General features: G+C 41.9%; 2 pseudogenes; one reads left to right on the top strand and one right to left on the bottom strand.

Moving 5' to 3' along the window:
• The first annotated feature begins 8,560 nt into the window (after nucleotides 1–8,560).
• LOC101410745 (zinc finger protein 181-like) lies at nucleotides 8,561–17,268 on the top strand (annotated as a pseudogene).
• A 16,423-nt stretch (nucleotides 17,269–33,691) lies between these two features.
• Nucleotides 33,692–51,432, bottom strand: LOC139436825 (zinc finger protein 550-like; annotated as a pseudogene).
• Between the last annotated feature and the right edge of the window lie 20,657 nt (nucleotides 51,433–72,089).

Here is a 72,089-nt window from a genome sequence, read left to right as displayed (position 1 = left end):
TATGTTAACTTTTAAAAGTAGCTAGAGGAGGGGACAATCAGCAAGATGGTGGCAGAATAAGGAGTTCCTAGAGCCAACTCGTATATCAGGGCAGTTAGTAATCATCCATAGCTATCTAAAGCACCTGTCTAGGGGCCCCAGGTCACCAGAAGAGCATCCCGCAACATCGTTGAAGGAATGGAAGGAGGAGACTGCCCATCTCCAGAGAAGATTTGTAAGTAGAGCACTCCACGCCATGAAGGCCAGTGCCCATCCTCCACTGGGAAGCACAAGCCATCTGGGAGCTATTCCATGGCTGGTATTGGAAGCTCCACTTCCCAAAAACAGGGGAGGAAGAGATGGTTGAAAACGAACTTCAGCTACTGATTAGTAAATTTAGCAGGCTAAAGTATAATCCTAAGAACAGCTAAAGTTTGTACCTGTCTCAGTGAGAATGAGGCCATTAGCCACCATTTTAAATGTGCCCCTGGCATGAGGGGAAATGGGAGGGACTGAAATTCACAGTGCTGGATAGGGACCAGCTTCCTTCCATTCAGATAAGGTTGCAGGTCTAGCCTAAGCCCCAGCTCCACCTCCAGGAGGAAGGAAGCTGGGAGGACCTGCACCAGGCTCTCTGGGAAAATACAGGTCATGCTGTGGAGACCAGTGATCATCCTACTCTGGCGGCGAAGGCAACCTCAGGAGCTATTCTGTGGCTGGAATTGGAAGCTCAGTTCCCAAAAACAGGGGAAGAAGAGACATTTGGACACTAACTTCAGCTACTGATTAGTCAATTTGGCAGGCTGAAGTATAACCCTAACAACAGCTAAAGTTTGAACATGTTCAAGTCAGACAGCGGCTGGTAGCCACCATTTTGACTCTGCCTCTGGCATACGAGGAACCCTGACTGACTGAAAATCACAGTGGTGGTAGGGTCCAGCTTCTTTTACCCAGATCAGCCTGTAGCCCTAGACTAGTTTCAGCCTTACTTCTAGCAGGGAGGAAGCTGGTAAACCCTGCACCAGCCTCTCCAGGTAACTGCAGGTTCATTCGGCTGGCACAGACTGAATAGTCAGAAGTCTACCAGGGCAAGTGCAGTCATTAGCTTAAAATGTTTCATAACAATGCAAGGTATTGGTGGTAGGGTGAGGAATGAGAGCCCTGTATAATGTTATGTATGTTTGTTTTGTAAGTTCACAACTACTACTATACACTTATTGTATATGTATGTTTATGTATGAGTGATACACTTGAATAAATTTTAAAAAACAAAGAATAAGATCATTAGCAAAAAAAAAAAAAAAAAAGTACCTAGAGTAGTGGATGTGGCCCAAGCAGTTCGGCTCCCACCTCCCACATGGGAAGTCCCAGATTCGGTTCCCAGTGCCTCCTAAATCAATTATTTTGCTATAGGAATTTATCTGGTGCAGGACACATGTTAGAATGTCAATTTGGGAAGAAAAAAATCCTCTCAGAGCAACTGCAGGCATATTCTGCCCAATTAGATTGTTGGGCACTCCAGAGGTTCCATCCCCATTCCCCACAGGGCTTGGGGGACTGTTGCTACATCAGTCTACCTGGGCAACTGAGGTCATTTTGGAGCTACATGGCATAGATTGCTGCCCACACCTGCAGCTCCATCTCTGCCCCAAGCAGGGGAGGGAGGGGCATGAAGCTTTGTCAGTCTCTCCAGGCAACTCCAGGGCTTGGCCTGCACAACATGGATTATTGCACATGGCTGAGTCTCTGTACCTACCGCTGGCAGAGGAGAAAGGTGGAAGAAGCTTCTTCAGTTCCTGTGGCAACATAGGCAACTTCAGCTTCCATAGTTTACAGCATGAACTACATCCTTGGAAACTACCACACAACCAGTAAGGGAGAAAAGGGAAGAAAGCCATAAACTAAAGAGAGAAACTGTACCTAGAATACATTGAGAAAGTCATATGCAAAGACACCAACAAAAAATTACAATCCATGCAAAGAAATAGGACTAGATGGCAGTTAAAGGAACAAAATAAGCCTCCAGGTGACATAAAGGAGGTGAGACAACTAATCATAGATGTTCAAACAAATCTCCTTAATAAATTCAATGCGATTAAAGATATTAAGAAGACACTTGGTGAGGACAAAGAAGAATTTGAAAGCATACATAGAAAAATAACATCTTACAGGAATGAAAGGCACAATAAATGAGATGAAAGGTACACTGGAGGCATATAACAGCAGATTTGAAGAGGGAGAGGAAAGGCTTGGTGAGCTTGAAGACATGGCCTCTGAAAGTAAACATACAAAAGAATAGATGAAGAATGGAAAATATTAGACAGGCTATTAGGGAACTAAATGACAGCAAGAGATGTTCAAACATACATGTCATGGGTGTCCCAGAAGAAGAAGATGAGGGAAAAGTGGCAAAAGGAATATTTGAAGAAATAATGGTAGAAAATTTCCCAACCATATTGAAGGACATAGTTACCTGTATCCTTAGCAGGTTGATATGGTTATGAATTCCAAAAGTAGATATTGGATTATGTTTGTAATCTAATCTGTACCTGGGCATGACTGAGTTATGATTAGGGTTTGATTGGGCCATGTCATTAGGGTGTTGAGTCCCTGCCCCTTGGTGGGTGGGGACTCATGGATAAAAGGCATGGCAAAGGACAGAGCTGAGGGTTCTTTATGTTGGAGTTTGATGCTGAAGTCTTAAGCTGGAGACCCGGGGAAAGAGACAGAGCTGTTCACTTGATAGTCTCCAGCTGACCTTGTGGAGAGAGGCAAAGCCTAGAGAGCCTCATAAACTACAGCTGACCTTGTGGAGAAAAGAGAGGTGCTAACCCAGAGTAACCCAGGAAGCCTGAACCCTCACAGACGTTGGCAGCTATATTGCTCCAAAATATGAAAACAGACTTTGGTGAGGAAAGTAACTTATGCTTTATAGCCTGGTATCTGTAAGCTCCTACCCCAGATAAACACCCTTTATAAAAACCAACCAATTTCTGGCATTTTGCATAAGCATCCCTTTGGCTGACTAATATATATCCAAAAAGCACTACATATTCCCATCCAAATAAATCCAAATAGACCAAAACCAAGATACATACTAATCAGAATGTCAAAATGCCAAAGACAAGAGAGGATTCTGAGAGCAGCAAGAGAAAAGTAATGCATAACATATAAGGTATCTCCAATCAGATTAAGTGCTGATTTCTTATCAGAAACCATGGAGGCAAGAAGCAGTGGTATAATAAATTTAAGATATTGAAAAAAAAAGTGCCAGCCAAGAATTTTATATCCAGCAAGATTGTCTTTCAAAAATGAGGACGAGTTTAGAATATTCATGGATAAACAGAAACTGAATTTATAACAAAGAGATTGGCATTGCAGGAAATACTGAAGGGAGTGCTCCAGCCTGAAAAGACAAGACAGGAGAGAGAGGTAAGAAATGAAGATTATATCAGTAAAAGCAACTAAAAGTGTCAAAAGAGTGGGGAAAATGAAATGGTAGAGGGAAGTGGATGTGGCTCAAGTAGTTGGGCTCCTGCCTACCACATGGAAGATCCCAGGTTTGGTTCCCAGTGCCCCCTAAAGAAGATGAGCAAGATAGCAAGCTGATGTGATGGGCTGGTGCAGCAAACTGATTCAACTAGATGACACAACTATACGATGCACCTAGACAATGCAACAAGCACAGAACAGATGTGGCTTGAGTGATTGGGCACCTCCTTCCCACATGAGAGTTCCTGGGCTTGGTTCCTGGTGTCTCCTAAAAATAAAGAAGATGAGCAGACAAAGAGAGAATATACAGCAAACTGACACAGAAAGCATACAGAAAATGCAAACAACAAGGAGGGGGAGAAATAAATAAATGAAATAAATCTTTAAAAAAAAATACGACAGATAAAACCAAAGGCCAAAGTGAGTGAAATAAGAACTGCCTTTACAATAATAACACTGACTATTAATGGATTAAACTCTTTAATTGAAAGACACAGATTGGCAGAATGGTTAAGCCATCTATATGCTGTCTGCAAGAGACTTACCTTAGACCCAAGGATGCCAATAGATTGAAAGTGAAAGGCTGGAAAAGATATTCCATGTATGCAGTAACAAAATGAAACAAAATAAAACAAACAAATAAAAAACTGGAATAGTTATATCAGATGAGATAGGCTTTAAAAGCAAAACTGTTATTAGAGACAAGGAAGGACATTATATATTAATAAAAGGGGCAATTCACCAGGAAGATATAACAATCATAAGTGAATATGCACCTAACGAGGATGCCCCAAGATACATGAGACAAATACTGGCAAGACTGAAAGGAGAAATAGATATCTTTACAATAATAATTGGAGACTTCAATACACCACTCTCAACATTGGATAGAACATCTGGGCAGAAGATCAATAAAGAGACAAAGAGCATAAATAATATGATAAATGGGCTAAACCTAATAGACATATACAGAGCTTTGCATGCCCAAACAGCAGGATATGCACTCTTTTCACGTGCTTATACATTTTTCTCCATAACAGTTTTCTCCATAATATGTTGGGTCACAAAGCAGAGCTCAATAAATTCAACAAGATTGAAATTATACAAAGCACTTTCCCCGATCATAATGGAATAAATTTGGAAATAACAAGAGATGAAAAAAGTGAAAATTCACAAATATATGGAGATTAAACAACACACTCTTAAATAATCAGTCAAAGAAGAAATTTCAAGAGAAATCAATAAATATCTCAAAATGAATGAAAACAAAAACACAACATACCAGAACTTATGGGATGCAGCAAAGGCAGTGCTGAGAGGGAAATTTATAGCCCTCAATACTTAGATTAAAAAAGAAAATAGAGCTAAGATAAATGACCTAACTACACAGCTGGAGGAACTAGAAAAAGAACAGCAAACTAATCCCAAATCTACTAGAAAGAATGAAATAACAAAGATCAGAGCAGAAATAAATGAAATAGAGAACAAAAAACAATAGAGAGAATTAACAAGACCAAAAGTTATTTCTTCGAGATTAACAATATCAAGAAACACTTACCTAGACTGAAAAAAAGGGAGAAGATGCAAATAAATGAAATAAAAAATGAAAATGGGGACCTTACTACTGACCCCATAGCAATAAAAGAGATCAAAAGAGGATGCTATGAAGAATAGTATGCCAAAAAGCTAGACAATGTATGCAAAACTGAAAAATTACTAGAATGTAAGAACAACCTACGTTGACCCTAGAAGAAATAGAAGACCTCAACAAACCAATCACAACTAAAGAGATTGAAATAATCATCAAACAACTCCCCAAAATGAAAAGTCCAGGAACAGATGGATTCACAGATGAGTTCTACCAAGCATTCAAAGAATATTTAATACTCAACCTCTTCCAAAAAGTTGGACAAGAAGGAATACTGCCAAACTCATTCTATGAAGCCAATATCACCCTAATACCAAAGCCAGATAAAGATATTACAAAAAAAGAAAATTACTAACCCTTTTCTCTAATGAATACAGTTGCAAAAATCCCTAACAAAATACTTGCTAATCAAATCAAACAACACAATAAAAGAATTATCCAGCATAACCCAGTGGGCTTTATATCAGGCATGAAAGGGTAGGTCAACAAAAGAAAATCAGTGTTATACACCACATTAATAAATCAAAGAAGAAAAATCACATGATCCTATTGATTGACACAGAAAAGGCATTTGACAAAATACAGCACCCTTTCTCGATAAAAATCCTACAAAACATAGAAATTGAAGGACATTTTCTCAATATGATAAAGGCTGTATAAGAAAACCCCACAGCTAACATTGTACTCAATGACAAAAGACTGAAAGCTTTCCTGTTGAGATCAGGAACAAGACAAGGATGCCCATTGTCACCACTGTTGTTCAATATCATGCTAGAGGTCCTAGTGAGAGCAATCAGGCAATAAATAAAAGTCATCCAAATAGGAAAGGAAGAAGTAAAAATTTTACTACTCGCAGAGGATATGATCCTATATCTAGAAATTCCTGAAAACTCAACAAAAAAGCTGCTAGAACTAATGAGTGATTTCAGCAGAGTGTCACGATAACAAGATCAATATGCAAAAACCAGTGTTGTTTCTATACAGTCGTAATGTGCAATCTGAGTAGGAAGTCAGAAAAAAATACCAACTGAAAAATCGAATATTTAGGAATAAACTTAATGAAGGATGTAAAGCACTAGTATTCAGAAAACTACAATGCATTGTTAAAAGAAATGAAAAAAGATCTAAATAATTTAAAGAACATTCCATGTTCATGGATTAGGAGAATAAATATCATTAAGATGTTATTTCTGCCCAAATTGATATAGAGATTCAATGCAATCCTGATAAAAATTCCACCAGCATTTTTTAAACAAATGAAAACACAATTATCACATGTACTTGGAAGGGCTAGAGCCCTGAATAGCCAGAAACATCTTAAAAATAAAAAGCGAAGTTGGAGGATGCTCATTTCCAGACTTTAAATAATAATACTAGCTACAGTGTTAAAAAAACAATACATTATTGGCATAAAGATAGACACATAGATCAATGGAACTGAATTGATGGTATAGAAACAGATCCTCACATCTATGGTCAAGTGATTTTTTACAACCTGTCAATCTCACCCAGCTGGGGCAGAACAGTGTACTCAACAAATGGTCTTGGAGAAGGATATCCACACCCAAAAGAAAGAAAGAAGATCCCTATCTCACACCTTATACAAAAATTAACTCAATATGGATCAAAGACCTAAATATAAAAGCAACAACCACAAAACTCCTAGAAGGAAATGTAGGAAAACATCTTCAAGACCTGATGATAGGTGGTGCATTCTTAAACCTTACACCAAAAGCATGAGCAACAATAGAAATCAAGGATAAATGGGACCTCCTCAAAATTAAACACTTTCATGATTCAAAGGACTTCATCAAGAAGGTAAAAAAAGGCAGCCCACTCGATGGGAGAAAATATTTGGAAACCACATATATCTGATAAGGGTTTGATTTCCATTCTTTATAAAGAGATCAGACATTGGGAAGCAGATTTGGTTCAACTGATAAAGCATCTGCCTACCATATGGGAGGTCAGGGTTCAAACCCAGGACCTTCTGACCCAGGTGGTGAGCAGGCCCATGCACAGTGCTGATGTGTGCAAGGAGTGCCGTGCCATGCAGGGGTGTCCCCCACATATAGGAGTCCCATGTGCAATGAGTGCACCTGCGTGGAGAGACACCCCACATGAAAAAAGCGCAGCCTACCCAGGAGTGGTGCCACACACACATGGAGAGCTGATGCAGCAAGATGACACAACAAAAAGAGACACAGATTCCTGGTGCCACTGACAAAGAATGCAAGCGACACAGAAGAACACACAGATACAGAGATCAGACAACAGGGGAGGGGAGAGGAGGGGAAAGAAATAAATAAAAAATTAATCTTTTTTTTAAAAAGAGAGATCATACAACTCAACAATAAAAGAGCAAGCAATCCAATTTTAAAAAGGGGCAAGAGATTTAAATAGACATTTCTCCAAGGAGGAAATAAAAATGGTCAAAAAGCACATGAAAAAATGTACAATATCACTAGCTATTAGGGAAATGCAAATCAAAACAACAGTGAGATATCATCTTACACCACATAGAATGGCCATAATTTAAAAAAAAAACAAAACAGAAAACAATAAGTGCTGGAAAAGATGTGGAGCACTACAAACACTACTTCACTGTTGGTGAGATTGTAAAATGGTGGGCCATCTGTGGAAGACAGTTTGGAGGTTCCTCAGGAAGCTAAATATAGACCTGCCACATGATCCAACAATTCTTCTACTAGGAATATATCCAAAAGAACTGAAAACTGTGACACAAACAGACATCTGCATAACTATGTTCATTGCAGTGTTATTCACAATTGCCAAAAGATGGAAACAACCCAAGTGTCCATCAACCAATGAATGGATAAACAAAATGTGGTACATATATATGATGGAATACTATGCTGCAGTAAGAAATGAAATTGGGACACATATAACATGGATGAATCTTAAAGACATTATTCTAACTGAAGTAAGCCAGACACAAATATCTCATGGTCTCATTAATATGAACTAAATATGAAGAATACACATGGAGTTAAAACCTAGAGTACAAGTTATTAGGTGATAAGAGAGGGTTGAGAAGAACTACAGTGCTTAATATATGCAGAAGTTTTAATGAATTTGACTATAAGTGTGGAAATGAATAGAGTTAATGGTAACACATTATAGTGAGTAGCAACTGGTTTATAAATGGGATTGTGGCTTAAAATGATCTAGGAATGTAAATGTCATCTGAAAGAAAGCTAGAGAATAATCTAGGGACTGAATAACACAGTGAACCCAGACATTGAAGAGAATTGTGGTTGATGGTACAGATGCAATAGTGTCCTTTTGTGAGCTAGAGTGGATGTACGTCACTATTGCAGGATGGTGGGAATGTGGAGAAGCATGGAAAAAATACAATTGGTGTGACCTATGGACTATGGTATGCAGAAATACTGTAATATTCACGCAGGTATGCCGAAGATGTACTGTGTTGATAATGGGGAAGTATGAGAAAAGTGTGCCCAATGTGCACCATCAACATGGTTGGTGGTAATAGCTTGATATTATCTCATAATCTACAACAAATACTCCACCACAGTGTGGCGTGTTGATAGAGTTGTTCTGTTTTGAAATTCTGCACATGTGCATGATTATTTTTTAAGTTCAAAACTTCTGCAGTAAAAATATTTTTAAAAAATACTACGGTGGGATGGAGTAAAAATACACCAAATGTAAGATATGGACTATAGTTACTAGGGATATTTCAACAACACTTTTACATAGTTTGTAACAATTTTCACAATATTGCAAAGTGTTCGTAGTGGGGTAATGTATGGGATCCCTGCATGATTGTATGCATGTTTATATTTTAAGTTCATAACTTTTAGTATATAGTTATTGTTTATGTATGCTCATTTTTTAATATTAAACATCAATAAAATTTTTAAAAAACACAAGCACACATTAAAAGAAAGGAAGGAAAAAAAGCAACCTAAACGTACGTTGGCTATTGCTCCGGATGGCCAGTTCTCCATTAGGTTAACTGGGCAAAGTAAGCTTAAGTCTCTTCTGGAGACCGGGTGGCTCAGCTCCAAAGGTTCAGGGAAGTCTTCAAAGCGCTCACTCAGGTATGCCATCTTCCAGTCCTTCCAGCATGTGTCATGCACTTCAGTGTGGTAGCTACTGATCCAATACCAATGACTACCAGTGATGTCTCTGCATGACTTCAGTGGAATGTGTTAACCAAGCCCACTACCTGTGGCTACATGATCATTAGACAAGGGACGGAACAACCACAGGACACTTTAGTAAGTATAGTCCCGAACACGTGAGCGCCGGATACAAGGAAAGTGTGGTTTCATAGTTTGGTGCCAATGTCCTTACAATGGAGAGCTGCCCTCATTTTGAAAAGTACAGTGCATCAGAGAAGATGGTTGTTCTAAACTCCGCATCCGTATCCTAGTTAACCCATCTTGTGAGGATGGCTCCAGGCGGGGTAGTTTTCCAGAAAGCCAAGGCCGTTGATACCGCGTCGCGCGGAGACCCAGCTGCCGCAATGACTTCTGGGAAATGTGGTTTTACTGCCTAGACGACGGTTTTTGTCAGCGTCAGTTTCTTTTGTCTCCGACAGGGAGGAGTCTGGGAAATTCCGCCCCAGGCTGGCTCCGCTAGACTCAGCCCACGGCAGTTTCTGGACTCGCGGCAGAATCTTGGAGTTCGAGCGGCCTTCGAGCAGTGCTTTTTCTGGAAGGGCGGAGGCTACCTCCGCTCACCAGCCACCCGCGGGGCAATACGCTCTAGGCGCCCGTGGGTTCAGGGAGAGGCACCCAGCGGGCTTCGGTGCCTGTGGAGGCCCGCGGCGCCGGTGGGTCCCGACCCCCGAGGATTCCGGCAAGTGCAGGTCCCGGGAGGGTGGCGGGCGGACCTGTGGCCCGCGGATCCCGGGGGTTGGGCTTGGCCGCCAACCCTTGCTGGTCCCAGGGTCTGCCCAGCGGTGTGACCTAGGACAGGGCATTATCTTCCCCGGGCCTGTGTCCTGTTCCGTAAAAGGGGAGTAGGAACCGCCCTTAAAAAGCGATCGTGATCTACAACCATTTTTATGTAATCCGGTCCTCACGCCGAGTCTCTTCACAAACGGCATCAGTATCTCCTTGTTTTAGTTTAGTTAAAAAAAAATGAATAATACGAATGCCCACTATGCCGGGGGGTGAAGATTGAACGATCTGATTTAACATTATTACTTTTTTCTCGGTCTGTTTTTTGTACGGAGTGGTTGATGTGCACGCAGTTAGCACCTGGTAAATGGTAACCCCTTGCTTACTTTTAGTTCAAGGAAAGATTGGAGCCCCAGAGAGTGATTTCCAGGTTGCTTTTCCTTGCAAATGTGTCAGAGCTGCGAGGTAGAAGTGCTGCTTTCCTAAAATGCTTTTTCCTGCCCTGGCTCTACTTTCTCAGGGCACTTAAATAAGGTGGCTGCAGAGAGGAGGAGGAAAAGCAGCTTTGCCATTCTCTAAGACAGGAACCTGAAAAGAGGGCTGTGTTGGCTGTTGGAAATTGCAAAGTTATGTAGTACGTGAGTCAGTTTGTCCCCAAATCTTCCTGAAACCCTTTTTTCTTATCCAGATTCTGGAGTCTGTGCTTTGCTTCTCCAGAGAGTTCCCACCTAACAAAGGTAATTTAGGGACTGGATCTAAGAGCTCCAAGTGCTGTCCTACTCTCAGTGCATCTCTTCTAAAACAGCTCAAAAGATTTCTTAGTTTTCTACTGGAAGTCCTTTAGAGTCTTAAGCCAGAAAAATTGTCATTGCAACTCAAAATGTCCATTTGGAATGTTAGTTTTTTTGCTTTAAGTTAATAGTATAAATATATCCTTTAAGTTGCTCAAGTCAAAAGGTGTTTGGAATCATCCTTGGTTGCATTTTTCCCTCTTACAATTCATGTTCAATCACTGTTTGGCTCTACCCTAATAATATACACAGAATCTGACCACTGGTTACCCCATCATTGCCAACAACGGATCCAAGCCACCTGGATTACTGTAGTGGATTGCAGCTGGATTCCCTGCTTTTGCCCTTACACCTTTTAAGTCTGTTCTCAAAATAGTCATCATAGTAATCCTGTTTAAAATAAAACCCTATCATTCCTCAGTTTAAAACTCTTTAGTGGCTCTGCTGCAAAATAGCAGCCAGAGTTCTTCAATGACCTAAAAAGCTTAGTACAAGTAGGCACTCTGTTCCCTCTCTGAGCCTCCCTACCTTCTCTGCCTCATTATTCCCTGTGAGCTCCACCCACAGAGGCTAATGCCTCCAGGCCTTGGAAGTTGCTGTATTGCCAACTTGAAATGTTCTACCCATTTGTGCAGAAGCTTGTGCTCTCACCAGTTTCATATCTTTGCTCAACTCCTATTCCATAAAGCTCTCCTAAACACTTATTTCAAATTGCAGACACCTTCCCTGGCCCATCTGTTCCCATCTTCCTTCAGTGCTTTATTGTCATGATTCATTAGTACTTATCATGCACTAGCTGATAGAGTATATGTTTAATGTTTGCAGATTTGTTTCCTCCCCCTGGAGAGGGACTTTTTAAAAGGAAAAGGCAAAGTGAACTAATGTCACGAACATTCATTCATTGCTTTTCTAAGCAAATGAGATCATCTATTAGGAAGAACCTTTCATTGGGCTGTGTGTACACTACCTCTATAATCTAGTGCATTGCAATCTAAGAGAACTTCCTGCAATGCTGAAAATGTTTTATATCTGCTGTCCAATACAGTAGCCACCAGCTACATGTGGCTGTTGAGCATTTGAACTGCGTGTGGGTAGAGTGATGAAGGAGCTGAATTTTTAATTTAATTTTAATTTATATAGTCTTATGTGGCTAGGCTACTGTACTGAACAGTACAGGTAGAAAAGTAAGAAAGCATAAAAAATGAAGTGTTGATAAATATTTAAGTACATTGGGGAGAGAGATGAGTGAACACCTTAGGTAATTCGAGGGAAAAACAATCCTGTGAAAGTAAGGCTGGTGCTGGGTTTTGTTGTTGCACAGTATTAGGGAACACAGGTGGAAGGAAGTGAGGTTTCAACTGAGAGAACACCTTGAGCATAGGTAGAGAGACCTAAGTGAGACTTTCAAGAAACTCAAAAGTTTTCTAAAGCAGTGGTTCTCAAACAGAGACAATTTTATCCTTCTTGCCCCACACATGAGAGACATTTGCTAATGTTTAGAGACATATGTGGTCATCACAAATAGAGGCTTGTTGCCACGGCATCTAGTGAGTAGAGGAATGCTGCTGGACAGCCCGCAGTGCACAGGACAGCTCCATGCAACAGAATGGTAATAGTGCCAAGGTGGAGAAACTATGATCTAAAGAAAAATAAAGAGCACAGATTATCTCTTACTGAAGTTATGGGGGTTTTCTTCAAGCTGTTCAGTATTATGCCATTATGTTTTCAAATGTGAAAATAGGAATTATCTTTGCATCAGTAGACTAAAACTGTTTTTACATTTAACATAGTGTTTTTATAATTAACAGTGTTGCTTTCTTATTTGGTTTATCAGATTAAATTTGTTAAAGCAAAGCATTTTAAAACCTTTGTGTAAAACAGGAAAAGGTGGAAAAACTTTCAGTTAATGTGATGAGACTGGCATAAACCAAATAAATAACTGTGTAATGGTAAATTCAAATCTAAAGAAACTGAATTTTCCCTAGTGCCAAAAAACTCCCACCCCACCTCCCTTTTCTTAGAGCATTTCTATGAAAAAACTTATAATCGTAAATTTGTTCCTTATCCCTCTGAGATGCATGTAAATCTTGGTAAAAGCTAGTAAGCCTCTTGCAAGTTTATGACCCAGTAATATCTTTCTTAAGGGCCTTGGAGCCATCTCTGAAAAGGAAACATCAAGGATCTTCCAGTATCTTCCTACCTCTCTAGGAGTTTAGCATAGGCACTTGTGCCAAATTATAACCGCCTGATTGTGACAAAGATGCCAGAAGTTTTATTTTTCTTTTGGATGAAGGTAGTTAACCCAGATAGCCACTCCAGTTACCAGGTGAATTCATGATAAACTGTATAGCAAATGGTGCTGTCAAGTTCTGTTACTTAAGAACAAATTATTGTTTACTTTGGAATATGTATATAATGGATAGCATCTGTCTGGCTTTGTAAAAAATTTCTTTTTGTTTTTGCAATCTCATAAGCGATTTATCTGTGAAGCACATCACACTCTGGTTTAATACTTTTTCAATAATAAAACTTGTTTTCTACATTTGTGGGGAAAGGATATTCTCAGTTGGTAGGAGATTTGATTTTTAGTTATTTCCACAACACCTGATAAAGATAAAGCCCTGGACTTTAAGACTAGTGTCACTTATAAACATATATGCAAAAATTTTAAGTAACTTATTAGAATATTGAATCTAGTACACTTGGAGAGAAGTTACTACAAGTAAGAAACGTTTATTTTTCCAGTGAAAGATAGTTATCATGCCATTTTCAGTGCATCCATTTTGTGTGTATATTATGTGTAATATACACATAATTTTTGCGTGTATATTATGTGTAAGCTTTTAAGAAACACTTAAGCTTTTTTTAAACCTTTGCTATTTTGAATAATACTGTGAATGGTTTCTGCTGAGAGGAAATATCTTAGCCTATCTATTAATATTTCCTTAGGATGTTTTCCTTGAAATGTGTCCTTTTCTTTGCTTTTCTTCTAAGGCCCTGCTGAAGGATTACTTAATGGCAGTCCTTCAGTGTTCTTACTCAGAGGTCTCAAATTATTTTAGTTATCAAATTACTTATCAATACAGAGTTTAAGGACACACCATAAATCTGTATTTCCGTTGTTTTTTGTTTTTGTTTTTTTGGTTTTTAAAGATTTATTTTATTATTTATTTATTTGTCTCCCTTTACCTTCCTCCCGCCCACCCTGGTTGTCTGTTCTCTATGTCTATTTGCTGCGTCTTCTTTGTCTGCTTCTGTTGTTATCAGCGGCACGGGAATCTGTGTTTCTTTCTGTTGTACCATCTTGTTGTGTCAGCTCTCCGAGTGTGTGGCACCATTCTTGGGCAGGCTGCACTTTCTTTCGCGCTGGGCAGCTCTCCTTACAGGGCACACTCCTTGCGCATGGGGCTCCCTTACACGGGGGACACCCCTGCGTGGCAGGGCACCCCATGTGCGCATCAGCACTGCACATGGGCCAGCTCCACACGGGTCAAGGAGGACCGGGGTTTGAACCGTGGACCTCCCATGTGGTAGATGGACGCCCTAACTACTGGGCCAAGTCCGCCGCCCTGTATTTCTGTTTTTTAATAAAATAGTGTCATTCATTCTTTTTCTGAACTTTAGTGGATCCTATTGAGCATCCCATTTGAGTGTCAATTAATTTAGCCTCATTCTTTATTGCTTACCTAGCACAACGCAGCACTTGATTATTTGCAGTCAGATATTGAATACTGCTTTTTAAGAATTTGTAACATTTTAATCTCTTCAATAAAATTAACTCTCCTTAAACAAAGCTATTCCATTTTGTCTCTCATCCTTACTGCATAACAAAGCCAAGCACATAATTATCTAATTATTCCATGACTTAGGTCAGATTCTTGATCATGGTCACAATTCTGAAATTTTTTGCCTCTTTTCCACAAATTGGGTAATTTTACCCCTTTTCTAGTGACAGAAGTGGCTTTCGCCATGCTTGCGCCTAAATATGTTTCTCATTTCAGGTGACATTTAATGATGTGCCATAGATTTTACTTAGAAAGAATGGGGATGGCTAGATTTTTGCTCAGAGGGATTTATACAAATGTGATAGTTCAGAATTGTAAGAATCTAGTCTCGCTACATAGGGATATTGCTCCCTCTGCCTCCTGGGGTAGGTCTTTATTTTGCCGCTCTGAATTGCTGGGGATCTTCCTAAGTAAGTGACAAATTTCTTATATTTGTTATCAAGAAAAAGTACAGCTCTGTTGTATCATGCCTAAAACTTATCTTCCCATTTCAGCCATCCTCTGGTCCCTTAGTAATGGCCATGCCTCCCTAAGGACCACAATTTAAACAAGTTCTACATTTTTCCTGTAAGGAGGTCTTTCCATACCTCAGCCATATGTGATCACATCATTGGAGGAAGGCAAAGAGCCCTGGATGGTAGAACAAAAATTGTCAAAAGTTATGTTTCCAGGTGAGTCGTGGTGAATCAGTCATGGGAAGTCTTTGTAGTAAAGTTGCTTATAGAAGTATGGAAGCATTTTAAGATGTTATAGGAATATTCTTTTTACAGAAAATCAAGGGATCTTCACCTCAGATCCCAAAAGGACCATTCCACCATCCCCTCTTAATATCTGTGTGTATTACTTATTCCATTAATCAGATGTGTAGGCTTTTGGCATCATAATAACTATACTGATATTTTTATTTGGAAGTAAATATGGCAAATTATTCTTTTCTAAGTCCAGTTAAGAAAGTATATGCTGATGTTTTTAGGCTAAGAAAAGCTACCACTTAGGTAGAAATACCAGTTTTCACAAAGCTGAACTTCTGCGAATAAAGTGTTAGTCTAATTGAAGGTAGAACCAAGGCAGTGGTCATTCACATGAATACAGAAACAAAGTGATGGCTTGCAATCCAGAATGCCTTCCACATTTTATTTCAGATAGTTTCTTTTTTTTTTTTTTTTCAAATACTGATTGTCTATATTTAAGCCATTTCCCTTATCCTTGTCTGTTTCTGCTTCTCTATCTGTAGTCTTTGTGCTCCACTTGAGCATTGTTCAGAAATCATTGAACTATATGAGAGTTGTTAGAGGCACATGGTTTCTGGCGGCCTTTTTATCCATATAAGTGTCTGTTTAAGTACAGAAAAAGCTACATTTTGCTTTTTTGGTATATTTCAGATTGGGGATCAAGACGGGGAGACAAGGAATTATGAACAAAGGAGGAGGAGGATGATTCATCGCAAAGGGCAAATATAGAAAAAATTACAAAATAATATCTTGAATGGTTAAATTTTAATGAGGATTGGAAATACAGAGATTTGGAGAGGAAGCACAGAAATCAGGTGAAACATTTCAAACCACTGACCTTCACCTTTAGAGGAAGCCCCACTGGGAAAAGTGTTTATGAATACGTTTAGTAGCATTTTCCACTTAAAAGTCTATTCTTTCTGTACCACAGAGAATGGCTTCTGAAGGAAAATCACAGTAAATATGATATATTTAAGAAGAGTGTACTCAAAGAGTCAATTACACAATGAGAAAATCGGTGATGGAGAGAAACTTTTTAATTCTAATGAAAGTACAGCAGCCTTCAGCCAGAGCAAAGATCTTGCCCATTACCAGACTTAAAATAGAGAAAAAATCTATATATGCCATGAATGTGGAAAAGCCTTTGACCATCAATCAAGACTGAATTGCCATTGCCGAGTTCATACTGGAGAGAAACCCTATGAATGTCATGAGTGTGGGAAGGCATTTATCGATAGCTCAACCCTTTCTCGACATCAGATAAATCATAGTGGAGAGCAGCCTGACATGTATTGAATGTGGGAAGGCCTTTAAGCATGTCTCATCACTTAATGTTCATCAAAGAACTCACACTGGAGGAAAACCATATGAATGCATAGACTGTGGAAAATCTTTTATTCGTGTTACATATCTCATTAACCATTTGAGAATTCATACTCAAGATAAAGTCTATGAGTGTCGTTTTTGTGAGAAAGCCTTCATTCATAGTTCCTCTCTCATTCACCATCAGAAAAGTCATACTGGAGAGAAACCTTATGGATGTAGTGAATGTGGGAAAGCCTTTTGCTGCAACTCACACCTTACTTCACACCTTATTCGACATCAAAAAGTCAAACTGTGAAGAAGTAATATGAATGCAAGAAATGTCTTTATTAGTCTTTCTTCTTCAGTATCAGGATATTCATACTGAACAAAAACCTTCTGAATGTCAAATATGCAGGAAATCTTTCAGCCATCCTCAGTCACAGAATCTGCATGTGAGAAACCCCGCTCAATTGAAACCTTAAGAATACAGTATATGTGGGAAAGTTTTCAGTCATAGGTCATCCCTGTTTCAACATAGAATTCATACTGGAGAGAAATCCTATGAATGTATTTTAATGTGTGAAAAATTTCAGTTGTACTGCAAACTTTATATAGAAAAGCCATAAAAATCTGATGAATGTTGGGAAAGTTTATTTTTTTTAATAGGTATGGTTCTGGGAATTGACCCTGGGACCTTGTATGTGGGAAGCCAGCTTTCAACCACTGAGCTACACCGGCTCCTGAAAACTTTCAGTAAAGGCTCAAATTTTATTGTCCAATAGAGAATATATAGGAGAGAAACCTAATAGCCCAGTAAGTGCAGAAAAGACTTTAGGTCCTCTCACTTTACATGTGAGAAATCAGAGAAACCAAATGACTGCAGTATTTAGGAAAGTTCTATAAATGTAATGAATATGGGAAGGTCTTTAGCAATAGACACTATTTATTTATTTATTTTTTTAAAAGATTTATTTATTTATTTAATTTCCCCCCCCCTCCCCTGGTTGTCTGTTCTTGGTGTCTATTTGCTGTGTCTTGTTTCTTTGTCCGCTTCTGTTGTCGTCAGCGGCTCGGGAAGTGTGGGCGGCGCCATTCCTGGGCAGGCTGCTCTTTCTTTTCACGCTGGGCGGCTCTCCTCACGGGCGCACTCCTTGCGCGTGGGGGCCCCACGCGGGGGACACCCCTGCGTGGCAGGGCACTCCTTGCGCGCATCAGCACTGCGCATGGCCAGCTCCACACGGGTCAAGGAGGCCCGGGGTTTGAACCGCGGACCTCCCATATGGTAGACGGACACCCTAACCACTGGGCCAAAGTCCGTTTCCCAATAGACACACTTTAAACTGCCCATCTGGGGTTCATACTGGAGAGGAACCCTACTGATGCACTCATTGTGGGAAAACCTTTAACCATTAAGTAAATCCGAATGGACCTAAGTGAATCCACTTTGGAGAGCAACTCTATACATGTAACAAATGTCAGATAGATCCAAAGTAATAATCCCTTGTAATGCATGTACTAACTCATACAGGAAAGAAGTCCTATGAATATAATAATTTGGGGACATCTCAGTTTAAATTCATCCCTCCTTTTATGTCAGTAAATTCACACCAGAGAAAAATCTTATGTAAGAAATATAGCACTTCACCAAGGGATCTTATTAGACTTCAAGAGATTAATGCTGAATGACATGAAGGATGCAGGAATTCTGCAGAAATATTTGACGTGTATCTTTTAGTAAGCATAGGAATCCACAGGAGAGCAAACCAGCTTGTAAATGGACATGGATTTCTTATACCAGTAGCAGTTTCACTCAAACTGAGTCCTCCACAGAAATTGTTTTTAACCAATGTGCATGTAAATGTATTGTCATTCAATTGGAGGCAATAAATATGAAGTTGAAAACCACAGCTGCAAAAGAAGTGGTGTGAGTGAAATTCTTGGTCTCTGGGTGCAGGTGTGACTCAGGCAGTTGGACACCTGCTTCCCATATGGGAAATCCAGGGTTTGGTTCACAGTAACTCCTACTTAAGAACAGCACACACCACAGCCAGCAGATGGTGGTGCCAGCAGGGAGCAGATGTGGCTCAGGTGACTGGGCTCTTGCCTCCCACGTGGGAGATCCTGGGTTCAGTTCCCAGTGCCTCTTAGAGAAGATGAGCAGACAATGAGCAAGTACAGTGAGCACACAAGTAGACAGATGAGGGAACCATCTCGAGTTGGGTGGAATTTAAAAAGTATATCTTTTTTAAAAATTTTGGTCTCTAATAATTTTGTATACAAAATGCACTGGGACGTATTTCTTGTCAACTTTTTCTGCATTTTCCTCTTGAAGAATTAAGATTAACCTTACTATAGCGTTTTGTGGAAGACTAGCAAAGCTAGAGAAAAGTGGCCTGGTCTCTTTGCTAATATACTTTTGGTGTGGATAATTAATAATTCATTTCCAATGGGCTTCATTCTCACATTGCAAAAAAAAAAAGAGTGGTTGAACATCAGTCATGTATTACGTTGTGCTTTGTGCTTGGATCTAATCCATTGGTTCACAATTCTGGGTGTGCCAGAATCACCACGAGGGCTTGTTAAAATACTGTTTGCTATGTCCCACCTTCTGATAAAATAGATCTGAAGTGATGTAAGAATTGTAAGAATTTACATTTGTCAGAAGCTTCCAGGTAAAACAAATGCTTTGTACCAAGGAAGTATACTTTGACAATCGGAATAATTAAGAAAACAAGTGCTGTCCTTTTCTTAGAGATTTTGTCTGCCAAGAGAGATAGGTGGTTAGTAAGTTCGAAATAATTTTGTTAAATGGCATGAAGAAACTACAAGTTGCTCTTAGAGCATGACTAGGAAACAACATAATTGAAAGATAGACCAGACTTTATTGTGGATATGCTTTTAAATGTGAATTCTGTTGGAGGAATAATAATTATATATGACTGATTGAGTGCAGTAGGGAGTCATTCTAGGCAAGACACAGGTTCTGTCATGTTTGCTGTAGCTGGACCCTCTGATACAATGTCTCGTTCCAAGTTCAGTGATGTGGTAATTGTGCTGGCACATCCTTGGTACAAGAATCACTTCTTCCCTGGATCAAAATCATGGTGGGATAACCTTGAAATGAGTAGTCTAATGGTGTCCCCATTACATCTTCTCTAGGCTTCCCACCAGTTTTAAAAGCATTAATTTCAAGCAATAAATGTCATCTTCAAATACTTGAGAGTATTTAATTCCTACACTGAATTTTGACTGAAAATTATGATTTGTGAGGATATTGGCTCCAAATAATCTAAAATCTACATAAGAAATGAAATAGTCCTACCTGTCTCTGTAGTTTCCTATCTTCTAACTACAAAGGTAGGAAAGATCAATGTGATTAGGCATATATGGACACTGTTTGTAAGAAACAGGTGGTGATATAGTTCAAATTTCTCAGTGTATTTGGGAATGTTCATTCTGAGTCAATTTGAGAGTTTCCATTGTATATTTTATAATTTTTTAAAGTAACATTTCATGGATAAAATAATCTGTTTTGGACGATAGCTAATGTTAGACCCAAGAATCTCCTATATCAGTACAAGTGCTACTTTAATAGAAAGCAAAGGAGGACAGTGGTGTAGCACTCCTCAGAAGGATTTAGAGTGTGGTGGTGAATTTTCAGTATTAAGTAGGTATTTTACTTTTTTTAAATCATGACCTTTCTTTCACAATTCTATGAAGTGTTGAAAGATATTTGAGACTAAAATTTAAGGAAGCATGGTGTGACATTAAAAAAGGATCAAGAACACTTCTAATTATGGATAGACTGCTAGTTACAGCAGTTTTCCAATAATAATGTAGGTTTCTGTTTTTCCCATCCTCTTGACCTTCCTCTCTCCCAAGGATTGCACTTGGTACCACAAAGAGGAACTCATCCTATAATCTCCAGATTTCATTTGCTTTCACTACACTTAATTGGTGTTTTTTATATTATTTTATACCACATTGTTGCTCTTTTATGAGAGGATTAATCCAGATACTAAGAGGATTAATCCAGATACTTGTCATTTCAATATTATGAACATACACAGGATTCTGTTTTATAAGTTTTGCACTAATGTGCCTTCACAGTTACACTGAATTAGGAAAGCAAAGTCAGGTCTTTCAATGAAAATAATGAAGGTTTTAAGAAAGCAATAAGATTATATTACATTGTCATGATGAAAGAATGGGCCAAGATTACAATGATGGTAGGATGCCATTGACAGAATCATATTGTTTCACCTTTAGTTGTGTCAGTTAACCAGACTGGTAAGACATACTCCATATCTTTTAAGAGTTCCAAGGGTTATATGTGTGTGTATGAAGACAAGGTCTGGGGTTGTTGTTACCTGAGTAACACATGTGCTAGCTTTGTGTGCTCTTGGACAATTTACTTCACTGCTCTGTTCCTTAGTATCCCCATGTGTAAATGTTGATGATAATGGTACAGAGCTATTTTGAAGATAAAATAAGTCAAAGAATTAATATATGAAGAGCATGTAAGGCAATGTCTGGCCCATGTAAGCACTCTGTAATGTTTTCCTTACCTATTAATTCCTTATTCAACATCAGATGATTCAGAGTAGAGATGAAACTTACAGATGTATTAAAAATGGGTAGTCTTTTAGCTAGGCATTAGCTATTACTAATCATCAAATATACTAAAAAAAAAAACCACATTAATTTTTCAAATGTGGGAAGGCCTTTGTAGCAGTTTGACATAATTGATGAACTCCAAAAAGAAATATTGGATTATTCTTGTAATCTGATCTGTGCCTGAGCATGATTGAGTTAGGATTAGGGCATTGAGTCCCCTCCCTGTCCCCACCCCTTGGTGGGTGGCAACTCACAGATAAAAGGCATGGCAAAGAACAGAGTTGAGGACTTTTAATGTTGGAGTTTTGATTTTGGAGTTTGATGCTGAAGACTTAAACTGGAGCCCTGGGAAGTCAGCCCTGGGAAGGAAGGAATCTTGAAGCCAGAGTAAAGCAAGCCCCAGGAAAGTAGGAATCCAGGAAGCCTAAACCCTTGCAGACATTGGCAGCCATCTTGCTCCAAATAGACATTGGTGAGGGAAGTAACTTATGCTTTATGGCCTGGTATCTGTAAGCTCCTACCCCAAATAAATGCCCTTTATAAAAACCAATTTCTGGTATTTTGCATCAGCACCCCTTTGGCTGACTAATACAGCCTTAAACTATATGTCACATTTCATTAAACTTGAGAATCCATCAAAAATAACAAAAGAAACCTTGTGAATGTAGTATATGTATGAAGGCCTTCAATCTTAAGTCATTCTTGACAAGACAGATGATTCTGGAGAAGGGCTGTAAGAATTCAATGAACATGAAAGGCCTTTTCTTGTCATTTATGTTTGAACTTCAAAGAATTACCCCTGAAGAAATTGTTATGAATACAGTGATTTCATGCAAGTCTTAAATTACCACACATTCTGTAGGTTACCTAAGAAAACTAATATGATGGAAAATCAGATGAATCTTTATATAAACAAGTCATACTATTGCAAAATATTGTCATAGCAGTATCTGTGGGAAAGCTTTCAGTCAGGTCATCCCACTTTAAATTGAGAGCATTCATATAGGTGGGAAATCCTATGAATGTATTCGATGTGGGAGAAGCTTTAACTCCAAATTAAACAACTGTAAAATGGACAAGAGAAACCTTTTAGCAGTGGTTCAAATTTCATTACCCATCAGAGAATTCTTGCTGAGAGAGAGGCATTGAATGTGAATATGTATTTAGCAATGATTTGCATTTTATATCCAGGAGAGCTCATTATGGAAAGAAACATAAGAATGCAATAAATATGGAAAAGCCTTAAAGGCAATATTAATCACTGAATTTACATATGAGAAGTGCTGGAGGTAAAGCCCACAAATGCAATATCTGTGGCAATACTTTCAGACATATGGTGTCCCTATTTCAGTATCCGAATATTAATAGTTGAAAGAGAGGCCTTGAGAGTGGCAAGACCTTTGACAGTGTTGCAAATCTTATTGTTCATAACAGGATTCATGGTGGAGAGAAACCATATATATGCATCACCTTTTGTGAAGATTTTTACCAGTATTAATCTTTTCTTTAAAAATTCATCCCAGATAGAAGTCCTAAGTTTAGCAAATATGGGATATTCTTTGTCAATATGCATCCGTTATTCAGCATGTTAACTCATATAGATGAGAAATTTATAAACACAATTGTATTGGTATCCTGGGGCTGCCCTAACAAATTACCACGTATTGGTTGGTTTAAAACAACAGAAACGTATTCCCTAACAGTTCTGGAGGATGGAAGTCTGAAATCAAGATGTTGGTAGGGCCATCCCCCTTCCAAGGATTTAGGGAAGTATTCTCTCTTGCCTTTCCCAGGTTCTGAGGAAGCCAGGCATTCCTTGTCTTATGGCAGCATAACTCGAATCTCTGCCTCCATCATAGCATGGCCATTTTCCACCTGTGTCTGTGTGTCCATCTCCTAATTTCCCTCTTATAAAGAAACTTGTCATATTGAATTTAGTCCTTTCCCAAAACAAGTATGACATCATCTTAACTAATACTATCTGCAAAGACCCTATTTCCAAAGAATAGTACGGTTCAGGGTGGACATGTTTTGGGGGGACACTGTTCAAAAAAGTACAGCAATAATTGTGGGAAACCTTTCAGTAAAAGTTCATCCCTAGCTATATATCAAAGAACTACATACGTATATATATAAAGTAGCATGACTTTCAGCAAGGTTTATTGTCTTGGTATGAATTAGAAAATTCATGTTAGAATAGAACCTTGAAGAATATGCTGAGAAGACTTCCTGTTCCCAGGAATAGCAGACTAAGTTATTTGGGCAAACTTTCCTAGTAAAAATATTTTTAATTTGGATGAAAGTAAGTCTATTAGAAGACCTTTAGGATCTCACCAGAAGTAAGGAAAAAATAGCAAAATTTGAATGGGAAGGAGGAATCTTGAATAGTAAGTGGGTATTAAATACTTGTTTTCAGGAAGTAGATGTGGTTCAAGCAATTGGGCTCCCACCTACCATATAGGAGGTCCAGGGTTTGATTCCCAGGACCTCTTAGTAAAAGCAAGTTGGCCTGCATGGCAAGCTGGCTGGAGTGGAGACCTGGCCTACATAGAGTGCTGGCCCACATGGAGTGCTGACCCATGTGGTATATTGGCCTGCACAGAGAGCTGGTGCAGCAAGATGATGCAACAAAAACAGACAGAGGAGAGACAATAAGAGATTGCATCATACTAGGGAGCTGAGGTGGTGCAAAAGAAGGAGTGCTTCTCTTCTACTCCAGAAGGTCCCAGGATCGGTTACCATTGCTGCCTAAAGAGCAGACAAGCAGACACAGAGGAACACACAGCAAGTGGACGCAAAGCAGACAGCAAGCACAAAACAAGTGGTAGGGGTGGGGGGAGAAAAAAATCTTAAAAAAAAAAAACAAAAGCTTTTTTTCTGTCAGCATGTTTTGGCCTCAGAATGTGATCTTTTGAGCCTCAGGGGAGAAAGAAAAAAAAGTCAAAAGCTTCACAAGGTATCAAAGCTAATAGATAAATCTCTTTGGAATAGACTGGGATCTGAAAAATTATATGCCCTTAGCCTGAGAATGAATAGGAGACCCATCTCCACAAAAAAATTATCCAATTATAAGTGCAAAATCATTCAATAAAACTCAAGCCCTGTAATTTAAGATGATCCTAGTTTGACAAACATAAAACAAGTAAAAGCAACTATAAATCATGTCTAGAACAAGTAAACTTAGGAGTAAAGTTCCTATTCACTTTGTAGTGTATAGCCAAAGAAAACCAGTAACACAAGGAAAGTAGATTTTATAAGTGAGAAAGGGAGTAGAGTGTGGTAAGCCAATGCTCAATATGGACAAACCTATGATAAGGTGGAAGGGTTGTGTTTTGGAGTTAGTTGAAGTGATAGTGACATAGGAATGTGAGTGGGGTCGATGATGCTGGAATATGAGGAGGGTGAACAGGGTGGTGGTGTTGGGTAGGGCTCTCCATGGAACTGGGGAGAGGGCTAGAGGAAGGAGCAGGTGAACTCGGGGTTTGTAGGTCTGTGGTTAAAATTACAATGGTGGGAATGTCCTATTAGCAAATACCCAAGTGGAGCATTATTGGTTCTGGGTGTTGGGGCTGTGTGGATGTGGAGCATGCCTCTATGGGATATGAGAGTGTTCATCTTGACACAGGGTGTTATTGCAGCTGGTGGAGACCCACACAATAAACAAGAAAATATTAAACTCCCATCCTGGGGAGTCTTTTATGTTCTCAAATAAAGGGGCAAGCCTCAAGAACGTAGCATAGCTAATAAAAAAAGACAGATCAATAATCAAGTCCTCAGTATTTATGCATGTAACTATGAACCTTATTCTTCAAAAATTGCAACTTAGTGGCTACATGGGTCCAAAGGAAAGGGGAGAAAAGAATGGATGGAGCACGGGGCATTTTTAGGGCATTGGAATTTTTCTTCATGATATTGCAATAATGGATAAAGGCCAGTGTATTAGTCAGCCAAAGGGGTGCTGATGCAAAATACTACAAGACTGTTGGTTTTTATAAAGGGTATTTATTTGGGGTAGGAGCTTACAGATACCAGGCCATAAAGCATAAGTTACTTCCCTCACCAAAGTCTATTTTCACATGTTGGAGCAAGATGGATGCCAGTGTCTGTGAGGTTTCAGGCTTCCAGAGTTCCTCTATTCCCAGGTATTGTTTCTCTCTGGGCTCAGGGTTCCACTCTTCCTGGAACTTGCTTCTCTATCCTCTGTGTGCTTGCTTCCCAGGTTTCCAGCTTAAGACTTCAGCATCAAACTCCACCATCAAAACTCCAACATCAAAAACTTCGAACTCTGTCCTTTGCCATGCCTTTTGTGCCATGCCCCTTGATGGGTGGGGACTCAACAACCTACTGATGTGGTCCACTCAAAGCCCTAATCATAATTTAATCATACCCAGGTACAGATCAGTTTACAAACATAATCCAATATCTATTTTTAGAATTCATAATTATATCAAACCGCTACAGCCAGTATGCATTTTGTTAGAACCTATAAAAGTGTACAGTTAAGAATGTGAACCATAATTTATACCAGTTACCATTGTCATTGGCAATAACATTTGTTCATCAATTGAAATGACTGTACCATACTCATGTAAGATATTATTAAGAGGGAAAATGTGAGAGGGGAAAGGTGAAGGGGTGGCATATAAGGTTTTCTATGTTTTCTATGGCCTAATGTTTTCTATGTGACTTTTCTATATCCAAAGTTTATCTGAAAATAAAATAAAATTTAAAAAGTCACTGGGGAAACATACAGAAGAAATTTTCACTGTACATCAAAGATAAGTGATCTTAACTGGGATGAAAGACATAATTTTTAAATTTTATTTTTATTTATATTTTTTATTTACACTTTGTTTTGGAGGGGGTTTTGAATTACAGAAGAATCAAAACTGTGGTAGGGGAGGATCATAGTGTGGGATATTGTTTTGGGGGATGTGTGGGGAGTGGTGCACCTGGGGTGTGCTTCTATGGAATCTGAATTATGAATATGTTCAAGTGATCATGGTGTTTTCTCTGAGGAGAGATACCCACAGAATAACCAACAGAATATGGAATTCCCATCCTTGGGAATCCTGCCACATTCTCTCATAGTGTGGCAAGAATCTCTAAAGTACATAAGTAGTGCCTAGTGAAGGAAGACAAACCAACATGCTAGGCCTGTGATATTGATGCTTGTAGTTATGTATCTTGTTCTTATGAAATTGAAACTTAGGCTAGTAATATATATTGCCTAAGAGTTACCTCCTGAAAGCCTCCTTGTTGTCCAAATATGGCAGCTCTCTAAGCCAGACTCAGCATACAAACTCACTACATTCTTCCTGGCATAGGATATGACTTCCAGGGATGAGCCTCCTGGGCACCAGTGGTTTATTACCAAGCACCAACTAGCAATGCATTGGAAAAAGACATTGCTCAAAAGGGGGAAATACTAAGGAGAAATGAGTTTTATGGCTAAGAGATTTCAGCGTGAGTTGGGAGGTCATTGCAAGGATTATGCTTATGCTTGTCTTAGGAGGCTCTGACTGCTGCAGTAAACAGTACCTCAATCAAGGGGGCTCCTGAGGGGTCCAGAAATATCTGGGAACTAAAATTAGGGCAGACCACCCTAAGAATTCAGTACCCTGTCAGTGGAATTTACCGTGGGAAATATGATAACCTTTCCCCCTATTGTATCAAAGACAGACTCAATTATTATTTCCTACACATGATTTTTATGCCCTTTTTATTTGAATCTATAATTAGTCTACACCCATTAAATATACATCCCAGAGACTTAAACCTTCTGTGTGTTCATATGCCAGTTGAGCCCTGAACTCAGGAGAGTTGCAGCCAACACCTACACTCCAGTTCATTGGATTTGCCTGGGAGAATTAACAAAGGATGATGATGGACAATGCCCATCCCAAAAAACTGCATGCAAGTCAGTTCTACCCATCTACCCCATAGGATCTAAGACCCCCTCTCAATTGGATGCAGAGTGGGCATCAACAGCCCCAAATCTTCAAGATTGAGGAATGAAGAAACATAAGAGGGGAATGCAAGTATGGCTTATTATTATTCCAATAATGAAAGAACTTGTAACAATTGATATAAAGGCTGTGGTCACCAGAGGTTCTGAAGGGAGGCAGATGGAAGACTAGTGTAACATGGGGTATTATTGGGACATTGGAATTGTTCTGCATGACATTTCAGTGACAGAGACCACTATACATTTTGTCAAAATGATAACATTGTACATTGCAAAGTGTAAAACAAATATGATCACACTATATGGTTCAGGGTGGACATGAATTTTGGGGGTACTCTGTTCAACTCAGTATAGCAACAAATGTGGGAAACCTTTCAATAAAAGTTCATCCCTAACTGTACATCAAAGAATTACTTACCTTATATATGTAAAGTAGCATGATCATCATTAAGGTTTATTGCCTTGCTATGAATTAGAAAAGTCATGTTAGAATAGAACCTTAAAGAATATGCTGGGAAGACTTCTTGTTTCCATGAATAGCAGACTAATTTATTTGGGCCAACTTTCTTGTAAAAATTATTTAAGTTTGTTGAAAATAAGTCTGTTAGAAGATACTTTAGAATTTCACCAGAAGTAAGGAACAAATAGCAAAATTTGAAGGGAGTGGAGGAATCTGGAAAAGTAACTAGACAATAAAACTACTTAATAAACAAATAATTTAAAAAAACTCTGCCACCTGTAAGATGTTATTAATAGTGGAAAATGTGAGAGGGGAGGGGGTGGGGTTTATGGGAATCCCCTATATGTTCTATGTGACTTTTCTGTTACCTAAAGCTTCTTGAAGATTAAATGAAAAAATTAAGACACTAGGGGAATATAGAAAGAAAATTCCAATGTATATGCAAGACAACAGATCTTACAGTGTTGAAAGACACAAGGTCAAAAATTTTATTATTTTAAATTTTTGCAATTTTGTATTGTTATTTTTAAAACTATCATTTCATCTTCTCATTAATTTTAGTTGGTTATTTTGTTGGTTTCACTTTAGAAGATGTTTTAGATCACAGAAAGGTCACAACTGTAGCCAGGGAAGATCATGGATGTGGGCTGTCAGTGAAGGGGATGTATGGGAAAAGGTTCACCTGGGGCATACCGCTAAGGCATAGGAATGTGTTCAAGTGTTCATGGGGCATTGTCATGGTCGGTGGAGATCCACACAATAGCTGAAAGAATATCAAATTCCCATCCTGGGGAACTCCTCCACTTTCTTTAATGGGATAACAACAAGCCCCTGATACAGGGGCAGTGCCTAGTGAAGGAGGGTGGACCATTGTGACAGACCCTTGATATTGATACTGTACTTATGAACCTTTTCTTTTGAAATTGAAACTTAGCCTAGTATTATATGTTGCCTAAGAGTTACTCTTTAAAACCTCCTTGTTACTCAAATGTGGCCTCTCTCTAAGCCAAAACTCAGCATATAAATGCATTACCTTCCCCCCTCCCCCACCCCCAGCATGGGACATGACTCCTGGGGATGAGCCTCCCTGGCAACAAAGGATTATTACCTAGCACCAACTTGCAATTCACCTGGAAAAAGACCTGGATCACATGGGAGAAAGGGTAAATACAAATGAATTTTTATGGCTAAGAGATTTCAAAGTGAGTCAGGAGGGAGGTCATTCCAGAGGTTATGCCTATGTATGCGACAGTAGGATCTCATTGACTGCCACAGTAAATATTTCCTCAAATAGTGGGGCTCTAGAGGGCTCTAGAGACTTCCAAACACTATAGGCAGGGCAGACAGCTCAGGGAGTCTGGCACCCTGCCAGTGGGCCCTACTTTGGTATTTATGCTTCTCAGTAGGACAGAGTTGGACTCATTTGTGGTTTCCCTACACATGGTTCTTCTGCCCCTTCTATTTGAATCCATAGCTAGAACTGTGCTTGATAAGTGTATGTCCAAGAGACATAAATCTTTGGTCCATCCTTGTGCCAGTTAGACCCTGAATCTCAACAGAGTTCAACACCTACTCTCCAGTTCATTGGACTCATCCAGGACAACTAACAAGAAGATGATAATGGACAATGCCCACCCAAAGGAACAGAGAGCTCAACTGCCTCTCAGTTAGTGTCAGACTGGGCATCACCATCCCCAAATCCTCAGGATTGGAAAATGAACAATGCACTAGAGTAGGTTTATGGTTATTCTATTGTGGACTTGTTACTCTAGCAATGGAAGAACTTTTATCATTGATATGATCACCAGAATTCCTGAAGGGAGGAAGAAGGAAAAACAAGTGATATTGAAGCATTTTTAGGACATTGGAATCATCCTGAATGACTTTGCATGATGGATATAGACCATTATATATTTTGTCGTATTTTGTCATAACTTACAAAATTGTGCAGGACAGAGTGTAAACTATAATATAAACTATAATCCACACTTACATTCAATGTGTGTTCATCAATTATATTAATAACAAATGTACCACACTAATGAAGGATGTTGTTAATGTGGGAAAATGTGGGAGGGTTAGGGACTGGGCATATGGGAAATCCCTATGTTTTTTATGTAACATTTATCTAAAGTATTTTTAATTTAAAATTTTAAATTTATAGGGTATAATCAATGTTGTGCATTCATCATCACAAAAAAATTTTAGAATATTTCTGAAATATTATCTAAAATATTTCTTCCAGGACCATTTTTTTTTAAGATTTATTTTTTATTTATTTCTATTCCCTTCCCTACCCCTCACCCCAGTTGTCTGCTCTCTGTGTCCATTCACTGTATGTTCTTCTGTGTCCTCTTGTGTCAGTGGGGGTACTTGTGTCTCATCTTGTTGCATCATCTTGCTGCATCAGCTCTCCATGTGTATGGTGCCATTCCTGGGCAGGCTGCACTTTTTTCACGCTGGGCAGCTCTCCTTACGGGGCACACTCCTTGCACATGGGGCTTCCCTATGCGGAGAACACCCCTGTGTGGCATGGCACTCCTTGCACACATCAGCACTGTGCATGGGCCACCTCATCACATGGGTCAGGGGGCCCTGGGTTTGAACCCTGGACCTCCCATGTGGTAGGCAGACATCCTATCCATTGGACCAAATCCGCTTCCCAGGACCATTTTTTGAAGACTTTTGTCCCAGTGAAGTGGACTTGGTAAGGTGTCAAAAACCAGTTGAACATTGAGGTGAGGGTCTATTTCTGGGCTATCACTCAATTCCATTAATCAGTATGTCTATCTGTATGCCAATACTGTGCTGTTTTTACTGTGCTGTTTTGACTATTATAGCTTTGTAATATGTTTCAAGGTCAGGCAGTCAAATTTCTCCCACATCACTCTTTTTTTTTTTTTTTTAAGAATGCTTTTATCTGTGTGGGTGCACTTTCCTTTCCAAATAAATTTGATAATTACATTTACTATTCTATAAAGTAGGCTGTTGGAATTTTTACTGGTATTGCACTGAATCTACAAATTAGTTTGGGTAGGACTGACATCTTTACGATATTTAATCATCCAATCAATGAACATGGAATGTATTTCCATGGTTAAAGTCTTCTTTGATTTCTTGTACCCTTACTTAGGTCCTGTATGTTTTAAAGTTGATTCCTAGGTATTTGAGTCTTTTTGTTGCTATTTTTGGAATTTTGCCCCGATTCCCTTCTCAGATGGTTCAATACCAGTGTACATAAAGTTTACTGATTTTCACTTGTTGATCTTGTATCCTGCCACATTGCTGAAGTCATTTGTTAGTTCTAAGAAGTTTGTGGTAGACATTTCAGAAATTCTTAAATATAAGGTCATGTCTTCTGCAAATAGTGAGAGTTTTGCTTCCTTTTCAATTTGGATGCCTTTTATTTTTTGTCGTCCAGTTGCTCTAGCTAGAACTTCTGATACAATATTGGATAACTCTGGTGACAGTGAGCATCCTTGTCTTGTTCCCCATTTTTAACCCACCTGGGACTCCTTAATCCTTCAGGTGCTCATGTCACCTCTTAATTATGTCTGCTCCCCTCCCTATGATTTACATCTTAATATCCATCTTCCTACTTTTATAGAGAACACTGAGCCCTGGAGAGAAATGACATGACCACAGTTACCTGGATGATCAGCCCAACTCATAAGGACTGAATTCCTACCTGTCCTTAGAAATCCAAGCTCTGGGTCACTAGGCACAGTTCCCCTTGCACATGTCCCCAGTATTTTGGCCTTCTCTCTTATGAACACTGGACACACTTCTGTAATAACAATAGAGTTTCTTTATTGCACCTTTCGGTCTTTGTTTCCCATCATAGAAGGTGAGCTCCCATCCTACTCATGGACAGGGCCCATGTTTCAGTTATCCATGTATTCCCATTACCCAGTGTGTGGCTCTGTGGATAAAGGACGGGATCTCATGAGACATAGCAGCAAGCCCATCACAGGGCCCTCTGACTGTCCACAGAAGTGAAGACTGGATGGTGAGAAATGGGTGAGGGACAAACCAGTCCTTCATCCTCTTAAATTCAAATCCCTTCTGCTTTGCATGGAACATGTACCAAAGACCTCCCAGACCTGGAAAGGAACCTGTGATGAGAATCGAGAGGTGTTTCATAAGAGAGGTCTCCAACTCACCTGGATGCTGAGCCTTGGCTACATATAGCCATGGCTACAGCACAAATTCCTTTCCTGAGAGAGGATGAAGGGGGATGGCATCCTCAGGAGGCAACTGCTTTTCCTAAAGAATTAAAACCATACATGCAGTCCTTAAAACATCACTGAGAGGTACTTGTTCAATAATATGTGGATAAAGCGCCACCTAAAAGGTGTGTGCCCCAGGGGCAACATAAAGTATGTGATCATTTGAAAGGCTATGAGCAGGGCAAAAAGTGAGGACAGGATTATTTTTCTATCTTTCTATATAATACATTTGTAACATTGACTATTTCATTTTGAATATTATAGTGTGGTAACCCTGGAAATCAGATTCTGCCCCCTACCTAGGTTTTATTGCTCTTGCTTATTGTGGGCTGTATTTGTCCATGTGTTTAGTGACTTTCACAACTATTTTTTGTGTGTGTGCAAATTTATTCATTTTGCATGTAGTTGTTGAAGTCTCTATTCCATTATTTCAGTGGTCAACCCATGTCTTAACAGAGATTTTAAAAAAAGATTCTTAGACCCAAAAAGAAAGAACAAAACACTTTTCCTGTCTTTCCAGAGCTGGGACACCCCTTCAATGCTTAGCTAGGCCACCGACAGTTCAGCCTTATCCTTTACATCCTGCTTATATGGATCCCACAGGGCACTTGGGGGTGCTGCCTAGGGCCTTATTTTTCTCCTGAAAACTAGCCTCAGAGACAATCCTAGAGGAAGATTTTCAAAATACCCCAACCGAGGACATTACTGGAATAAGTCCATGGTGGTAACTGTGAACGCCACCTGTACCTGCATGTCCACATCCTAGTCTGGCTGTTAAAATTCTAGGCAGTTTTCTTTATAGCTAGACTTCATACAACTTATAAAATCAATATGATTCAAAAAGATTCCTTCTCCATGTTTAGTTTTCTGAAATTCTGAATTTCTCATGAATTTAACTTAGCTTTGTGTTTTATAAACTCTAAAACTACTGGGATAGACTTGTTCACAAAAACCAATGGGTTTTTCTCTTGAATGAATTTGTACTTGTTGAGTAAAACCCAAACTGGATCATATTACAATATGATTCTTCAGATGGCAATACGTGATGATCACCAGACAGTTTCCTCACAGTATTGACACTTATGGAGTTTATCTTCAGCAAAAATTCTCAGATGGCAAGTAAGATTCTTATGCATGCTAAAGTTTGTCCTCAGTAATTATAGTCAGATCTTTCCCCAGGATGAATTCTTTGATGCCTATAGGTGGGCGCACTGGTGATAGACCTTCCCACTTTGCTTATGGTCATAGGGCTTCTCTCCAGTATGTAGTCTTCTATGCTCATTAAGGATTGAGCTGTAGCTGAAGGCTTTCTTACACCCATGACACTCAAAAGGCTTCTCATTAGTGTGACTCCATCTATGCTGTGATAAAGGGGATCTGTCACAAAATGCCTTCCCATAGTTTGGCACTTAAAGGGCTTTTCACCAGCTCCTATTATGCAAGACAAAAGTGGAACAGTGGGCTAAGGCCTTTTCACATTCACAGCATTTGTAGAATTTCTCACCAGTGTGAATCCACTGGTACTGCATGAGGCAGGCCTGCAGTGGAAGGCCTTCTTACACTCAATACACTTGTATGGTGTCTCTCCGTGTGACGGAGTGTTGAAGGAGGGATGTGATCCAGTAAAAGGTTTCCCTACAGTGGATGCATTCACAGGACTTCATTCCACTGTGAATCTGCTGGTACAATGCAAGTTCTCACCTGCGACTGAAGGCCTTGCCTACTTGATGCAGTCATGGGACTTCTCCCTAGCATGGACAATGTAGTGTGGAATGAGATCTATTCTACCTCTCACATTCTACCTTTCTCACATTCTTTGCACTCAAAGGATTGTTCTTCAGTGTGGAACTTATTATGTAAGACAAAGTTGAGTGGTAAGCGAACACCTTTCCATAGTCAGTACCCTCGTAGGGCTTCTCACCAGTGTGAATCTGATAGTGCTGCATGAGGTATGACCTGTGTTTGAATGTCTTTCCACACTCAATGTACTTTATGGCTTCTCTCCAGTGTGAATGAGGTCTGAGATCTAGCTAAAGGCTTTCCCATACTTGTTCATTCATAGGGCATCAATCCAGTATGAAAGTCCTGATGTTGAACAAGGTCCTGTTAAATCCTTTCCCACATTCCTTGCAATCTTGGGTTTTCTTCCCTGCATGGATCCTGGGGTCTTTATCTGCCTGATGGGAGCCACATTCACATAGAGCATCTCCTGAAAAGACTGGCTCCTGTAAGATCCTTGAGTTCCGACTACCATCTGTTCCCAAGTCATCGTGTTCAAGGCTCATTTTCCCAGCATGGGTCTCTTTCTGGAGCTCTATCCCTAGCCCTAATGGTGATTTCTATATTTCCAAAAGCTCTTCCTGATCTCTGGCTTCCCCCAACCTGCAATCCTCTGAACTCTGAGTCAGGCATCCCTCTAGTAAGGCACTCTTGACAACACCAGATGAGAAGCAGTTGACTCTCTAGTCTCATATTTTGCTCTGTCACCAGACTGGAATCCAATATACCAAAGGGGCCTATTAGTGGTAGTAACACAGATGAAAACGATCCATCATTTGAGAGGAAAATGAGGATGAAAATTGAGCATTTGATGCCTGCTTGTTTTGATATTTCTGAAAACCAGGTTCACAATTCCATTTTTTCTGGTCCTTATATCCTGGGTACCTGTAAAGGGAACCCTGCAGGAGAGGGTGGGGCTAGAGGATAAAGGATCTGGAGTAGAGACCCCTCTTCACAGGTGAGAGTGGGGAAGGTCTGAGAAATGATGACACTGTCTGTGGAGCATTTGTTCTAAGAATGGATATCTTGTGCTACTAGAGTTCAGAGAACTGAGCTAAGTCCTAATGGAGTAGTAGGAGATGCCAGACAGAGGAAGTGGGAGGATTCATTGGGTGGAAGTTAAAGGAATAAGCATGGGTAGAGTCACCCTTGGAGAGTACTTAAGTGTTAAATGAAGAAGGGGTCACAAGATGCCTGGTGAAACCTATATTGAAGGGGTGATCCATGTAAGAAGAAGGGAATGAAGTTCCCAACAAGAGACACATAGAAGGACAAACAGTGCCAAATGGTAAAAGCTCAAGCACAATAAAGCATGACAGGTTTCTGCTGCATAGAAATATATAGCATGGTGGTTAAACGAGTGAGCACTGGAAATACAATGCCTCCTTTCAAGCTCTGCATCTACTGAGTTAACTGATCTTGGACAAATTAGTTCCACTTCTAGGTCTTTATTTCCTCATCTGAAAAATTGGGACTGACTTAGTTCCTGCTTCATAGGCTTTCTTGAGAGTTAGATGAGAAACTGCCTGTAAAAGGTTCAGCACAGTTCCTGAATAGAGTGAATGCTCAGTAAATTGTGGGCCATTGTCCTTACTATTAGGTTCCTGGCATTGGGTAATTAAGGTGACAGCAGTGTCCTCAGCAAGAAGGATTTCCACAGTGTGCTGATAAGAAACCTCCCCAATGTGTGTCGATGGGTAAAGGGGATGATGCCAAGTACTGAAGATCTAGGAAAAAAACACTCTTCAGAGTGTGGAATAATGTACTCTGGAATATTACTCTGGAATAATACTTGGCATTTTTTCTTAAAGTTGAACTTAGACTACCCCAAGACTTAGTCATTCCTCCCCTGGGTACATACCTGAAAAATATTAGTTCATATTCCATCAAAATTATGTTATTGACAGCAGCATTTTTCATAATTTTCAAGTATTATAAACAATCCAAAGTCCATCAACCAAAAATAGTTAAATAAATTGCGATCTTTTCAAGAAATGACAGAATAGGCAGTTTACAAAATGAACAAATGTCCTGAATATAATGATGTTCAAAAGAAGAAAGACAAAAAAGAGAAGATACTGTGGGGTTTCCATTTATATCCAAGAACAAGGTAAATAAATGCTGATAATCCAAATAGTGATTATTATTGTAGGAGGAGCTATTGATGAGGATAGGGTACTAGGTGCCTGATGAGGTACTGGAGATATTCTAAAATTGGACCTGGATGGAGAATAATTGGTTTTATTCATATGTAAATATTTAAGATGAAGCCTTAAGCTTTGTGTATGTCACTGTACCCTTCAGTTAAGAAATGAAAGAAATAAAGAGTGAAGGGTAGGTGTGGAAGTCAATGGTAAATATTTCTTACAAGAATGAGCCAATTCATTCAGGAGGAGCTTGACTTTACAAGTAAAGTCAATACACGTTAGAGACCACTACAGATCCAAGAAAGTTTTTGTTTTATTTTTTCCCAAGTAAAAGCAACTTGAGCATATATATATATAAATTTTTTTTTTAAGGTACCAGGGGCCAGAGATTGGACCCTGGAACAGGTATAGGAGAAGCTGGCACTCAATGACTTAAGTTACATAGGCTCCCCTGAGTTGGGTTTTCATTTGTTTTGCTTGTTTTTGTTTTTTTAAGGAGGAACAGGGAACCTAACCAAGACCTCCTATGTGGGAAGCAGGCACTCAGCTGCTTGAGCCACATCCACTCCCAGAAGAGACAAGAAGTAAGTGAAGAAGCACAGTTGAAGCAGTGTTAAAAGATATAACATAAACTGGTGCAGAATTTGGCCATGACCAGAGACACACCTCTTCTACAGAGAAAGAAGGGAAGGTACAGGTCTAAGACAGATGTATGTGACTCTTCAAGGATTGAGGACTTGAAACCTGAAATCAAGGGCAAAAACACTGTCCTTGGCTCCCTACTGTAGAGGGTGGTGCTGGCTGAGTACACAGCACCCATTCTCCTGGCCTTCCAACACTGTTCAGAAGGATGTTGCATGCCCTTTTCACGTACAGTCCTAGAACATGAGAAAGTGACCCTTATTCCAGAAGGGATTTTCTAATTATTCTAAGTCACTGGGCCTCAAGCACCCTGTGTATTGAAAGTGCCTAGGGATACCCGATTCTACCCTCAGACCAATCAAAAGAAAACAACTGGAAATGAGGCTTAGCGTGTTTTCTAAGTTCCCCCAGGTAATTCTGTTTCCCAGAGAGGATTGAAAGCACTGGCCTAAATCAACCTGCAAGTGGCATCCCTGATCATCAGTAGTCTAAGGTGGGCAGGTGACAAAAGCTGGTCTCTCATTCTGAAGAGAAACCCTTTATTCTGGGGTGGGAAGACAGGGCTGAACACGTGGCCTCTACCCCACTTGCTACAGCAGCAACATGTGACCCCTCCAAGGGAGCCAACCTGAGGACAAGGCAAACCCCTGGACCACAGAGAGGGAGCAGAGACATCCCTGCAGCCTCCAAGCCTGTGGCCAGCCATACCTGGGGCTTCTCATTAGGTAAGGTAGAACAATTCTCAATGTGAAGCCAGTTTGAGCTGGTTTCTGTTATGTGCAACCAAACACACCTCAGCAGGTGCAGGGTTAAAATCCATGAGGACTCTGGAGAGAACCAATGACTGACCATCAGGACACACGTAAGTCTCAACTGGCTGATCCCAAACCACAACCCAGGATTCATGTGGTCTTCACTGAAAAAGCGTCCACTGATGTCTGCTGCATGCCAGGCCCCAAGTTCAGAGATGGAGCAGCGAAAAATGCGAGTCTGAGGTTCCTTCAACTCTGTCAGTTTAGTTCCCAGCCACCTCAGGGCCTTAGAACACATTGGTCCTTCCACATGGAATGCTGTTCCTCTTCCCCAGTTCTTCTAACTCTCACTCAGCCTTTGAGCACCAACTCCAAAGTCACTTGAGACTCCTTCTCTGAAGCACCAAGTTAGCTTATCCCTCTTCCCAGCACTTCTCCTTTCTACAGTGTATCACGGACGTCATTAAGGAACTGGGTGTTTACTAGTTTGATGTCTGTCTTCCTAACTGAACTCAGAGTGAAGGGTGTACATGCCACAGAGCAGGAGCTGAAGGAAGGCTTGTCACATGAAAGTAGGCTGAATGTTTGACCTAATGTAAGGGGGAAAAGAAAAGGAGAAATGAGTTTATATGGCTACGAGTCTCTAAAAAAGAGTCTGGAGGCTGTCAGAAGGATTGCCCTTATGCATAACTGAGCAGAGTCTAAGAGACAGATAAAGTAGATACAATCCCCAGGTATTGGTTCCTTGGAGGGCTAAAGAGACCCACGGGTTCTATGGTCATGGCAGAAGGGGTTCACTGCCATGTCAGATGGCCCTTCTTTGGAGCTGGTGCTTCTGCATGATGAAACTGGACTCAGATGGGATCTCTTTTCAGAAGACTTTCATGCTACTTTACAGGAACTGTAGTTGGTGTTGTGGTTTAAGATATATTTAGGGGATTTGAATCTCTGGACTGACAATATGATAGCCAGGCCCTGAGCCTCAACAGACTCTAGCTCCTACAATCAAATTTATTGGACTCACCTCACTCAGCTAAGATGGAGTTGAAGAAGGACAACCACCACACCATGGAGCCTAGAGTACCTACAACTGAAAGCAGGAGGATTGCATCCAGTATCCATGTGGAATCTGAGCCTCCCCTTGACATAGAGGTGCAGCGGACACAACCAATCCAAGGTCCACAGAGAAAAGGTAGCATTGGAGTGGGAAAAGTGGACATGGTGGCTGATGGGTATGGGGAATGGCAGGAAGAGATGAGATGTGGAGGTGCCTTTGGGACTTGGAGTTGCCCTGGATGGTGCTTCAGGGGCAATCACCGGACATTGTAAATCCTCCCAGGGCCCACTGGATGGAATGGGGGAGAGTAGGGGCCATGATGTGGACCATTGACCATGAGGTACAGAGATGCCCAGAGATGTACTTACCAAATGCAATGGATGTGTCATGATGATGGGAGTGAGTGTTGCTGGGGGGAGTGGTGGGGTGGGGGTGGTGGGGTTGAATGGGACCTCATTTTTTTTTAATGTAATATTTTTACAAAGTCAATAAAAAAAAAAAGAAAGGCTGAGGACTGAAGGAAGATGAAAGGAGGAAAAGATGTGGGGGAAAGTGGCTGATTTCTGTTTGAAGGGGATTGTGGGACATCAAGGTAGAGATGCCCAGTGGGCAGCTGGGACAAGCCTTTGAGAACAGAGGATAAGATGTGGAGGCTCTCAGTCAGGGAACAGATCATAACATAGTGACACAGCTAATAGTGGCAGTGCTGACAGAAGTGAGTAATGGCTGTCATGTTACTCCAGGAAGAGGTGGGGACCTCTGCTCTGACCTACTGGGACAGTGTGGACAGAGGACAGGGAGCCCTCTATCCACATGGAGTCACCATTGTGTACAAAGAGCTCTTGGGCCTTCATTCATTTCCTATGCAGACCTTTTTTTTTTTCCCATATAGAAAATGTATTTTCACACCTACCTCACCCCATACAAAAATCAATTACAGACAGATTCCATATCTAAACATGAAGGTTTTAGAAGAAAACATCTTCCTGATCTTGGAGAAAGTAAAGGTTTCTTAAATATGTCACAAAAAGTGCTAACCATTAAAAAAACAGTAATATACACAACTATATTAAAATTTTAAAAGTATTATCAAAAGGTACCATTAAAATAATAAAACAGCAACCCAAAGAGTAAGAGATATTTGCAACATGTATGTCTTACAATGAACATAAATCCAAAGTTTATGAAGATCTTCTACAATCACAGGAGGGAAGGAAGGGAGGGAAGGAAGGAGGAAAGTAATAAAAGGAAGGCAAAAAGACATAAAAGACAGCTTACAAAGGGGTACAAAAATGACCAATAATCCTACAAAAAGGTGTTCAGCCACATAAGTCATCATGGAAATGCAAATTAAAACCTCAAAGCAATATCACTCCCACCAGAATGGTGAAAACACACACACACAAAAAACAACAACAACAACAAAAAACCCACAAAATATTGGTGTAGAGTAATTAGAAGTCTTATCCTCTGATGTTAGGACTGTAAATCGGGATAGCCACTTTGGAAAACTATTTGGCAGTATCTACAAAAGCCAATCATGCATGCTCTATGACCCAGAAATTCCACTCTCAACAATAGACCTACCAGAACTTCAAGCCTATGTTCACCAAAAGATATGCTTTAGAACATTCATAGCAGCATTATTTGTAATAGTTCCAAACTCGGAAACTACCCAAATATCTAACAATAGAGTGAATAAATAAAGAATAGCATATTCACACAAAGGAATGCCGTTCAGCAATAAGAATGAGCAATTTAAAATTATATTAAACAATAGGGATGAATCTTGCAAACATAAAGTTGAATGGAAGAAGACAAAAAAGGGACAAGCAGTATTATTCTTTTTATACTAAGTTTGAAAACAGGCAAAACCAAATAATCAAAGTCAACACAGCATTCATCCTTGGCTTCAGAGTCTTCAGTGTGGGCAACATTCTGCTTCTTGATCTCACTGCTGATTACAAAGATGTCTTCAGTTTATGAAAATACATCGAACTGTTCACTTACGATATGTATGTTCTTTGTATGTACATTGTACTTCAACAAAAAACTTAAAACATAACCAAAATTTTATATGAATTAGAAAGTTTACAGGAACTAGAAAGAAACATGTTAGAACACATTATAAGGCAACAATAATGTAAAAAGTTTGGCATTGGCACAAGACTAGGAAAAGAGATCAATGGAATAGAAGAGAAAGTCAAGAAATGGACCTTGATAGATAGAAGAATAAGTGTATGATAAATATGGTATTTTAGGTCATTGAGGAAAGGAGAATTATTCAAGTCTAGGATGACTTTAACTAATTAGAAGGAAAAACAGTGTATCTGTATACATATGTGAATAAATTTATATGTTATGTGTCTTTAAATTTGTGTGTATTTATATAAAATATTATATAGACATGAAACCTTAATACTGTAAGAAGAAAATGCAGGTGAGATTATTTGGTGATTTTGTAAGTGAGGGATGAAGTAGATCTTTCTCAACATAAAGCAATGAAAAAACTGCAAAGACAAAGCATTATAAGTAAAAATATAAAATGTAAATTAAAGATCAGGAAGAAATATTTCCTGTAGTTACAAGGATTGATGCTTTTTAAATAGAAAGAGCTCTTTTTAAACCAAAAAATAATAATATAAAGTAAATACTCTTGAAAAGAAATATGTACAAAGTATAAAGCCATAATCCTACAAAGAGAAAAATATCTAATAAATTTATAAAATTGCTTTCATCTCAGTAGTAACTAAAGAAATACTAACTATAACAGTAATGAGATACCATTTTTCATATATCAATGGGTGTTTTTTAAAGATAATATCCTATATTGGTGACGCTGAGATTAACTGATGGGATTTTAAATTAGTACTACCTTTCTGAAGAATAATTTGGCAATCTATATATATAAAAGTCATAAAATACCTGTATCAGTTGACCTGGTAATTCTACTTCTAGAATTTATTCCTGAAGGAATAATCAGAGATGGAGTCAAAGAGTTACAAAAAAGAAGAATCACTGCAGTGCTGCTTATGATTATAAAACAGTTGAAACAAACTAAATGTGCAAGAAGAGGAGTCTAGTAAATAACCATGGGATGGAAAACTATGCAGCCAATTAAATTCAAAGACAAAAATTGCCAAGGCCCTTTAGTGCCTGGAACAGGTCACCAGAACTGCATACCCTGTCCCCACCAACCTTTAGAAATTCTTTTTTTTTTTTTTTTTGGTCTTTATTCATTTTTTTACTATTACATTAAAAATATATAAGGTCCCCATATACCCCCCACCCCTCACCCCACTACTCCCCCCATAGCAACATTCTCTTCCATCATCATGAGACATTCATTGCATTTGGTGAATACATCTCTGAGCACCGCTGCACCTCATGGTCAATGGTCCACATCATAGCCCACACTCTCCCACGTTCCATCCAGTGGGCCATGGGAGGACCTACAATGTCCGGTAATTGTCCCTGCAGCACCACCCAGGACAACTCCAAGTCCGAAAACGCCTCCACATCTCATCTCTTCCTTCCATTCCCCACACCCAGCAGCCACCATGGCCACTTTCTCCACACCAATGCCACATTTTCTTTGATTACTAATCACAATAGTTCATGAATAGAATATCAGTAAGTCCACTCTAATCCATATTCTATTCCTCCATCCTGTGGACCTTGGATTGGTTGTGTCCATTCCACATCTATGTCAAGAGGGGGCTTAGATTCCACATGGATGCTGGATGCAATTCTCCTGCTTTCAGTTGTAGGCACTCTTGGCTCCATGGTGTGGTGGTTGACCTTCTTCAACTCCATGTTAGCTGAGTGGGATAAGTCCAGTACACCAGAGTGTAGGAGCTGAAGTCTGTTGAGGCTCAGGGCCTGGCTATCATATGGTCAGTCCAGAGATTCAGATCCCCTGGGTGTATATTAAACCCCAGCACCAACTACAATTCTGGTAAAGTAACAGGAAAGGGTTGTGAAAAGAGATCACATCTGAGTCCAGCTCCATCACACAGAAACACCAACTCCAAAGCAGGGCCAACTGACATGGCACTGAACTCCATCTGCCATGATCATAAAACCTGTGGGTCTCTGTAGCCCTCAGAAGAACCAACACCTGGGGGTTTTATTTACTTTATCTGTCTCTGAGACTCTGCTTAGGTATGCATAAGGGCAACCCCTCTGATAACCTCCCGGCTCTTTTTTAGGGACTCATAGCCATATAAACTCATTTGTCCTTTCCACTTCCCCCCTTTATTCAGGTCAAAAAGCATTTTTAACTCCTGTTATTATATGTAGACAGATTTTCTGCTGGTCCGAGTTGACCCTTTTATTCAAGGTTATTTTCTAGTTACATCATCAGCTGGTACTTGGTAGTAATCCCTCGGTGCCAGGGAGGCTCATCCCTGGGAGTCATGTCCCACACTGGGGGGAAGGCAACACATTTACATGCTGAGTTTGGCTTCGAGACTGGCCACATTTGAGCAACATGGAGGCTCTCAGGAGGTAACTCTTAGGCACACTGCGGCTCTAGGCCTTGTTCTTATTTCAGGTGCACAGGCTCACATACATAGTCATTAGTATCAGGGGCTCATTGTTGAACCTTCATTCTTTTTTGGTCTTTGCCGTTGCACTTGGGGGATTGTTGCTATTCCTTTAGGGACTGTGATAGAGCTCCCCTGGCTAGGAACTCAGCACTCCCTCAGTTGTTGTTTTCAATTATTTCCACTATGAAAATATGCAAACATTTTTATGTACCCTGGATATATGCCCTGTAGAACTCCCTGCCAACCATGTGTCCCCTGTCAATAACATCCCACACCAGTATTCCTCTGCTGCCATTGTTGAACCTCTCTGTGATCCAAAACCTCCTGAAAAGTGAAGCCCAATATATTGTCAGGTTCCCTTAATAGTAAAATGGAATATAGCGATGAGTTTAAAGGTTAGATATGGAATACATATTAATTTGGAAAAATTCTACATCCTATCTTTTTCTTTTCTTTTTTCTAATTATTAAGCTTATCTTCACAAGAGTTTTAGATCACAGTAATTCATATATACAATATACAGTACTCCCACAAATCCAACATAAAATCTTTTCCCTTCCACAGCAATAATCTTTTAACATATTCATACCATATTTACTGAAACTGATGTACAGATATTGAGACAATAGCTTTCAAACAAGGTAACATTTGGATTTACACTGTGGTTTATATTTTAGACTATACAATTTTCTAAATGTTTGGTTATCTTATGTTTTACATTATGATTTACATTTTAGCTTATCAGCCCCTATATATTTTTGGTGTAATTTTACATGTCTTATATCCATCCTTGCGTACTCTTGTGAAACACTTCTATTGCCCACACAGTTACATTGGTTCCATCTATTCAATACCTCTTTCCCCCTCCCCTTAGGGCCCACAGTGATAGTCAACCTTCATTGCTTGAAGAGCCATGTTCAGAGATACTTGCAACAGTGTTGAAGGTTTGGCATGCTCAACTGCCCTAATGCCCTGGGAGCCACCATTTCTCTTGAGAGATACAGTTCCCTCTATTTGATGGCATCAGTCCTCCCCAGGATGTGGGTCTACCTTCACTCTCATTGTATGGGTCTCTACCCAATGATATAACCCACTCTGGCAAAATGAGCATTTACATAATTCCCTAGGAGTCTGTCCTGTGTCAGATTATCCCCTTAAGCATCTTAAACAGGTAATTTTTCTTATTATATTTTTGAAAAGGTTTTCTCAGCATTATACTCTCAACGAACACCTGACAATCTCCTATGTTCGTATCTTGCCCCACCCTCCCCCCAATTTCTTGGGCAATATTACCCATCCTCCCATCCCTAGCCCCCCTCAAGCCCGCAAAGCCCCACCCAAAGGTAATCCTATGCCCCCATTTTATCCCTTCCTTGTACACATACTTACCTCCAGCTTATCATAGATTTCACCCATGTAGATGTCAGCTTATATATTTTTTTAAAACTAACTGCCAAGGTTAATATATGAGAACATTTGGGAGTTCATTATTTTTTGTGACTAATGTGTGTCCATCATTTCCTAAATGCCACATTCTGTTCTCTTAACTTATTAGCTCTCATACAGTAACACTATAAGGTAAGGACTATTATTTATTATCCCTGGTGTACAGTTGAGGAAATTGAGGCCCAGAGGGTTCACTAATGTGTCCCCTGTCCCACATCTAGTAAGTGTCAGTGCCAGGACTTGCACACTAGGTCCTGAGACCAGGTGCTCCATCCCTGTGCCACATTGCCATGAGACAGTGAACCCTAAAAGTAGGACCAGACCTAATATATATGGGCTATTAGGACTGTCCAAGCATTTTAAATGAATTATATATTTGAAATCAAGTAAAATGTTTGGACTAATTAGGACATATACAAATTATCAAGTATCTTCGTTCAGGAACATGGCCTGTGCCTTCATTGATCCTCAGTATCATGTTATGCGACAATTCCTGTAGGTCCTGCACTCAATGATTCTACTTTGGGTTTTCCTCACAGTTACCCCCAGGAAGCAGGTGCCATGACAGGCACCATTTTATAAATGACGAAACTGAGACTCAGGGAAATCAATCAACTGGTTTACTGAAGGACATGGAACAGAAGGGCAGTTCATCCAAGAAGACGATCCAAATGAGCAATTTCTGGCATCTACACTGTTTAACTCCAAAGCTACAATACGATGCTCATAGGCGCTGGGTCCAGGCCTGTTGAAGCTGCTGTGCTGCTGGTGCTGGTGAGGGTATCAGTAACATTCGTGATGGCAGCAGGGTCGTCACCACCACCACCCACCCCATGCGCAGCACCAGGCACACTTCTGAGCTCTATCCAGATGTGACTCACTTACCAGTCCAGCAGTCCTGGGCAGTAGATGCTATTACCCCATGATAGCCACAAGAATTAGCAATAGCACCCCAGTTTAGCAATGAGGAAACTGAAATAGAGTTTCGGTAACTTGTCCAGGGCTACACTCCTAACACACAGCAGAGTTTGGTTCCAACACTAGACCATCTGGCCCCAGATCCTGTACTCCTGAGTACAATAATAAGCAGGAAACTGCTCCTGACCAGCAGTTTCAGACAAGGTAGGCCCTGGAGGTAAGAGGGGAGGCCCCCTGGCAACGAGGGACCACTATCAACTACCAACTGATGATGCAACTGGAAAATGACCTTATACGGAAGGTTCAATGCGGATCAGCAGAATATCCATGTCTACATAAAATAACATGACTTTAAAATGCTGTTTGACCTAAAGTAAGGGGGAAATGGAAAGGAGAAATGAGTTTATATGGCTACGAGTTTCTAAAAAAAGAGTCTGGAGGCTGGCAGAAGGTTTGCCCTCATGCACAACTGAGCAGAGTCAGAGAGACAGATAAAGCAGATACAACCCCCAGATATTGGTTCCTTTGAGGGCTAAAGAGACCCATGGGAGTTATGGTCATGGCCGATGGGGTTAACTACCAGGGCAGATGGCCCCTCTTTGGAAATGGTGTTTATGTGTGATGAATCTGGACTCAGATGGGATCTCCCTTCATAAGACTTTCATGCTAATGTGCTGGAGGTGCAGTTAATGTTGGGGTTTAAGATATATTTAGGGGATTTGAATCTCTGGACTGACAATGTGATAGCCAGATCCTGAGCCTCAACAGACTCCAGCACCTACAATCTGATTTATTGGACTTACCACACTCAGCTAAGATGGAGTTGAAGAAGGACAACCACCACACCATGGAGCCTAGAGTGATTACAACTGAAAATGGGAGGATTGCATCCAGCATCCAGGTGGAATCTGAGCCTCCTCTTGACATTGAGGTGCAATGGACACAACCAATCCAATGTCCACATAGAAGAGGTGGCATTGGATTGGGAAAAGTGGACATAATGGACAAAGGGTATGGGGAAAGGCAGGAAGAGATGAGAGGTGGAGGCGTCTTCGGGACATGGAGCTGCCCAGGATGGTGCTTCAGAGGTAATCACCGGACATTATAAATCCTCACAGGGCCCACTTGATGGAATAGAGGAGAGTATGGGCCATGATGTGAACCAATGTATATGAGGTGCAGAGGTGCCCAAAGATGTACTTACCAAATCCAATGGATGTGTCATGATGATGGGAACGAGTGTTGTTGGGGGGGGGGGGGAGAGGGGGGGTGGGAGGGTGGGGTTGAACGGGACCTCACATATATATTTTTAATGTAATATTATTACAAAGTCAATAAAAAATAAAAAAATTAAAAAAATAAAAAAAATAAAAAATAAAATAAAAAAATAAAAAATAAAAAAAGAGGGGAGGCCATCAGGGAAGGGAATGGGAAGATTTAACCCTCAGGGAAGAGGGGCCTGAGGGAGGGAGGATGTGATAATTTCCAGACTTCAGCATTTCATGAACCACTAAAATGTTAAAAAAGAAAAGAAAAAATATCTACTCAATCATTTGGTTTAATAAATACATTTCATAGATATCATGTATCATCCATTTTCACCAACATTTCACAAAAGAAAGGATTTTACCACTGAAGAAGACAGAGAATAGTCTCTCACAATGAAAAGAGGTCTCTTTTGATGAGAGACTCTGCACTGGCTGTATTTTCCTTTCCTCGTGAGGACTGGCATGTTGTGAGAGTTGAATGAGTGGAGCAATGGAAGTGTTGCACAAGATCATGCAATGATGGATTTGGGACATGTTAAATTTCACCAAAAATGTATAAAAATCTATAGGCTAAAAAGTAAACCAGGGAAACGGACTTTGGCCCAGTGGTTAGGGCGTCCGTCTACCACATGGGAGGTCCGTGGTTCAAGCCCCGGGCCTCCTTGGCCCGTGTGGAGCTGGCCCATGCGCAGTGCTGATGCGTGCAAGGAGTGCCGTGCCACACAGGGGTGTCCCCCGTGTAGGGGAGCCCCACGCGCAAGGAGTGCACCCATAAGGAGAGCTGCCCAGCGCGAAGGAGGGAGCAGCCTGCCGAGGAATGGCGCCGCCCACACTTCCCATGCCGCTGACGACAACAGAAGCGGACAAAGAAACAAGATGCAGCAAAAAGACACAGAAAACAGACAACTGGGGGAGGGGAGGGGAATTAAATAAATAAAAATAAATCTTTAAAAAAAAAAAGTAAACCATAATATAACTAAAAATTTAGAAAACTGTGTAGTCTAAAATACAAATCATAATGTAAACCAAAGTGGAACCATGTTTGATAGCTATGTTTCAGTATCTGTATATCAGCTACAGCAAATATAACATGAACATGTAAAAAGATCATTACTGGGGAAGGGGAATGGGTTTGATGTTGGATATATTGGAGTCCCCTATATTATATATGTCACTTTACTGTGAACTAAAACTTTTTTGAAGACAATATTAAAAATTAGAAGGGAAAAAAAGCATGTAGACACTGAGGAAGAAATGAAAGAAATAGCCTTGCCATCATAGATACAGGGCATGTTATCACAGTGATGAAAGGCAAAACATCAAAAGCAAAGTTTTATGAAATTTTTCACTTTTTAATTCCCCAATTTATTTTTACTTTATTTTAGTTTTTCTAAATTAGTATGTATTCTATTTCTAAACTTTAACCCTATTATTACTATTTCATTTTCCTATTAATTGAATTTGGCAATATATTCGTCATTATTTTTTAAGAAGTTTTGGACCACAGAGGGGCTTAACTATGGCAGGGGAGAAATGCTGGTGTGGGGTGTTATTGATGGGGGCACATGGCTGGGAGGGATTTCTCCATGGCATGTATATAAGGTATATAAAAATGCTCATATATTTGTTGGGTATTTTCATAGTAGTTACAGTTACAAATGACAACTGAGGGAGTGCTGAGTTCCTAGCCAGGGGAGCTCTGTCACATTCCCCAATGGAAAAGCAATAATCCCCAGGTGCAAGGGCAAAGACCAGTGAAGAAGGATGGTCCAATGATGAGCCCTTGATACTGATGACTATGCTTATAAGCCTGTGTGCCTGAAATTTCAACTAGGCCTAGAGCTGCAGGTTGCCTAAGAGTTACCTCCTGAGAGCCTCTGTGTTGCTCAAATGTGGCCACTCCCTAAGCCAAACACAGCATGTAAATGCACTACCTTCCCCCCACAGTGTGGGACCTGACTCCTGGGGATGAGCCTCCCTGGTGCCCAGGGATTACTACCATCACCAGCTGGTGATGCAACTAGAAAAAGACCTTGACTATTCTCTGGTTTGTTGGACTTTCCCAGGTCAGCTAACAGGGAGGTGAAGATGGTCAACAAACACACCAGGGAATCAAGAGTGCCTACAACTGTAAGCAGAGGAATTGCATCCATCATCCATGTGGAATCTAAGACCCCTCTTAAGCTAGAGGTGGAGAGGACATCACCATCCCAGGGTCCACAGAATGGAGGAATAAAATATGGACTAGAGTAGACTTACTGATATTCTACTATAAAACTACTGTGACGAGTAATAGAAGAAATTTTGGTATCAAGGTGGAGAAAGTGGCCACAGTAGTTGCTGAGGGCAGGGAAAGGGTAGAAGAGATGTGATGCAGGGGCATTTTTGGGATTTTGAGTTGGTCTTAATGATATTGCAAGGTCAGATGCTGGACTTTATATATCCTGCCATAACCCACTGAATATACTGGGGGAGAGTGCAAACTACAGGGTAAACTATTATCTGTGTAGTGCAGCAGTGCCCCAAAATGAGTGTGCCGCAATGATGAGGGAGGTTGTTGGTGTGGGAGGAGAGGGGTGAGGGGGATGGGGGCATACAGGAACTTCTTATATTTTTTAGTGTAACATTTTTTGTGTGATGTATATATCTTCAAAAAAATACAATTTACAAAAAATGATGTGGTGGGGGTGGGGAGTGGGTTATATGGGAACCTCTTATGGTATTTTTAATGTTTTTTAAGTAACATTCCTTGTGATCTATTAACTAATTAAAAAAAAGAAAAAAGAAAAAATCTTGAATAAAAGTGGGAAATGGTAAAGATAAATGAGTTTATATGGCTAAAAGTCTTCAAAAAATAGTCGGGAGGTCATCAGAGGGGTGGTGCTTATACACACCTCAGCAGGATCCCAGAGACAGCCAAAGTAGATACAATACCAGATAATGGTACTCCTGAGGGCTACAGAGACACACAGGTTCTACTGTTAGGCAGTTGGCTCTGCAGTTCAGTGCCTTGTCAGTGGGTCCTACTTTGGAATTTGTGTTCCTGAGTGAAATGGAGTTGGACTCAGATGTGACCTTTGTATACACGGCATTCTGTCACCTTTACTGAACCTGTGGTTGGCACTGGGGTTGGTGTATACCCAGGAGACTTGAATCTCTGGACTGGCCATGTGCCAGCTCGGCCCTGAGCCTCCGCAGAATTGCAAATCCTACTCTCCAGTTCGTTGGACTTACCTAGGTCAGCTAATAGGGAGGTGAAGATGGTCCAACCACCACACCAGGGAACAAGAGTGCCTACAACTTCAAGCAGGAGAATCACATCCATCAACTATGTGGGTCTAAGTCCCCTCTTGATATAGAGGTAGAGTGAAAAACACCATCCCAGGGTCCACAGGATGGAGGAATAAAATATGGATTAGAGTGGACTTACTTTTATTCTACTACAGAACTATTGTGACTAATAATGGAAGAAACTGTAGCATTTATCTGGAGAAAGTGGCCACAATAGTTGCTGAGGGGAGGGAGAGGGAAGAAGAGATGTGATGTGGGGGCATTTTCGGGACTTGGAGTTGTCCTAAATGATATTGCAGGGACAGAAGCTGAACATTATATATCCTGCCATAACCCACTGAATGGACTGGGGTGGGGGGGGGAGGCATAAACTACAATGTGAACTATAATCTATGTGGTGCAGCAGTGCTCCAAAATGTATTCACCAAATGCAATGAATGTGCCACAATAATGAAAGAGGTTGTTGATGTGTGTGTGGGGGGTGGGTAGGTATGGAGTATGTGGGAACCTTTTACGTTTCTTAATGTAACATTTTTTGTGATCTATGTATCTTCAAAAAAATACAATAAGAAAAAAGACAAAGCACTGAACCAACACTTTCTCTTAACAACAATCAGCAAAAAAAGAGGAGGAAAGGAATGGCTTCTTCAGGGTGTCCATTCATGTAATTTGATGGCTTTTCTGTGCACCCTCTGAAATAATCTCCCATACTAGAAGAACAGTATGGCCTAGACCTTACTAGGGAACAAGGCACAATCTTGTAGGCACCAGGGGCCTTTTTTTGGTATAAAAAAAGAAAGATACCTGCTAGCAATGGCAGCCAGTGCCTCCTGGGTGTCCTGCCTGACTCATCGTCATCTTGGAGCGTCCATCACCCAGGACTGTCACTCTTGTAGAATCTGGAATCGGACTGAGGCCAGACTGTGCTGGGCACTGGAGTGAGAATTTGTGTTTAGAAGGATTGCGTTTCTTGCCCAGTGATCCCGGATGCAGACAGAAGGAACCAGGCTGTAGAATGTGGGACTCGTGAGAAACAGGGGCTGTGGGGAGAAGGGGGCAGGCTCTGGAGGCCTTCTCCACTAGCAAGGCCTGGAAAGAGGGCAGAATGGAGGAGGCTGCAGGTCCCCGTGGAGGAGAGGTGAGGCCTTACCCACTGAGACCAGGACCCCGTGGGTCTCCAGCATCACTTCCCAGCACAGGGTCCCCCAGGCCAGGTCCAGTTGCTGCCACTCTTCCCAAGTGAAGGACACAACCTTGTCTCCAAATGTTACCAAAGCCTGGAAAGTCAAACAGAGGCAGTAGTGCTGGCCTTAGGGTTGTTGGGTGAGATTAGAGGTTAGAGTGGTCACTGATAAAGGTGCAGGGATACCGATGAGTGAGGCCATTGAGAAAGACACAAGATTGAGACAATCCAGTGTGCCCTGATGGCACTGGGTGCAAGTGCTCAGGGATGTCAGAAGAATGGAGACATGGTCATTCCAGGAAGGCTCACAGTAGCAGCAGCTGACCTGGCTGGGCCTCCCCTGGGCCTGCACCCTGCTGAGGCCTTCACCTGCCTTGTTGAAGGGATAAAATGTCCCCAGCTCTGGAGCCACATTGGCAGGTTTTGAATTTAGCCTCTTATATCCACACTTGCCTTCTGTGTGATCTTCGTTTCTTTGAGCCTGGATTTCTCCATCCATGCAGGACTAGTTCCCACTTTACCAGGTGTTGTGAGAATTGAAAAAGAAAGTGCCCTGTGTGGTTGTTGCTCTTCCTGAGCCTCCCACAGCCACAGGTAAGAGTCATCATGGCCTCAAGTCCAGTCAGAGACCTCAGGCTCAGGGGCCTCAAGGCTAATGAGCAGAGGAGGAATTTGAACCAAGTTCCCTGTGGCCCAGGCCTGAGTGTTTCCACACCCTCCATCACCACTGTGAATCCACAGTAATGGGGAGGGAAAGCATCTCCAATAGATGTGGGTGTAAATGCATTCAGCCTCCCCTGAAAATATTTCCTTGGACATGGGTAGAGGAGCAGAGACTTCCTCGCCCACCCCAGGGAGAGACACCGGGCAGGCAACACCTGGGCACTGAGGCACCCATGCCCCACACGTGCCCTCTCTGGGTACCCTCAGCCTAGCTGGCGTCATTGTCAATATTCCTGTTTAGACCTGAGGTAATGAGACCCAGGGCAGCGAGGGCACTTGCAAGGTCACAGCCCAGGGAAAGGGCACGGCGGGGATTTACATGACGTCCCGAGTCAAACTTCCCTGCTGCCCAGGCGCAGAGGCCGGCGCGGGTGAGTGGAATTCTTAGACATCCCATTTCTCTCTAACTCCAGCCAGGGACAAATGGGCCAGGGACGCAGGGCGGGGGCACAACCACCACCGCGCATTTCTGGAGAGAATCTGGGGGATGAGACGCGACCCCACCGCGGAGCTGCGGCGTCCCGGGCCCGGGCTCACCCTCGCCACCCTGGCTCCCGCAGCCCGGGCGGTTCCCAGATTCCCCAGGAGAGCGGTTGGGACGCGGGAGAGGGCGGGAGCACGCAGCTCCGCAGGGCTGGAGGTGAAAATGCGCCTGCCCAATCCCCAAGTGTCTCCCCACGTGTCTCCCACCACATCAAAGGCTCCCCTCACCCCACACCCCCCACACGTGCTGTCCCCAAAGCTCCCCCACCAGGACAATCAGGACCTTGTAAACAGCGGATGTGCCTCAAGTGGTTGAGGACTGGCTTCCCACATACGAAGTCCCGGCTTCAATCTGGTGCCTCAGAAGGAAAATACCCGCGGTCTCCAAAGGCCGTGCGAGGACGACCTCCCGGTGCGCCCAGCCTCCAGCCGCCCCTCCTGCGGGGACAGCGGTTAGAGGACCCCCCGCCGCGCTCTGACCACAGCCCGACCGCGCCGCCCGGCGGCGCTCAGCCCTCCCCGCGGGCACAGCGTCTTGCCGGCAAACCACTTCTCTCCCGTGAACGCTGTTCCCTAGGACAGCAGAAGCCTGCGCAGGCACCGCCGGCAGGGCCTCAGGTCACCCCAGAGGCTTCCTGGCTCAGGGCCACATGCAGTGCTTCGTGCCCCAGGTCCTGGCGGTCCCCTCCTCCGCGCTTCAGTGTGTCCCCTCCGCTTAGCTGTCACCCAGTTCTCACTGTCACTACAGTGGACGGTGTGAGAAGCTGAAGGTCCGAGAATCTCCACAGTAGCCATCCACTGCTGTGGCCACGCCACGCTTCTTCCCACCCGCCTCTTGCACGTGACCTTAGCTCGGCCTGCTCCTTCCCATCCTTCAGGGATCCCTCCCTCCCCATTTTGGAAACAGCCTGCGCTAATCATTCCCGAAACTGGCCCAAGGCGGGCTGACCCCTCCTGCCGCGCCAGCAAAGCCCAGCTCCCGGGTCAGACTACTTGGTCCTTGGAGTTCTTGGTTGACGTGTGGGAGTAAAAGCTTCTTGTCCGGACTCAGGCTAATTTGCTCCCACCACAGTCACATGCAACCACCAAACAGTAATGCACGAATCCACTCCTCCCACTGTCTCTCAGGAGGTGAACGCAGGTCGTGCAATTCCTATGTGCTGGGCCCCGGGCGGGCGACAGGGCAGGACCACAGCCGATTTCCCTCCCGCACGGATGGAGGAGACATCACTTAAGTCCGTTGCTAACAAAGAGTTCTCCCTGTCCAGGATGGAGAAGAGCAAGGGTGGCTCCCTGGGAGGGGCACAGGAATATGGTTAGAAGAGGTGAGTCAGGGATGTCTGTTTTGAAGAAGGGACTGAGGCAGGATCTGCCGGACTGGGAGCAAAGATCACAGAGATCACAGGGCAAAGCTTTTCAAGAGAAAAGGAGGATGGAACCGGTTCGGCTAGCAGGTAAGAGCCAGGAGGCCAGCGGGAACGCTGGGAAAAAGAGCTGGGGAGAGGCGAGGGTCCCTGAGGGGTTGAGCAGGAGATGACATTGCCTGGTGTAGGTTTTAAGACTGGGTGCTGGAAAGAGAACAGAGGGGAGAGGAGGAGCTAAGGAGGACACCCGTGACACCCAGAGAGTGAGGACACTGCAGGAGTGGAAGTGATGAGAGGTGGTGAGGCCAGGTGGGGGTTCTGGAGGCCAGACCTCCAGCTTCCCTTCCTGAAGGTCTGCTCTGCTAAGGAAGAGGCAGAAACTAAATGCTATGCAGAGCAGCTTTATTCAATCAAATGAGTTTCCGGTTATATATCAAATGATTATAACAATTGAGCAGTCACAGAAAAGGAGTAATCAATTAAAGACATGAGAGAATGAAAGTACGTACCAAATCAGGGGGAAACGCAACATCTGATCTCTCACGTGGCTGGGGCTCCACTTTGCAGCGGATTAGAGTCCTGATTGGAAAAACAGTCCCAGGCAGAGCGTTCCCTCCTGGGTGGGGTTCTGACTGGCAGCTTGCCCACCGTTCTTTTTAAGGGGTTCCGAACCTCTGAACTCCAATGAGTCTTGCAACTCATGAGGAATGACTTCATGGGGGGGGCAGCCCTCCACAGGAAAGACGGGTGTCTCGAGGGGCCTTTGTTCTGTTCTACTCATGGTACACTAAACAGGAACATAACGATTTTCAGCTTTTAGTTTTACCAGGGATACAAACAGGATGTTCAAATATCACATCTGATGGGGACCTCATATTTTTTTAATGTAATATTAAAAAAATAAATAAAGACAAAAAATATCACATCTGGTATTTAGTTCTTCTTAAACATTTGTTTTTTTGGGTAATGGATGATGGGGTTGCCTGCACAGCAGGGTTATAACATTCCAAAGGACAAAGGACAAGTTAATCATTCACAATTCTTGGCTAAAACAGCAGACACTATTGATTAGAAAGCTTACGAATTCACAATTCTTTTTTTTTTTTTTTTTTTAAACCCAAGTGATCTTTTTCCTCTGTTCTTCAGAACTGGCTCTGCTGTTAACACCTCAAATTTATTTTTTTTATTTTTTATTTTTAAAAAAGTATTTATTTAATCCCCCCCCCCCCCCCAGTTGTCTGTTCTCAGTGTCTATTTGCTGCATCTTGTTTCTTTGTCTGCTTCTGTTGTCCTCAGCAGCATGGGAAGTGTGGGCGGCGCCATTCCTGGGCAGGCTGCACTTTCTTTAGCTGGGCGGCTCTCCTGACGGGCACACTCCTTGCGCGTGGGGCTCCCCTACGCGGGGGCACCCTTGCGTGGCACGGCACTCCTTGTGTGCATCAGCTCCACACGGGTCAAGGAGGCCTGGGGTTTGAACCGCGGACCTCCCATGTGGTAGATGGACGCCCTGACCACTGGGCCAAGTCTGTTTCCCTGAATTCACAATTCTTAATAATAATTTTCTTATAGCACACCAAGGTTCAATGCGGGGGTGTGGGGGAGAGCAGGAGTGAGAACCCCACGACTGCGTGGAGGGATGGCAGAACCATTCCCAGAATGGAGACTCAGGAAAAGTGGGGACAGACCTACTTGACTGAGCCCTCAAGTCTGGCTGCCTCCTGCGGGGAACCCAAACAGTCCAGGGTCTGTACAGGAACCTTAACACCCGCCTAGAGAGCCCCCAGATGCTCACCCAAGAGAGATGGGGACCCCCAACCGCACACCGGTGCTCCTGTTCTCACCCACAGCACAACAAACGTACAGAGATGGGGGTCTTTCCAAGCTCAGCTGTCCCCACCCTGGTCCATGGGACTCTGTGTGTGTGTGTGTGTGTGTGTGCGCATGTACCCTACACACCAATCTTTCAGGCTTTGGCGGGTCATTGTGGTATACCTATCTTACCAATCTCCATACTATATTTGGATGTTTGTGTTACCATATCTGCTGTGGCAAATTCAAACTTCCCTTGTGCCACTCATGTCCCTGGTGTGCTTGCATATGCTGGTTGTGTGTCTCATGTCCACCACACACCTCTTCTGTTGAGGATGTGGTATATGCATAGGTGTATATGGGGATATGCTGAGGTAAGTCACCTCACACACTTGGTATACAATGTTCCCAGAATGTATGTAAGGGAGGGCCACCAGGGTGTGCAACAGTGTGTCAACATTACACACCTGTCACATAGGGTTCTCAAGATTTTTGTGTTTAGACTATGCTACAGTGTCACCATTTTGCACATGCCACACAGTCCCTTCTGTGTGTCTCCAGGGTATGCCAAAGCGTGTCACCTTCACACATATGGTATACGTAGTCCAGGTGCACCAGGACCATGGTTTGTGTATGTTTCCAGACTATGCCCCAGTGCACTAGTGTGTATCTTACCCTGTGTGTATACAGGTGTGTCACAGTCACACACCTCTCACAAGCATCCCTGAAATATTTCTGTTTCTAGGCCATGCTGTAGTGTCACCACTGCACACCTGTCACACAGAGTTCCACATGTCTATGTCCAGGCTGTGCTGTGCTGTGTTGTGTTGCCTTCACCCACCTACCCACATAGGACCTGGGGTATTGCTGTGTTTCCAGGTTGTACCACTGCATATTAGCATCAAACACTGTCACATCATGTGTAGCACTGTCATACTCCTGATCACTAGGACCGGATCACAATCACACGTGCCATCAATATCTAGCTTACAGGAAACATGGGCAATGGGTGATGTTAAACACCATCAATGAGAAGCAAGATGCCAAATCTAGTACGTGAAAAATTCCAATGGATACACAACCCAATGACTTAAACAGAAAAATAATAAGAATAAAAAAGAAAAGAGTCGTGCCTATAGGTTAAGAGACTTCTAAGACATACCTACCAAAAGCCACAGGACACATTTTGGATCCTGATGGTAACATATCTGCCTCCAAGAAAATATACATTTTTAGACAATTGAGATACAGCACTGATAGCATAATCTTTTGCAAACTCTAATTAATCAAATATGACTTACAAACTGAAGACAAGATTGCCTGAAAATTAGAAGATGTTTTCACCCATGTTAAAACCCATAGGCACAGGCTTATGTTTTATTTCTTTAAACCTGAACAGTGTGAACAGCCCTCACTCCCTCTTTTACTACGAGAGCATTGTGAAAATGTGAGTTGTATGTGTTTTAAAGCATTTTACTTCAAATTAAAAGAATTAAAACCTCCTTTTTAAAAAACTTATTGCATTTGTTTTCACTATATAAAATAAATTCTTTAATTCAAATAATTAAAATTTTGGAAAAGAAAACTGACCATGGTAAGCATCCACATCAACTGGTGGAGACTGACATTTTGGGGGTGGAATTGCTAATCCCATTAGCAGTGATCATGTGTGTCCATGGACATCAAATGCAAGGTCTGTCACAGGGAATGGGAAGAAGGAATTCCCTCAGCAGCAGGTCAAGCAGAGGTGAGTTCTCAGAGGTATGACTAAATATGTGGAGAGAAATGAAATTATATCTGGAAGGAACCTCACCAATTGTGAACAGTGTTCCCTCTGGGGGTTGGTGTGATAGATAGAATTATGTACCCCCAAAAGGCAAATTCTTAGTCTTAATCTGTGTTCCTGAGAGTATGAACTCATTTGTAAATAGGACCCCCGAAGATGTACTATTGGTTAAGGTGTGTCCCAACTGCATCAGGGTGGGCCTTAATCCTCATTGCAGGAGACTTTTTTTAAAACTGATTCCTTTCTAGTTTTCCAGGTAAGTTTTATTTTGTTTTATTTTTTATTTTTTAAATATTTTTATTTATTTTTAAAAGATACATAGAACACACAAAATGTTACATTAAAAATTATAGGGGATTCCCATGTGCCCCACTCCCCACACCCTCCACTTTTCCCACATCAACCATTTATTTCATTAGTGTGGTACATTCATTGCAATTGATGAATATATTTTGGAGCACTGCTACACAACATGGATTGTAGTTTACATTGTAAACTCTCCCCCAGTCCATTCAGTGGGTTATGGAAGGATATATAATGTCTTCAACTCTAAGTCCCGAAAATGCCCTCATATTACACCTCTTTTTCTCTCTCCCTGCCTTCAGCAACTCCAGTAGTCACTGTCTCCACATCAATGATATAATTTCTTCCATTGCTAGAATCACAATAATTCTATAGTAGAATACCAGTAAGTCCATTCTAGTCCATATTTTATTCCCCAATCCTGAGGACTGTAGAATGGTGATAACCATTCCATCTCTTAATTGAGAGGGTGCTTTGATCCCACATGACTGATGGATAAGACTCTCCAGCTTGCAGTTGTAGACTCTCTCGGTTCTTGGTGTAGTGGTTGTCCATCCTCACCTCCTTGTTAGCTGTCCTGGGTGAGTCCAATGAACTGGAGGTTAGGTGTTGCAACTCCACTGAGGCTCAGGGCTCAGGTGGCACATGAACAGCCCAGAGATTCAAGTCTCCTGGACATACACACACTAACCCCAGCACCAACCTCAGGTCCAATAAAAGGGACAGAAGAGGCATGTGTAGAGAAGTCACATCTGCGTCCATCTCCATCACATTTGGGAGTACAAACTTCAAAGTAGGGCCCACTGGCAAGGCACCAAACTCTGGAGCCATCTGCCATGACCATAGGACCTGGGTGTCTCCATAGACCTCAGGAGCCCCACTACCTGCAGCAGTATCTACTTTGGCTGTCTATGAAATCTTGCCGAGACGTGCATAAGCACCACCCCTTTGATGATCTCCCAACTCATTTTGATGTCACTTAGCCACGTAAACTCATTTGTCTTTACCATCCTCCTTTCATTCAAGGTCTTTCTCCAGGTGCATCACCAGTGTCTGAGTCCTTTCTAAGCAGAATTTGGCTGCAGTGAGACAGAGAAGGCCACACAGGAAGAAGGTTGACGTCTCTGGAAACTGTAAGAGCTGACAAAGGAGAGAGAGGTGCCTTGTGATGGGAGGTAGAGATACCAGCCAAGCAGCCCCAAGGCTTACTGTCAGAACTCTACAGACTTCAGGAACAAAGCATTGCCTTGCCAACGTCTTGATTTTCAAAACCGTGAGCCAATACATTATGACTCTTTAAGCCACCCCACTAGTGGCATTTGTCAGAGCAGCCTGTCAAACAAAGACAGTTGGAGAGGTGAGAAGAAGGAGGGACACTGTGTCAGAGTAACTATTCAGTGTACAGGTGATGAGAAGTTTAGAAGGTTGGGATGTGTCAAGGTAGTAAATTGGGTGTTGTGTTGGAATCAACATAGTGAAGATGACATGTGAGGAACTATTTTAAGGTGGCAAGGAAGGAAATTATTTCTTCCTTTATAATCACTATATATTTATTATCTTGCCTTATTGCACTATATAGGACTTCCAGTATAACATCAAGAAAAAAAAAAGAGCAACCAGACTTCTTTTACTCCTAATCTGATGGGGATATCTTAATAATAGACCACAAAGCATGATATTTTCAAATAGGATAGGATTTTTTCTAGAAGTTGTCTGTGTGTGTGAATAACTTTTTGAACACTTTGAGAATAAGATGGGGACATTCTACCCCTTGACCAATGTATAACTTTGGTCAAGCAGCTAGACAAGGGTGACTGTGTGTCTCTGGATCCCTCAGAATACTCCCTGCTGCTTCTAATTATCACAGTTCTCAGTTCAAAGTAAGCAGGAAATAAGACTTTTCTAACTATATGTCCTAAGATATATTGCATTTATTCTAAATTTCCTATATTTATCTGAAAAGTATATTCATTTACCAAATTGTGTTTATTGCCAGGCCAGTGGCTACAGTTGTAGCATCTGTGCATTGTGCCTTAGTGAAGAGGGGCCAGGTAAACCCTGAGATAAAGGTTGGGGTTCCATGATCCTGTGGAAAAGGGATTATCGCTTCACCTTAAGCCCAGTTTCTGCCTCAGTAGTTGAGATTTCCTCTGAAAAAAGCACGGAAGTGAGCAAATGACTGAAAGCTGCTAATGCCGACTAAGGAAGTCTTTAACAGAGAAAGAGAGAAATGAATGGCTAGAGAGGAAAATGATCGGTGAAATCTGAGAAAAGTTAAACTCTCAATGGGAGGAGCAGAGAGGGCACTGAGTTCCGAGCCCTGAGGGTATTTAGTTGAGCCCGTGGCTCTGCTGAACTCTTAGCTACCTGGGTATCCCTCTCCCCAGTGTGGGGTCCTCTCTGGAAGGACTGAGGGAATCTTTACAGCATGTACCTGCCTCAGGCTGCAGGCCTTACTCACTATGAGTCCAGCCACCCCTCCAGTCAGTGGGATCCACATCTGAAAACTCAATCAGGTCCAGGAATTGAACACGGAAACGTCTGCAGCTCCCTTGAGATCAAGCCCCCATTCCTTTTTGGATGTCACCTACCTCCACCCATACCCAACACTCACATATAGAAAGACAAGGTCTAAACTGCACACATTTTAAAGAAATAAAAGAGAAATGTAGAACACTGTTCATCCACCTATTGCATTAGATACAGCTGAATTAATAGAATTCTGAAACATCTTTAAATACCAGAAAATTATACTGTTTATTAAAAATTCATAAGAATGGAAAAAGGAAAAACTGTGATTCAAAAGTCAGAGAGCATACACACACACACCAAAAAAAAACTGTAGCAAATCTCCCTTACAACAAAGCATGTAATGAGATTTCCCATGCTTTCAGACCTCAGTGGGGTGTGCCCAGGTTGGGGAGTGCTGAGTTCTTTAGACCCTGTCTCTGTACACATCATTCACAGGAGAAAGTCATTTTACTCTTTCCATGAAACTCAGTGAAGGGAAGGCAGGTGGGACATCATTTTAATCAAACCTGGGGTCATGTTCATGTTGTAAATATTGTGTAGTCAGTAGAGGTCAGGTTAGTAGCCCATGCTTATCCCAGTGTGCATATACATTGTCTGTAATTAAATAGTAGACACAGACCAAGAAGAAAGAAAATGAGCTTCTTTGATTGACAAAATACAAACTGAACAACATCAAAATGCTATTATTCAAGAGAAATAATTACTCAGCCCGGCCTCAACTTCCTCATCTGTAAAAATGTCCTGAGTGAATATTTCCTCTTCCCCGGGCCTCGGGGCAGCAGTCCACGTCAGGAAATCAGCCAGGTCTGGGCTAAATTGATCCAGGTAAACTTGCATCCCAAATCCCACATGGGATTTGATGCCTATTGGAGAGGGCTTTCTCAGGTACCCCAAAGCCTGTTCTGTGCAATCAGCCTGCAGGATTAGATATACTCCTTTCCACTGAGGTTTAAATGTAGGCTTTCCCTGATGTTTCTCAGAAAACACTCCATCACCAGCCTGAGGTTTGTGGCATGATTCTTCAGGCAGACATGAGGAACTGTATGACTCAAATGACTTGTCGACAGATTGGATACCAATAACACGATAGCAGAATCCTTTCTGATGCTTCTTTCCCCACCCTTTGTCACAGGCATGTGCTGACTCCTTGACTAGAAACTCAGTAGTGCCTTTTGTCAGATCTGAGTTCTCTTCTCTCTTGTACTCTGCCCTGAGAATTTCAGTTGCCACATTCTCATCTGCCTCCAAGCTGACTCCTCAATTCAGAGAGCCGAGTTCTGCCTGGATCTGCATTCTGTACTGTGGCTGGAAACTCTACAGGGTGTGAGCTGGGACCAGTGACGGGCTGAACTTATTTGACGGTGATCTCTCAAGAATCACTGTCCCTCGTTGCCTGACATCGACTCTCTTGAAAACCATTGTTTCTCATATTTTTTCCCTGGATCTTTCAAATGGGATTGTTAATCTAATCCCTGTGACTCCTTCTTGGCCAGTAGTAGAAGGTGGTTCATTTTGTAAGTCAGCTTTAGAGAGGGATCGTTTATAACTGACAGTTGATTGGGTTCTTTCCCCCCTTTTTTGGCTATTTAGAATAAGGCTGCTATGAATATCCACATACAAGTCTTCGTGTGAGCATGTCTTCTTTTCTTTTGGTTAAATACCTATGAGTGGGAATATATTCAATGTTTAAATGTTTGAATACATTTAGTTTGTTAAATTAATGAATTTTAATTGTTAATTGTCTATGTAAATATTTAGGGAAGTATTCATTGATCAATGAGTCAAGAAAATCCAGTTGTTTGATAAAGTCACTAGTTAATGCAGATAACATTAAACTAAAATAGTAACGTGTTTCTTTGCACATCCAAAAGCACTTGAACACTAAAGGATCTCTTCCCCGCTGGGTCAAATTCCCCCCGGAGCTGCATTGCACTGCTAGGGCCTGGGCACAGGTAGTTTGACCTCTGATCCTCAGCATCAGTGCCCTCACCTTTAAATTGAGCCATTAGCAGCACTTATATGAAGTGAATTGACTGGCAGACATGACTCTAAATATCACATCATGGCTAGTGTTCTCAAAAGCCACCTGCAGCACCTTCCATTACCACTCTGATCTTAGGAATAGAAGAACAGAGACGATCTAACATGCGCAATAGCACAGCGCTAATTATCAGCTGAGGTGTGATAGTGCATCTAACTTCAGAGTCTCTTCTCTTAGCCAGTTCATTGTCTCCACAACTTATCTAGAGGGGTGCTGTGAGCTTTAAATAAAACACTTTATGTGTGTGTAACCTGAAAACCAGTGCCCAGAAATTAGTATGCTCTCAACAAGTTAGTATACTCATTACTTTATTATTGCTGTGGTCACTGACAGTGCCATCCTCACTGAAGGGATAGGAGATGGCTCTGAAGTAGGCAGGGGGAGCTTGTCCATGGAAGGGAGGAACATATGAGCAAAGGCAAAGTCCTGATAACTGGAAGGACTGGAAGAAGTCCTTTTTGGATAAAGATAGTTTTGGATGCAGTGGAGGAGCATTGGTAGGGGTGGGGAGGGAAGAGGTTGGAGGCTGAGGATTCTTTCCAGACACATTAAGGATATGGAGTTCTTCCTAAGATCAAAGGAAAACCTGGAAACAAAGGATCACCCTCCCCATGTCACAGGGATAGACCAGGTCTTAAGTAAGGGACCAAGTCCTGAGCAGGGCCATAGCATCCTGAAGAGTGAAGAGTGGATTCCACCTCCGGGGGTGCTGCAGGTGTCCATCCACTGCTCTAGATTCTTCCAGTCTTTCTATAGGAGTCAGAGCCCAGAACTACTGTAACATTCCCAACTTCTGGGTGGTGGAAGCTGATTCATACTCTTTTACAAACCCTTTGGAAAGCCTTAACACTGCCCTTCACCCATGGGCTGGGACTGCATTCCTAGGAAGTACCTGGTTGGAGATAGAAGCCAAGAGGCTAAGAAGTGTGAGGGCTTGAAGGCAATGGGCAGCTCCTTGCCAGATGCTCCACTTTGCTTTGTGAAGGTTTCTGATGGTGTCCACATGGAGATGGTTTCCTCAAGAACAATTTTCTGGACACTACAGCATTTGATTCTACTGAATTGATTCTACATGCAATCCCAGTTCTTTCCTGTCTTAACCTCCAGATTGACTTAATGCAAATAGGATAACAGATAATAGTATTGTTCATGACTGTACAAATGGTGCAGCCAAAGGAAGATTTCATTTTGCGAAAAGGTGAAAGGTCATCAGAGTCCCCAAAGGACAGACAGGACAGACCCAGAGGCGCCAGAGGGGCATTGAAAACCCCTCTGGGGATGCCTTTAATAGGTATTATCAGGTCTGACAATTGCATTTATTTATATCACTTTTTTTGAGGAATACCAGACTCCCCACTAGAATTTCAGTTCCATAATGGAACATCCCTGTGTATTCTGTTGACTGCTGGACCAGTGATGGGATCCAGGGCCCAGTCCTCAGCAGAAGAGGGGACAACACTGAAGACAGGAGACTGGGTTAAGTAGAACTCTCCACTTCCAGATAACACAAACCTTTCTCTAAATGGCTTCAACAAAAATAAAATCATATATTGGTTCATGGAACTAAAAGGTCCACAAGATACTGTCTTCAGAAATAACATGATCCACCTATTGATGTGGCAAGAGGACTCCGTGTCTTGCTATGGCTCAGCCCTGCTTATGACTGAGACTGGTCCCTAGAGAGATCACTCTGCAAAGGGACGATATGGCTCCCAGCAGCACCAACTCCCATTCTACTGGTGGATCAACTGCAGGATCAAAAAGAGCCCTTCTTTCCACACAGTCCCAGCAAAAGTGCCTAGACTGACACTCACTGGCCTGGCTCAGCCACATGACCATGTCTCAACTAACTGTTATGTTTGCAGATGGAGTGCAAGCCAGAAGAAAGCAGAACATCAATAAAGTGTTCAAAGAAAAAACAGTAACTGTCAAACTAGAAAATATACTTCAAAAACAAAGCTGAAATAAAGACAATTTCAGACATGCAAAACCTTTACACAGAAAATATTATGTTCCTTCCTTTAATCAGAAGGATAGTGATACTTAATGGATTAAAATAAAGAGCACCAGAAAGTTAATTATAATTATGAATATTTTGTTTCTTAGTATTTAAATGTCTTTAAAAGATACTCAAGACAGATAAAAGGCATGGCAAAGGACAGAGCTGAGGGTTTCTGATGTTGGAGTTTTGATGTTGGAGTTTGATGCTAAAGCCTTAAGCTGAAGCCCTGAGAAGTAAGCTCACAGAGGAAACAGAAGCAAGCTCCAAGAAAAGAGAAACTCTGAGCCCAGGAAAAAGAAGCCTGAGGAAGGGAGGAACCCAGGAAACCTGAACCCTCGCAGACATCAGCAGCCATCTTGCTCCAACACATGAAAATAGACTTTAGTGAGGGAAGTAACTTATGCGTTATGGCCTGGTATCTGTAAGCTCCTACCCCAAACAAATACCCTTTATAAAAACCAACCAATTTCTGGTATTTTGCATCAGAATTCCTTTGGCTGACTAATACAGAATTTGGTACTGAGGAATGGGGAAGTGCTTTTGCTATTACCAAAATCCTGAAACAGTTTTATAAATGGGTAAGTGTATTTTTTGGAGGAATTGTGAGATGTTTGGAAGAAAAGACCTACAGTGCTTTGAAGAAACTGTTGATAGTAATATGGATGCTAAAGAGACTTTTCATGATGCCTTAGAAGTAAATGATGAAACTATTATTAGAAACTGGAGGAAAGGTTATCTGTGTTTTAAAGTTGCAGAGAACATAGCAAGATTAACTCGTGGGGTTTATTGAAGGCAGCATTTGAAAATGGTGAGCCTGGGCATTTAGCTGAAGAAATTCCCAAAGTAAACCCAGAGAATGTGGCTTGCTTTCTGCTTGTAGCTTATAGCAAAATGTTAGATGAGAGAGATATGCCGAGAACTGAACTGTCGGGCACAAGGAAAATAGAAATTGATTCTGGAAATTCCAAGTCTCTAGAAATCAAGCTCCCAGATGAAAGGGCCACATGGGAGGACTTAACTAAACTTGGAACTGGTAAATCAAGATTGAAGATGCAGTATTCTAGGAAAGACTTGTGGTAAGTCTTACTGTCTGATGACTTCGATCCCTGCTTCCTGCATGCTAAACCAATACAGTTTTTGAGAGAGCTTTATGAACAAAACCACTGTCAGCCTGGAATAAAAAGGACATGGAAAGGAGAGATTGAAGGAGAAACAGCTTTAAGAGGAAAATCATTGAAGCTGAGATCTGGAATTAGAACATCACCTTGGGCCAAGAGAGGAACCCCACTCATGTGTACACAGAGGGCAAGTTTGCCCCAGCAGTTGAAGAGGGCGGATTTTCCTGTCCAAAGTTCTGAGAGAGTTTTGCTGCCCCAGGGTACAGAAAGGGTGGAGCACTTTCCCCAAGGATTAAGGCAGTTAAGGTTACCACCCCATAGGTCTGCGAAAGGTTAGGGAAGGCCAGGTGGTCAACTCATTGCTCTAAGAAGGTTGAGCCTGTATGCTAAAGGTTAGGGGAATGTTGTCTTCACATCACTGTACTAGGTGGTTAAGTCTCTAACCCAAAGATTTGGTAAGCTGTGGCAATCATCCCAACATTCTTGGAGGGAGAGCTCTGGAGCTTGGTCAACACCCAGATGCTTGATGAGAGCGAAACCAAGAAAATGGCCATTGGGCAAGCCAGTGGAAAGTGTGGGTTCCGATAAGGCCCCAAGGAGAAGAAACCATCTTCTTAAGAATGACTCTCAGACTTTGAAATCAAACAGAGGATTCCCTGCAGGTCTACTGAACTGTAGAGAAACTGTGAATCATATTTCCCTCCCAATTTCTCCTTATTGTACCAAAAATGTTTATCCTTTTTCTGTCCATTTGTTTATTGGAAACAGATAAATTGTTTTTGAAGATTCAGAGGTCTATAGCAGACAGGACTTTGCCCCAAGACAAACTTTACTTATTTAAATTGATTGTGATATGATTTAGTACTTGCAATGTAACTTATTTAAGTTTTTTTTTAATATTGTATTGTCTTTTTGGAATTCAGAGGGTACAGTATAGCAGTTTGATATTATGTTTGAATTCCAAAAAGAAATATTGTAAACTCGTCTTTTCCTCTGTGCATATGTGATTATATTGGACTCAGAGGTTTATTTGTTTACTTAATCAAGTAAACCTCTTGTGTCAGTAGGGCATTGAGTACCCATCACTTGGTGGGTAGACACTCACAGATAAAAGGCATGGCAAAGGACAGAGTTGAGGGTTTTTGATGTTGGAGTTTGTTGCTAAAGCCTTAAGCTGGAGCCCTGGGAAGTAAGCTCACAGAGGAAACAGAAGCAAGCCCAAGGAAGGGAGTAACACTGAGCCCAGAAAAAAGAAGCCTGAGGAAGGGAGGAACTCAGGAAGCCTGAACCCTTGCAGAGACGCCAGCAACCATCTTGCTCCAACACGTGAAAATAGACTTTGGTGAGGGAAGTAACTTATGCATTATGGCCTGGTATCTGTAAGCTCCTACCCCAAATAAACACCTTTTATAAAAACCAACCGATTTCTGGTATTTTGCATCAGCACCCCTTTGGCTGACTAATAAAAGTGGTGACCCATGGATTAGAGGCCATGTTCACTTTATCTTATATCCAATGGCAAAATGTTCACATTCCACCATGTATAAAGGCAATATGTCTCCCTAAAATTTTATCATTCCATAAACTTAAAAGAAAACATACGTGATAATAATATAAAGATTAAGATTTCTACTAATGATTACTCACGTAATCATTAGTAATCATAGTGTTAAAAAACATAGGTCTGTGTTATATTTCCTAATCAGTAGTTCCTACTGATTTTCATGAAGGAAAATAGAAATATAAGAAACTTTTGTAATGTTGTGAATACATCTGTGATTCCATCCCTTCAAAAAAGCAAAGCAAACCCTGATGAAAATTGTCAAAATCAACTTGTACAGAATTCTTTAAAACAATCAAATATTTGAAACAACCTGAGGAGAATTTATCCAATAAAAAGTTTCTGAAATTTGTTGAGAAAAAAAAAAGGACAATTTTAAAACAGTAAAAATAACCATGTAGTGTGGGGTTTATGACATGTAGAAGTAAAATGTTTTGCAAAACTTGCACAAAGTATTGGATGAAATAACCAGAAATACACTGTTTTAAAGTTCTTATGGTGGGTGTCAGTGGGGGGGGGCATATGGAAACCTCATGTTTTTTTAATGTAACATTAAAAAATAAAGACAAAGACATTTTTTTAAAAAGTTCTTATGTGCTATGTGAAGCAATATAATAGCCTTGAAAGTTAAAGGTGTATACAAGGGTCAGCAATCTATAGACTGGAGACCACATGTTTTTTTACACCTGTTTTGATAGTACCTGTCAGCTAAGAACAGTTTTTATACTTTAAGAAAAAAATCAAAAGAGGAATATAATTCATGACACATGCAAACGATTTGAAATCCAAAATTGTGTCCACAAAACACCTTGTTAAAATATAGCCATATTCATTTGTTTACATTTATTTATGACTATTTCCATAATGCAACAGCAGCTGTTGGCAGCTGTGACAGAAATGTATGTGGCACCCTGAATGCATCACACTCCTGCATGGTATACAACAAATTGTGGTGATGCAGTTATAACTAGAAAGATGTACATGAGTGACATGTACACCTCTACACCATGGCATTTGATTTTATTTTCCTTACTAGAGCATATCCATGTATGATGGGAAAATAAAAGTGAACCTCAAATATCATGCTTTTAAGGCAAGGTGGAGAGTGTGTTGCTTAGTTATTGAATCAGAAGGCATACCATTGTGTTCCTTATGCAACACTATAGCTGTGATAAAAGAATATATTGATATTGCATCACTTTTCACAAAAATGTGGTCATCAGAAAATTAGGAAACTTTCATTGGGATATCTCGTTACAGGAGATACTCTGTGGAAAATGTTTGAATCTATCTTGTTAGTGAACTATGTCAGAGGTGAACGTCATTCACTTGCAAAGACATAACTATCGTCAGTTTCATGAATTTCGCCAGAAATAGAAACAATATCCTGAGTTGTTCCATTACAAAGCAGTTCAATTGTTTAGCAGTGGTAAAGTTTAGTGTGATGTGCTTTAACTCGGGGCCAAGATTGAAATTTTTCTATATGAGAACTCCCTTCAGCCACTAATATCAAATATTAACTGCATTTGTAAATTAGCTTTTACTTCACACTTTGGCTTCCTAAAGAAGTCAACCTAAAATTACAAGGGAACAGACTGTTATGTAAAACTTAAACTGTGGCAAAATTTTCTAGCAAAAACAAACCTTATTTCAATCACGAGTAATGCAAAACAGCATTGTACACTTCACATGCTGACATAGGTAAAATAAGAAGTGAGAACTTCATTCAACACATAATGCATTAGATCTATTTCCTAGGTGCTAACTACCGTTCCCACTGGTCCTGAGCATCCAGCTGGGGGAGAAAGAAGAGCGCAATGTGGGGAGAAAGTGGGGTGCCCCTGCCCTTCCCTCTTGCCCTCACTCTGGCCTCCTCTTTCCCAACACCAGACATCTGTAAGGGGAAGATAAACTTAACTCTGACCTCTTTTGCTTTCTTACATCACCTCGTCCATCACAGGGGATGCCTGCCTGCCTTTCCATAAATTGTTCAGTATTGTTTCCATGAGGTCATCACAAAATGCCCTAAAATTAGCGTTCACTCAATACAAGCCCAGCCAAGAGACCAAGCAGGCCTTCCTCAAGCTCCAGCAGTGCTTGGACACATCTCGGTGCTAGACAGGCTTGCTGATGAGTGTTCAAGGTGAGTGGGTCCTGGCTGGGGGTCCTGCCAGCACGGCAGGTCTTCAGTTCCCAGGCTCCGTGGCCCTCAGGCCCCTGCCCTTCCCTCTTTCCCCATCCTGAGCATGATATTTTGAAACTGGGTGAGAACCCCAACAACCCCCCAACAGGGTCCTGTGCATCCCCGCTCCCCCCACCCTTAACCCAGAGTCTGAGACCCTCCAAGGACAGCACCTCTGGCCCCGGTTTCCAGCACAGCCCCAGGCACTCAGGGGACCCCAGTCAGGAAACTAATTGTTAACTGATGAGCAGGCACCACCACACCGTCACCAAGTGCCGCCTTATGTGGTGACACACCAGACCCCACACGCACACTCTGCAACACACTGCAATACGTAAGGACATATTATCCTAAATACACAGTCAACAGTCACTTGGCAGACATCATACCCACACTCTCTTTGTCCCAGAGCCTGTGATCCTGAGTCATCACTCTGAAACCCACCCTGGCCAGGCCACGCTCTCTGGGCAAAAATAAATAGACATGACTTTCTATAAGAAACAAATAGCCTACGGCTGAAAGTAATAGAATAGCAAGCATTTTACTTAAATACAATTAAATTTGTGCAATAAGCTTGTAATATTTAACCCACCACTCACTATAGCTTCACTGATCTTCTTATGATTAAATCACCAATATAAAGACCAGTGTACATCCTTTTGAAGACAGGAAAACGTTTGTTCTCCTCAATGTGTAGGTCATACTCTCAATTAAAACTGTAATGAGAGAAGGAACATTTGAAAACTCAGAGCGAGGAATCTCACTGGGGGTAACGGTCCCTCTATATTGTCACACTGCCCCCTTTCCCCTCCCATGCTTTATCCCCTCTTCCTCCACCCCTGCTCCTCAGCCCCTCCCGGTCCCTTCCCCCTCATCTGCTTCTCCTTCTCCTGTCTCCCATCTCACCAGCCTTGTCTTGTGTCTGCTCACTGCCCACGTCACCAGCTGATGCCTGCTTGGCTTTTCAGCATCTCAGATGAGCCTGTCCTCCAAGCTGAGACCGTGGCTGGAAAGCACACTAGAGGGTTCGAGCCAGCAACTACACCACGGAATCCTTCAAGCTGCAAGATTGCTATTCCAACCCCTCCCCTTTGCAACTGTGCTCCCCACGGCATCCACGGCACCAGCCGGCCCACGCTGCAGTGGGGTCATCTGCCCCACTACACAGACACACCCTGGCCTCGCAGAGGGCAGGACTCAGACGACCAGACAGACACACTCTCCCTAGCCCAGGCGGTCACACAGACACACTCAGACAAGTGCCCACTGCCCGGCCCAGTCACACAGATACCCTCGGACAAACAGTCACACAGACTTAGTCCCAGCTCATGGTCAGGCACCTGCACACAGGTTGTCGGCCCCAGGGTCCCCCAGACGTGCTCGGATCCAGGCTCACTGCCCCAGCAGTGCCAGACACACAGGCACTGTCCACACAGACAGCAACCCTGACATAGGCAGCCCCAGGGGCCCGTTCAGAAAGACACTGATTGTCAGGAATTATCAGACAGACACTGTAAAACACACACTGACTGTCACTTCCAGTCACTCTTGCTATCTCACTGAGAGAGCCACTCGTCAGGCACGCACTACCTAATATGACCACAAATGCTCACACTAGAAGAGCACACTCACATTGTCACAACACAGCCACACAAACACACACACTTCACATATACTGTTATCCAGACACACTCAGAAAGGAGAATCATCCAGAAACACACGGACGTGCAAGCACAGACTTGCTCAGACATGCACGCCCACTGCCCACGGTCACACAAAGCCTCTGAGACACACACACCCACTACCACAAACAACCACAAAGAAACATATAGAAATATCGAAATCTCACTGTCCTGCAGCCGCACACAGACTCACACATGTGACCACGCACAATCACAGACACCGTCACTGTCCCGTGCCGTCTCACAGATACACTCAGACACATGCTTACTGCTATGCAGCCCCACGACACACAGGTTGTGTCTCCATAACCACACTCTAAACCAATTCACACTCCACATCATACATCAAAAAGACATTTCCTCATGCATAGCCTCACACCTTGTCATTTTCAGTGAAATAAATAGCATCAAACACAGAGAGCCATACAATATTCCCTTTATGTCATACTCCAGCACAATAACACAGACCCAGTGCTGGCCACAGGATAAAAACGCGGGAACCTGGGGGGCTGGGCCTCAAGGGAAGGGGCAGCCTTCAGCTCAGGGGCACGCCCTGCAGCCCTGCTCACCCAGTCCTCTTCTCTGCAGGCAGGACTCCTTGCCAGGCCCACATGGCTGCTTCCTGAGTAATCTGGCTGAGTCTTCCAGCAGGGTGGCCTGGCCCTTTGCCCACTCAAGGCTACTCGCCACCACTGCTTGCTCCCAGCGCCAGACATCAGAAAACCCAGTCTGATCTGCCTCTGTTTTTGACATTCTTCCAATAAATACCTGCAGCTCAGCTATGAGTGCTCGTGTCTGTGTGAGACGGGGTGCGTCCTTGGGAGACTGTGGGGCTGGGTGTGACCAAGACTGTGTGGCACTGAGTGGGCTGCAGGGGAGGCAAATTCAGCAGGCCTGTTTCAGGCGGCCTGATGGCTAGAAGAAAGACTCTTCCTATTTCGTTATTTGCCTTTTGTACTTTGTGCACCTGCTTGTGTGAAAGAGCCAAGCCTCGGCAAGTGCTACTACAGTGTGAAAAGAGATAGGGGAAGGAGAAAAGACACCAGACAGGGCTCCTGGAGAGGGCTACGACTGGTGCTGAGGAGCCAGTGGCTGGAGTAAAGAGTGTGAACCTTGGGTGGGAGAGCACTGTGTAAGGCAGACGGGAAGAAGGTCAGGGCCACAACTCAGAGGTGCCAAGGAGCAGCTGCTGGAGGGTCCAAGGGGATGGGGCCGGCTGCTCAGACAGCCCAGGCCAGAGCAGGTGCTGGGGCGAGAGGGGAGGCGCCGCCTGAGGGCACCCAGGTGAGAGGCCCAGTGGGGAATGGGCACAGGGGACACGAGGACACGAGGAGAGGTCTAAGCTAGAGCAAGAGGTCTTCAGCCAGGAGGAGCAGTCTTGAAGGCATCAGAGGGTGCTGGGGAAATGAGCAGGGCAGGGAGCGTGCTGATAGCAAGGATGGACTTCATCTATGGGGCCCTTCCCGACCCTTCCTGTTCTAAGAGCCAAACATGCATTAATGCGTTTATCCCTGAGTGTGGCCATAAAAAGCCATGCACCCAAGGAAGAGTGCTAAAATGCAAGAGGCTA

Source organism: Dasypus novemcinctus, chromosome 18 (assembly GCF_030445035.2).
Source record: "Dasypus novemcinctus isolate mDasNov1 chromosome 18, mDasNov1.1.hap2, whole genome shotgun sequence".
NCBI lineage: Eukaryota > Metazoa > Chordata > Mammalia > Cingulata > Dasypodidae > Dasypus > Dasypus novemcinctus.
The sequence above is the reverse complement of the archived record's forward strand: the minus strand, read 5'-3'. Positions and strand labels throughout refer to the sequence as shown.